A 72,089-nucleotide genomic window follows, 5' to 3' on the forward strand; every position below is an offset into this window, starting at 1 on the left:
GTGTGGAAGAGCGACAAGGCAACACTTCCTAGATTGCATACCCATCTGACAGATATGCATTTAATGTGTTCTTATGAAAAATTGAACCAAAAGATATTTCCTTTCATTTTTACACTGTACTGTATCGGTTACCTTCTTTTTAAAAACCCATTAGTAATTTAGGATAGCTTCTGTTATGCAGCCAGAAGAAAAATGCTCATTAAACACCGCAGCCCGGCGTAGCAATTTCACACACATTGTAATTCTGTGCAAACTTACTCAAGAGGAAAAAAATGTTGAACATAATGATGATATGCCTGGGCAAATTTGTGCATGCATACCAGGAAATATATTTATGTCTATGTCTATGTTTATAATGGAGAGATGAACAGCAAACAAATCTAATAAATTAATCCAGTGGTTCTCAACCTTTTCTCAGCCCTTTAAATACCTTTTGTGGCCACAGACGATGGCCACGGACCACCAGACTTATTTCAAGATTTAAATCATAACATCTCTTCAAGCCTTCACCGACCCCCTGTGATGACATCGTGAGGTCCTCCAGGGGTCTGTGGACCAGAGGTTGAAAACCACTAAAACTTATGCTGAATTAGGTGACAGTTCCTCCGTGCTGTCATTAGTAGCTGATTGTGGATGAAATAGAATAGAATAAAATAGAATTTTATTGGCCAAGTGTGATTGGACACACAAGGAATTTGTCTTGGTGCATATGCTCTCAGTGTGCATAAAAGAAAAAATACGTTCATCAAGGTACAACATTTACAACACAATTGATGATCAACATATCAATATAAATCATAAGGATTGCCAGCAACAAAGTTACAGTCATACAGTCATAAGTGGAAGGAGACTTGTGATGGGAACGATGGGAAGATTAATATTAGTGCAGATTTAGTAAATAGTTTGACAGTGTTGAAGGGATTATTTGTTTAGCAGAGTGATGGCCTTCGGGAAAAAACTGTTCTTGTGTCTAGTTGTTCTGGTGTGCAGTGCTCTATAGCGTCGTTTTGAGGGTAGGAGTTGAAACAGTTTATGTCCAGGATGTTGAGGGATCCGTAAATATTTTCACGGCCCTCTTCTTGATTCGTGCAGTATACAGGTCCTCAATGGAAGGCAGGTTGGTAGCAATTATTTTTTCTGCAGTTCTAATTATCCTCTGAAGTCTGTGTTTTTCTTGTTGGGTTGCAGAACCGAACCAGACAGTTATAGAGGTGCAAATGACAGACTCAATAATTCCTCTGTAGAATCATGTAAAATCATGTAAAATCGTGTAAATCATGTAAAATCATGCCAGCACACTCAGGAATGAAGATGTTAAGAGAGACAGGAAAATGTTGCAAATCAATTACACTACAGGTAGTCCTCAGTTTACAACAATTCATTTAGTGACCGTTCAAAAGATACAACGGCAGGGACCTTTATGACCATTTTTCACACAACTATTGCAGCATCCTCATGCGATTAAAATTCAGATGCTTGGCAACTGACTCATATTTATAATAATAATAACAATAGAGTTGGAAGGGACCTTGGAGGCCTTCTAGTCCAACCCCCTGCCCAGGCAGGAAAACCCTACACCACTTCAGACAAATGGTTATCCAACATCTTCTTAAAAACTTCCAGTGTTGGAGCATTCACAACTTCTGCAGGCAAGTCGTTCCACTTATTGATTGTTCTAACTGTCAGGAAATTTCTCCTTAGTTCTAAGTTGCTTCTTTCTTTGATCAGTTTCCACCCATTGCTTCTTGTTCTACCATCAGGTGCTTTGGAGAACAGCCCGACTCCCTTTTCTTTGTGGCAGCCCCTGAGATATTGGAACACTGCTATCATGTCTCCCCTAGTCCTTCTTTTTATTTATGACGGTTGCAGTGTCCTGGAGACATGGGATCACTTTTTGCAACCTTCTGACAAAGCAAAGTCAATGAGGGAAGCCAGATTCATTTAACAACAATGTTACCAACTTAACAACTGCAGTGATTCACTTAGTAACTGGGTCAAGAAAAGTTGTAAAATGGGGCAAAACTCACTTAACAAATATCTTGCTTAACAACAGAAACCTTGGACTCAATTGTGGTTGTAAATTGAGGACTGACTGAGCTGGCATGGAGACAATATTTTCAACAGTTCTTCAGTCTTTAATGAACTGGACTTCTTTTATGGAAACATGGCTATGTTCTCAATGGCTATCTTCTCCTTAAAAGACCCTTATATTATAAAGGCCATTACAACTTTCTTTTTATATGTTCACAACCTGGAAGGAAACAACATCATACCAAGAAACCTGTGGATGCGCCCATGAAGACACCAAGATCTGAACTCAATATATGGGGATTTTTATAATGTGTACATCTACATCTCTCTGCATGTCATTTATCTAGACCCGTTCCAGTCCGGCTTCCGGTCCGGTCACAGTACGGAGACAGCTTTGGTCGCGTTGGTGGATGACCTCTGGAGGGCCAGGGACAGGGGCTGTTCCTCTGCCCTGGTCCTATTAGATCTCTCAGCGGCGTTCGATACCATCGACCATGGTATCCTGCTGCACCGGTTGGAGGGACTGGGAGTGGGAGGCACCGTTTATCAGTGGTTCTCCTCCTATCTCTCCGACCGGTCGCAGACGGTGTTGACAGGGGGGCATAGGTCGACCGCGAGGCGCCTCACTTGTGGGGTATCTCAGGGGTCGATTCTATCGCCCCTCCTGTTCAACATCTACATGAAGCCGCTGGGTGAGGTCATCAGTGGTTTCGGGGTGAGTTATCATCTGTATGCTGATGATACGCAGCTGTACTTTTCCACCCCGGACCACCCCAACGAAGCTGTCGAAGTGCTGTCCCGGTGTCTGGAAGCCGTACGGGTCTGGATGGGGAGAAACAGACTCAAGCTCAATCCCTCCAAGACGGAGTGGCTGTGGATGCCGGCACCCCGGTTCAGTCAGCTGCAGCCGCAGCTGGCTGTGGGGGGCGAGTTATTGGTCCCGACGGAGAGGGTGCGCAACCTGGGTGTCCTCTTGGATGGGCGGCTGTCGTTTGACAATCATTTGGTGGCCGTCTCCAAGAGGGCCTTCCACCAAGTTCGCTTGGTGCGCCAGTTGCGCCCCTTCCTTGACCGGGATGCCTTATGCACGGTCACTCATGCCCTCGTCACTTCCCGCTTGGATTATTGCAATGCTCTCTACATGGGGCTGCCCTTGAAGTGCACCCGGAGGCTGCAGTTAGTCCAGAATGCAGCTGCGCGGGTAATAGTGGGAGCAACTTGTTGCTCCCATGTAACACCAATCCTGCGCAGTCTGCACTGGCTTCCTGTGGTTTTCCGGGTGCGATTTAAGATTCTGGTCACCACCTTTAAAGCGCTCCATGGCTTAGGACCCGGGTACTTACGGGACCACCTGCTGTTACCTTTTGCCTCCCACCGACCCGTACGCTCTCACAGAGAGGGCCTTCTCAGGGTGCCGTCCGCCAAACAATGTCGGCTGGCGGCCCCCAGAGGTAGGGCCTTCTCTGTGGGAGCTCCTACGCTCTGGAACGAGCTTCCCCCTGGGTTACGTCAAGTGCCTGATCTTCGGACCTTTCGCCGTGAGCTGAAAACGCACCTATTTATTCAAGCGGGACTGGCTTAAAATTTTAGTGGGTTTATTTATATTTTAATGTTTTAAATGTTTTAAATTCGGCCACCTTATAATATGCTTGTTTTAATTTCTTTTAATGTTTATATTGTGACTTTTACATGGCTGTACACCACCCTGAGTCCTTCGGGAGAAGGGCGGTATAAAAATTGAATAAAATAAATAAATAAAATAAATTTACACTTTGGGATTGCCATTGCTGGCTTTATTTGGATGCTGTTTTAACCTTTAAAGTAATATTTCTAAAGCATCAACCAGCATGTCAGACGTGTTTGGATAGACTTTACTATCTAAAAAAATATTAGTGAGATAAAGAAACCAAAGGAAGAATGCATTAGTGGAAATAACAATAAAAACTACACACATTGGTGTGATTAAAATATACAAAATTTAAGAGAGAAAGAAGGAACTAAAGTAAAAAGAGAACAACAATGTTTATTACTGTCCTGGCTGATAACACAGAAGTATTAAAAATTTAAAGCTCAGTATTTCCGCTTCCATTTACTCCATCAGCTATTGTGATATGATTAAAAGTCTCCCTTCAAATTCCACAGATTGCCCAGAGAGCTTGCTCTTAATGGCTGATACAATCCAGCTATAAATAAATAAGCAAACAAGACATCCTTGCTAGAAGGGCTGACAACATAAAATGGGCTGGAACAGATTTAAATTCAGCATCAATGTGCCCTTGAAGACATTGCTTTCATATTGCAGGAGAAGCTTTTCAAGGAGGGACTCAAGCAACCTTCTCAGGGCAATTGGTCTCTATGGATAACAGACTTATCTCCTTCCCAGAAGCCGCTCTGGTCTCTAATTAGACAAATACAATGCATGTAGGATCCTCCTTGAGCAAGCCTAAGTATTTTATTATCAGTTGGGCAGCTTAAAATTAAATGAGCTGAACTATTTTGTATGCATGTGTGTTGCATGCTTTCACTTTTTTTTTTTAGATGCTTCTTCTGTTCAGGAGATAGGCTGCTTGTAATAGATTAGACAGCTGCTGTACCCTTACAGAAAAGAGAAAGCAGCTAGTCCTCTTTCTCTTAAGACGATGACCTTAATTCTGATAGTGTTTCTTCCTCACGAATGAAGGTTTCTTCCTCATTCAGATTCAGATGGTCATTTAATTCAGATTTCATTTTGGAGACTTGCTTTGTTTTTTGATCCTTTGGTCTCTTAATTGTTAATAACATAGGCAGTTTTTAAAATGTATGGTATATCTCTATATATCTATCTATCATCTGTCTATTTATTTATCATCTATCTATCATCTATCATTTATCTATCATCTATCTATCTATCTATTTATCTATCTATCTATCTATCTATCCATCCATCATCTATCCATCATCTATCTATCTATCTATCTATCTATCTATCTATCTATCTATCTATCTATCTATCTATCTTCTAACTATCTTCTATCATTTATCTATCTATCTATCTATCATCTATAATTTATCTATCTATTTATCTATCTTCTATCTATCATCCATCATTTATCTATCTATCATCTATCTATCTATCTCTATCTATCTATCTATCTATCTATCATCTATCTATCCATCATCTATCTATCTATCTATCTATCTATCTATCTCTATCTATCTATCTTTCTATCTATCATCTATCTATCCATCATCTATCTATCTATCTATCTATCTATCTATCATCTATCTATCCATCATCTATCCATCATTTATCTATCTATCTATCTATCTATCTATCTATCTATTCTGTCTATCTATCTATCATCTATCTATCTATCTATCTATCTATCTATCTATCTATCTATCTATCTATCTATCTATCTATCTATCTATCTATCTCCCTTTATTTATTTCTTCTGCATGTTTTCACAAGACAGGTGATGCTAAAAACGAGGCTTGTATATATCTCTCCTTCCTCACCTCCCTCCCACCACCACCCAAATTCAGATTTGAAATGAGAAGTTTAAAGGAAGCATAATTCAATCTGAGTTTGTCAGTTGCCATTTCAGGCCAGTTCTGTCTGAACACTTTTAAATTTAGAAATTAGTTTGGAAAAAAGTTTAATCCAAAATCTTTTTTTCAGTGCTTCTTTTGGGAGACCAAATGGAAAGAAAAAAGGATTGGGACCCCTTTAAAGGGCATGAGCCCTGCTGGGTTTCAATTATATATCTTCAACAGTTCAACACAGCTATCCTGAAATGGTTCAAAAGTCAACAATTGCTTTTTTATGGAGTGCGGAGTTTGGCATGACAGTGAAAGATGACTATTGACTTGTCATCCTAGGGTGGTAGAGTTTTGCTGTCTTTTTAATTTTCAGTTATATAAACAAATGGCTGCTCTGTGCTCTATTGGGAATAAAATCTCCTAATAACAAATGTTACCTGTAACAGATTTCCCTTCATTGAAAAGGAAAGAGATATGTTCCCTTCGTAACCCACTAGCTTATCATAATGCCACCCTATTTGCATCTGCTAGATGTAGACGTATATGTAAGTTAACAATATGGAAATGGGCTCAAATGAAAAAAGAAGGCAATCAAAATTATAATCAATCTCAGCTGAATTCTCCCGTGCAATGTAAGGCCATTGTAATGAATTAAAGGTTTCTTTATTAAACAGTTGGTTGATTAGATTTTGTACAACATTACAGTTTTGGTTTCAGGTTATTAAAAGAAGGTTAAAGTTGACTTCCTTTCAAATGCTACGAAATGGAGCATAATGGATTAGTCTATACTGCTTTGATTCTTCCAGTGATCTGAATTAATGATGATTGTCTAGGATTAGAGTTAATTCACACAGCTATTGAGTTGTTGTGATAGCAATCTAGATTGTGTTTACCCCCATTCTTAAAGATACCATTGCTGTTGTCTAGTTAAAATAAGATTAACACCTAAACAAGATAATATTTGATTCCCTGGATAAGCGTGTTACAAATGTACCTTCGACCTAATAGAACAAAAGGCAAAACTAAACCAATAGAACAGGAGACAGACTTGTTAAAAATGGGAAGCTAGTGACTTGGGGAACTTTCGCTAACACTGACTATGCTAGCTTAAGCAGGAAAAATCAAAAGTAGAAGTACAGATTAGGTAAAACCTGGTTCAAAAACAGTAACTGGGACATTGGAGTCCTAGTGGATGATCACTTAAACATGAATGTGGCACCTAATACAATCCTTGGTTGTATAAACAGAGGTATAGAATCAAAATCACATGAAGTATTAGTATGGCTTTATAAAGCCATAGTAAGGCCACACTTGGAATACTGTATCCAGTTTTGGCCACCACAGTACAAAAAAGATGCTCAGACTTTGGGAAAAAAATGCAAAGAACAGCAACTAAGATGATTAAAGGCCTGGAAACTAGAGTAGAGTAGAGTAGAGTAGAGTAGAGTAGAGTAGAGTAGAGTAGAGTAGAGTAGAATAGAATAGAATAGAATAGAATAGAATAGAATAGAATAGAATAGAATAGAATAGAATAGAATAGAATAGAATAGAATAGAATAGAATAGAATTCTTTATTGGATACACAAGGAATTTGTCTTTGTGCATATGCTCTCAGCATACATAAAAGAAAAGATATGTTCATCAAGAATCATAAGGTACAACACTTAATGACAGTCATAGGGTACAAATAAGCAATTAGGAAACAATATCAATATAAATCGTAAGGACACAAGCAACAGAGTTACAGTCATACAGTCATAAGTAGGAGGAGATGGGTGGTGGGAACAATGAGAAGATTAATAGTAGTGCAGATTTAGTAAAATCTGCACTACAGTGCAGATTTGACAGTGTTGAGGGAATTATTTGTTTAGCAGAGTGATGGTGTTCGGGAAAAAAACTGTTTTTGTGTCTTGTTATTCTGGTACGCAGTGCTCTATAGTGTCGTTTTGAGGGTAGGAGTTGAAACAGTTTATGTCCAGGATGTGAGGGATCTGTAAATATTTTCACAGCCCTCTTTTTGACTCGTGCAGTATACAGGTCCTCAATGGAAGGCAGGTTGGTAGCAATTGTTTTTTCTGCAGTTCTAATTATCCTCTGAAGTCTGTGTCTGTCTTGTTGGGTTGCAGAACCAAACCAGACAGTTATAGAGGTGCAGATGACAGACTCAATAATTCCTCTGTAGAACTGTATCAGCAGCTCCTTGGGCAGTTTGAGCTTTCTGAGTTGGTGCAGAAAGAACATTCTTTGTTGTCCTTTTTTTATGATGTTTTTGATGTTAGCTGTCCATTTTAGATTTTGCAATATGGTAGAACCTAGAAATTTGAAGGTTTCCACTGTTGATACTGTGTTGTCTAGTGTTGTGAGAGGTGGAAGTATGGAAGGGTTTCTCCTAAAGTCTACCACCATTTTTACGGTTTTGAGTGTGTTCAGTTCCAGATTGTTTTGGTTGCACCACGAGGCTAGTCGTTCAACCTCCCGTCTGTATGTGGATTCATCATTGTCTCGACTGAGACTGATCACTGTTGTGTCATCTGCGAACTTCAATAGTTTAATAGATGGATCATTAGAGATGCAGTCATTGGTATACAGAGAGAAGAGTAGTGGGGAGAGCACACAGCCTTGTGGGGCCCCTGTGCTAATTGTACAGGATCTGATGTGATTCTGCTTATTTGAGGGGCTGCCACAAAGACAAGTTTTAATTACGTGAATCAGTAAATCATGCAAGGGTAATGAGAGATTTTAGGAATGGGGCAGACCATTTTTTTGATGGCGAAAAGTGGATTTTAGGAAGAAATGGACATGAAAGAAAAGAAGTGAAACTGGAATGAAAATCAAATGATTGACAGAAGATAAAGTCTGAATTCTTTATGAAATATTATTATAAGGTACTGAAGAATATGAATAGAAAGTGAATATATGGAACACAATAAAAAGAATTATCTATGGATACAATATAGTGTCACAGATATGTGCATAGTTAAACAATTTGGAAGTTTAAAAAAAGGCTCATTAGAATGACAAAATGAAAGGAGCTACAAATGACAAGGAAAAGCATATAAGAGTATGATTGCTGGGGGAAAAAGGACCCCAAGAATGAGAGAAAGTTATTTCATATTGTCTACTGAAGGAAAAAAAGAATAATTACAAAGAATTTGGTCCAAGAGAAACTGGAATGATTAAGATTCAAATAGGCATAGAAAATACAGAGCAATTTGATGGAAATTAAAAAAAAATGAAGCTAGTGAGGAGGATTAAGTAAGGAGTTTTCAGCAGAATGAATGGAATTAAAAATAAATGTGATGAAATTATTTGGGATGAAACTAAGCAATAGAATACTGAAAGAAGTATTATAAAAGCTTATAAAAGAATGATAGTATTATGCATAAGAATGGAATTGAAAGAAACAGGTTAGCATCCATGAAAATAAAAGATGTACAGGAATTCATAAATAGCGTGAGAATGTTGAAAAGCAGCAAAGCTGCATGGTATAACTGGAGAAATGTTAAAATACAGATGTTCTTTGCCTATGTAATGGCTACATGACTTGTTTAATATGTGTATGAAGGTTCCATGCAGTTACTGAAAAAAAGTGATTATTGTTCTCCTACACAAAGGAAAGATAGCAAGAATGGAAACCAAAAGTACACAGAAATTAGTTTGTTCCATGGTCCTAAGTAGTTTGATAGAGTTCAAGACTGGAAGGGTCAAAAAGGTGACAAAGAACAAGAATTGGGAAAAGCTAGACAGCTTTCCGCCAGGCAGGGGATGTATAGACAAGATATTTCATCTTTATCAAATTGATTTAGCAAAAATGCACAATAAAGTTTGATTTAGAGAATGTTTTGTTGGGTGATACGAGCAATATCGGTGAAAGTAAATCATTACGGAATGGAATAATTAACAAATGATTCAACGGTGCACAGAGGGTAAGACAAGCAGACCCACAAGTATTTTAACATATTTATTTACAAATATATACAGGTTGTTTGCAGTGATGTTAAAGTCAGTTAGCTGGGACATGAACATGCCTCTATTTTGTATGCAGACAATGCAGTGTTCGTGACTGAATATTTGCAATAGAGGTAAGATAATATGATGCAGTGAGAGGTTTTGGAAAATCTTGTATCAAAGTCCAAGGTAGATGTGTTTGATAGGAAAACTGGTATTAGTAATAGACAGATGGATCCCCCTTTGCTACCCCTATGTGTGTTCCTCAGTTTCTGCGGTCCCTCTGACAGTCTACACCTTGATCCTGTCTAGTGTGCTAGATATCTGCTTCAGTGGATCTGGTGCCCAGGACTCCATTTTCAACAAAATAATATATTAAATATATTGATCAGTCTATATACACAATGAATTGATTTAAAGGAGAATATTTTTTTTAAAAAAAAATTACAAAAAGATCAGGGTAACTTATTGTTACAGGATAAAACATGATGACTCCCAATGTTATATCTTGTTTATATTTTGAGTGGTTACCATAAAATTCACTTTTGTTTAATTAATATATTAAGAAGAAAGGCCCACGTATCTCTACTTCTCAGTCAGAGTCACACAATAGCTTCAGAACTTAAGTTTCCTCTGCTTCTAATCTGCTACGATTAACATTTGGACTCCATGAGGACTCGCTGCCAAAGAAGATTTTACCTAGACAAGTATCTTCATTATACTTTTCCTAGCTGCCCACCTTCATAAGTCAAGTCCAAATCAAGCACTAGCTCTTTTCTTAGTGAAAAATTCCAGTACCTCCCTACTTGATATTTGCTACAGATATTCCTAACATTAGCATTTATTTTCACTGCAGATTTTATGTCTTGCTATTATGGGGCCTAAAAATAACCTCAGCATCCAGATTTTAAAAGCAGATCTTTCAAAAGACCACGCGTTGATTTCTATGATATTTGGCATACATCTTCTACTTAAATATTTCTTGGAGATTTCACACTACTGTGATAAAAAGCACCAAATATAGCTATAGTTATTTATTTGCCTTTTTTTCTATTCCATTCCCATTATGAGATTAGTTCTAAAGTAAAGTCTGCTTGAAATTAAGCTCAACTGCTGGTGCCTCCATGGATAAACCCCCTGTAGTTTTATTGGCAGCAGCTTGGAAATCATTTATCATTTCCTTCTTCTTAAATGGTTTCCCAGTCTAACCTAGTATTTTCTGAATAGCTCCCATCCAAGTTCTGACCAAGCTCAATACTGCTTAGATTCTGAGCTCAAGAAGGTCAACCAAAGACATGATGGCTTTAATCAACTACATGCTTGCCTTACATTTCAAGTCAAGTCAATAGAAAATTTACAGCAGTTCCAATTACAAAGGCTTCTCCTTTTGCATTCAATAATAATTGAAATAATAATTAAATGCTTTTTCATAGCAAGTAACCCTGTAGTAGATTTGCTTATGACTCCAATTTAAGAAAACTGGTTTACAGCCTGCCTGCAATCGCAGATATTGTGCCGTGTTTCACATTGCCTGATCAGGCACATTGCCTGATTTTAGATCCAGGAAACAGAGATTTTCTGGAGACGAACCTATAATCAGAGCTAAAATTAGTCAGCAATTTCCCTCCCCCCCCCAAAAAAACCCCATCTTTTTGGCAGCTTTTTTCTTTCAGAGCAAGCGGGTGTGCATTTGAAAGATTAATAGGCTCTGTGTGACAGTATGAAAGAAAGTGCCAGATGGAAATGAGGAAAAAATAATAATAAAGATGGGATTCGTTTTCTTTTTTTTTCTGCCTGTGATCACCTCCAGAACAGCATATTAAAAGTATCCATTTTAAAACAACACATTCCTTTTGATACTATTGTAGTTTCCTTCCTATTTTCGGAATCTTATTTCCTATTTTAAGAGTCATGCTTAGCCCAGTAACTGTTCTCTTATTTGCCTCCCTTTGAAAGCAGTTTGTGTTAGAATGAGCTCTTTGCCATAGCAATAATTTCTCCTTGTGGTTACAATTTCTCTGATGTGCTCTTACTTTTTTCTTTTCTTTTATTTTTGTTCCTTCCTGAGATCACAAGTTTGTAAGTGCCTCTTGTTCTAATCCTTGGTTCAGGTGTGACAAAAGGATTGGTTGAAGAAACATCTTGAACACTTTCACTCCAGCACCCTGGTGAAGGATCATAACCTCCCTTGAAAACAACAGTTACTAAGGATTTTAATCATGGTTTAATTGGGATAAACCCAGGAAAAGTGTTCCTGATCAGCCATTTTTCCATAGTCCACTTGATTACTCTGGGTTGTTGTGGTTTCATTACCCGACAAGATTCTAATGAGAAAGTATATTGGTTTAATTTTAAAAAACCATCATTAAAAAACTATATTCATCTCATAATGGACTAATGCATCTTTAGTCATTCAATGTCAATAGGCAGCTGCAGAAATTGAATGAATGAACAGGTGAATGAAGGAATAGATGGATGTATAAACAAACAAACAAACATATAAAATGGACATGCCATTTGTTCTGAATTTAAAATAAATAAAAAATCTAGACAAAATTCATATATGTCCATCTTGTTGCTGATGGTCCTATTCTTCTCTTTCTTCAACTTTTCCCAGCATTACAGACAAGAGCTGAAAAACTGAAAAGATTTAGCTCACACATATTATGCCAATGTGCAGGTTGTGGTTGATTCAATACTAGTAAATGAAGTAATGTGCATAATATGGAGATTGTGTTCAGGCTGTATGGAGCTATGTATTTATTTATTTTATTTATTTATTTCATCAAGCATATATTTTATGATAGATACAAGTGTAAACATAATTATAAATGCATGTAAAGGAATCAAATAAAAGAAAACATTAGGACAGGGATGGTAGGCACGTTGGTGTGCTTATGCACGCCCCTTACAGACCTCTTAGGAATGGGGTGAGGTCTATAGTAGACAGTCTAAGGTTAAAGTTTTGGGGATTTGGGGAAGAAACCAGAGGTGGGTTTTAGCAGGTTTTAACCAGTTCTGGAGAACCGGTAGCAGAAATTTTGCATAGTTCGGAGAACCGGTAGTAAAAATTCTGACTGGCCCCCACCCCCATCTATTCTCTGCTCCCAAGTCCCAGCTGATCAGGAGGAAATGGGAATTTTGCAGTAACCTTCCCCCAGAGTGGGGTGGGAATGGAGATTTTACAGTATCCTTCCCCTGCCATGCCCATCAAGCCATGCACACTAAGCCATGTCATGCCCACCAAGCCACACCTACAGAACCTGTAGTAATTTTTTTTAGAACAAGTTTTTATTGATTTTTTCGTTTCCCCCCCTCCACACATACATGATTTATGAACAGAGTATTGGCCATATCATATCTTATATAATTCAATATATTCAAATACAATTTTTGCCAATATGTTCTTTTTTCATAATTTTTATTCATTTCCTAATATTTTCTTGCTCATTTCATTAAATCATATCTTCTTTCGCCCTCACGTTCTAATTTCTCCATTTTTATTAGTGTTCATTCTCTTTCATTCTTTTTTTTTTTTTGACTATTTCAATTTTTATCCTAATATATTCAAATATGTTCCGGGTTGCCTTTCTTCTATTTCATCTTTGCCTTTTCACAGCAATCCTTTCTTCTCCTTCTCACTCCTTTCCCTCCCTCCTTTCATCCTCCCTCCTTTTTTCTCTCCTCTCCTACTCTTTCCCTACTTCCCCTTCCTTTCTACCCCTTCTCCCTACTTCCTCCCTATCTAACCTTCTCTCCTACTCTTATATCCCCTACCTTTCCTCTTCTCCTCTTCCCTTTCTTCTTTCTCTCTCCCTCATTCTCCCTTTCCATCTCTCTCCTTCTTCTTATCTCTTTCCATTGCTGTATTTGTTTTCATTTCAATATTTCTGGTGTCCAGACAACCCCGATTTTCTCATTTATTATACATATTTCTCAAACTTCCCCTCCTATATTTTAGTTATTAACATTGTCTTCATCTTATTCCATTTATATCTTACAATCAATTAATGCAACCTTCCACCTCTTATTTTCTTAGAGTTTTTGTTCACAATTGAATACTTATTATTTTCTTCCAATAGTGAACATCATTTACTAACATTTCAATGTTGTTCCCTTTTACATCTTAATTTCAATCATTTTCACTTAAAAACCATACCATCTTTCACATTTCATCTTCTGGATTTTTCATTCTTTTATATATTTAAAATTTATTTCCTTACCATCAACTATAATTTTTTCTCATTCCATGCATTCTCAGACACAAACAGAAAAAGAAAACATATATCATATTATATCTTCCACATTTAATTTACTTTTCCTCCTTCTCTCTTTTTTTAATTTCCTTCAATCACTTCATTTCAACCTTTTTTACTATCTTTTTACAATAATCTATATATTTCTTCTAATTTCCATTATTAAAAAAAAATTCTACCACTATTTTAATTTCTTTTCTACTATTCATTTTTCTCCTTCTTTTAACCATTTTCTTTCAGTCTCTCCCAAATCCCATATCTTAATATTTTTCTCCTTTTCTCCTGTTCTTTTATCTTCTTTCTCCCTTTCTTGCATCCTCTTTTCCACATCTTTTCTCTGACTTTTACTCTTTTAATTTTCTCCCTCAATCTTTTCTTCTTTTCTTTTTTCCCTTTCTTTTTAAAAATACCTTTCCCTCTTTCCATTTTTATTCTTTCACTATCAATCCCAATATGATCATCTATATTATCCTCACTCGTTTCTTTTTCAAAATTATATTTTTGTTCTTCTTGTTTCCTTATAATTTCTTCATAATTTCTTTTTTTTATTTTTAAGCCACAATTCTGCTTGTTTGTTCCCATTAAAGGACTCTCGCACCATTTGAAGCATCTCCCATAATTCCTCCCAATTCTCCATGTTTTCAGTATGAGGAAAAAAAACTTTTTAGATTTATTTATCTTAATTTATGTATAGTCCAAATTCAAGTCCAAAGTATTCTCTCTCTCTCCCCCCCCCTTTTCTATTTCTAAATAGAAGCCAGTTCAAATTTTTTTTCCTAGGTCGTCCAAGTTTCAATTTCAATCTTGATCTTTACCACAGCTGTTCAAACAAGTACTCCTTCCATGTTCTCCTCCCCTTAGTCTATACAATGTAATCTCTTTTTTTCTTCTCCAGCAATGAATCCAATCCACAACTCCCAGCAACAAAATGTCACTCGTTAATCCACAAAAGCAGTTTCTTTTTCTTCCTCTATTAAACCCTTTCATTAGCAAAAGATGCTTTCTCTCAGTCTTCTCCTTCCAACATTTACATTTTCTTCCAAAACCAATTTTAAATCCAGATGGAACGTTGTTTCTTTAGGGCTTTTGTCTTATAGATCCTCTTTGCTGTTTGCTTCCTCTCACTTTAAGTTTCTGCATGCCAATTAGCCGCTAACTTCAAGCTAGAAAATTTTTGAGCTTTAAAAGTTTTTTTCTTCTTACCTGCGAGTTGGCCAATCGCTCGCCCGGTAACAATATTCTGTTCTGATCTCGCCTCCTGCTCAATCTTCTTGTGTGGCTGTTCCAACTTTGGCAGCTTCTAATGGCTGCCTTTCCTGTCATTGGCTCAAAGGCTGGATGCTGGTGCTGCAGGGAATTCGCAACTTCCCTGTTCGTGCCAGCCAGTGCCTTCTTTCTTCGCTGTCCCTCCAGAACAGCTATGGTTCATTGAGAACCCCCAAAATGGCAGGAATTTCGGCATTCAGCCCAGAGCACCGGGGCACACCATCCCGTCACAATGCTGGCCACCCATCCTCTGCCAGAACCATAGTAAAAAAATTTGAAACCCACCACTGGAAGAAACCACAGAGTCGGGTAGTGCTTTCCATGCATTGACAACTCTATTACTAAAGTCGTATTTTCTGCAGTCTAGTTTGGATCGGTTTACCATGAGTTTGTATCTATTGTGTGCTCTTGTATTGTTTTGGTTGAAGCTGAAGTATTCATTGGCTGGTAGGACATTGTAGCAGATGATTTTATGCTTAGGTCAGATCGAAGATGGCAAAGTTCTAACTCCATCCCTCTTCCTCAGTGTTCCATTTCATCACTCCAATAATTAATTAATAATCTGGGGTGACTAAATGTGATCTGTCTTCATTAGACCTAAAGGGTCTTCTCATTTAACCTCCTGAAGATAGGCTGTACTTCTGTAAATACTGGAATTCCCCTGAGTTCTCTCATGATGCCGTTTTCCCTTCCCACAATGATCCCTTCTTAGATTGAGAGTGATACATTGCCATGTAGCTTTAATTATGATAGTTCACCCAGAGTAGTGTCTGCTTGAATTCCTGTGATACCTACAAATCATTTGCTTGTCTGATGCCCAACATTCCCTGGATAAGTACATTCTCCAATGTTAAAGATGTTGTGCTTAACATGTCATGTGAATGGGCCTACCATGTTTCTATTTCATTATGCTCAGAGGTCTCCTTGATACTACTCAAAATTAAGATGCATTTTCACCAGTAGTCCCATATCTCTCGTTAGATCTAGTATTCTCCTAAAATTGTTTGTGTCTGTTGCATCACAAGAGAATGAGTACTCAAACTCATGATGAGAGTTTCCATTTCCCACTCTTTTTCTTTAAACTGATAAAAGCCAAAGAAATTCATGACATGCGTATTTGGTGTATTTGTAGCCAGAAATATCTACCTTGATACATTCAAGAGCCAAATGCCAAACTGCATGCATCTTAGGTTGATCCAGCCAACAATTCTTACACTGCGTTGCCTTTTCCTTCTGTTGAATTCCAGACATTATCTTCTATCATCTTCACCAGATGGTTAATGATTAAACACATTATGGTTATGTCTCTACACTTCAGTAATGAAGTGCCCACAAAACAATTTATCAGTAATAAAATACTTGCAGGACTACTTTGGGGATATACAAGGAAGGCATTTATCTCAGGCTTTTTTTTTTTACTTGAAAAGATCAGATTAAGGAAACCCAACGTGTGGTAAAATCATAAACAGAAGTTTGGGATATCACAATATGAAGTGAGATTAAGCAACATAAAAAGCTAAAAGAGCAAATACAGATATTTCTCAGGGCCAGCTTTCTGTTAAGTGAGATACCAGGATCCTTAGATTCTTCTCCGTTAGAACACCACCTTCTATAATCCTCCGTGGAAGTACTGTATACCAGTTCCTAAAGCTGTGTTTTTTTTCCTCACAAGGCCCAATCCTGAATTTTCAGCAGCTGCAGAGCTCCAGTGCCCTCTGTTTTCCCACTCACAGGCATCGTTTTCAGCTCTCCAACATTGCTGCATCCTTATCAATCAATTTCTACAACTGTGTGTTCTAGGGCAAAATTCAGGACTGGGGAGAGCAGATTGTTGGCAGTCAGCTAGCATAAAGGGAATTTCAAAGTAGTGAGCTTAACAGAAACTTTGACACTAAAACCCAATTGAAGAATAGCTATTTTTGGTGCTGATTTTGGAACATTTTGGAGGAATCCTGCATGGTTGTTTTTTCTTTTTTGTTTTTTTACCATAGGCCTTTATACATGCTCTCTAAATGGTAGCTTCGATTCCACTTTAAGGCAAATTTCAGTTCAAATGGAATTTCGGTTGAACTGAAATTTCGGGTGGATTTAGCAATGTGTTTTTCAGTGAAATGCTTCAAAAGGAATTTCTTTTTAGCAAAGGCAATGGTATCAACTACCATCAAAGTCTAGGGAGCGATACTCTAATTATAGCAATAGCCCTTAGACTTATAAAGCCTTATAAAGACTTCACAGTGCTTTATGGCCCTCTCTAAGCGGAGACAATATGCTGACTCTTTACAGAGTCAGCGTGTTGTCCCAACAATCTAGGTCCTCATATTACCCACCTCTGAAGGATGGAAGGCTGAGTCAACCTTGAGCCTGGTGAGATTTGAACTGCCAAATTGCAGGCAGCCGGCAGGCAGCAGAAACCACTGCGCCACTGTGGCTCATTTCAATTATCCTGTTTGATCACTATTTTTTATATATATATATATATATATATATATATATATATATATATATATATATATATATATATATATATATATATATATATATATATATATATATATATATATATATTTCAGTCCTTAAATCCAATAAATAAATAACATTTGCTTGAACGGATGAGTTAATACCTGTAGTCCTTATTTTCCCCCTTTAAAAATGAAAAGGCAACTTCCCTAATTTAAATTGCAACTAAACCAGAAATGATACAAATTGAGTTATCTTAAGTCTAGTTCTTAAACTTTTTAATTGTAAGCATATTGCAGCCTGATCTAGATAATTCCATACAGGTGCAACTTGGGGAAGAGGGAGGGAAAGGAGGGAATTAAAAAACAAAAGATGACAGCAGTGATCATGTGATCAAAACTCACCCCTTTTTTAAAAATGCAATCTACACGTGACACAGTTAAAAACCAGTTGGGACTTCAATCATGCAGTTGTGTCTGCCATTGACTTGAACAATGGATGTCCAACAAGCATTAAGCATTGCTGACATTTTATAATCTTGCCCCCCCCCCCGATGTAGGCTCTGCCAGTTGGTTTGGGGTTTCAATGGGGGGACAGCACAGTGGAAGTAGCTGATCAAGTAATAACAGATCCCACTTCCCCACTCCACCTCCACCCTCCCTATATGTCCTTTGGTTTTAATATCTGATTTTAATTATTTATGTTTTAATTATATATTTATAGACATATTTTTATGACTGTAAGCCACCCAGAGTTACCCTATGGTAAGGTAAGTGGCCAATACATTTTATAAATAATGGTGCCCGTCAACTTTTGAAACTATTCGAAAGATGTTAATTGATTCAGAAAGATTGAGACTCCTGTTCTGTACTTCCTGTAGCATTATATGCAGTGGTGGGCTGCTGCCGGTTTGGACCAGTTTGGCCACACCCACCCACCCTGACACTATCACGTCCTATGTAATCGCCGGTTTTTGATGCCACACACATGCACGGAAGGCACACGCAAGAGCGAACCTGATTATATGGCTTCCTATTGCATTATACTCAAGAGTGGTTGATTTTCTAAGTATCTTCAGTACCCCATTCCGTTAGAGGAGGGTCCCCAACCCCCAGTCCATGGACCAGCACTCGGAAACCAGAAACCGTGCTGCGCAAACAAGGAAAGCCCCATCCATGGGATGCAGGAAGCACCACACGAGTCCACACACCCCTCTGGTCCGGAGAAAAACCTCTCTCCATGGAACCCATCCCTGGTGTCCAAAAGCTTGGAGGCCACTGCAACCTTAGAGAAACGTCCCTGGAGGTAACAATATCTATCCTTCTGATAGGCAAAGCAAATCCCTGAGAATTTCAGGAACGCCTCTGATGTGAAACAACATGAGGAAAAACAGCAAAGAAAGTTCTGTATTCATTTCCTTTGTTTGCTTCTGCCTTTTCATTTGTTTCCCCGGAAACAAAATTAGAAATGATTGTGCGATGCATCTATATTGTTTTTCATTTCTTTGGGAAACAAGCACCTATTCAACCAGACCCAGAGAAACTAATCACATCATCCAACATTGCATCAAGAGAAAGAATTCATAAACACACACACACACACACACACACACACACACACACAAACAAAGACTGATATTATTTATATCTCTATATATATTTTCATCTCGTCCTCATCTTTGTATATCTCAGTAATGTCATAATATGGGAAACATTGTATAGATGGGGGCTAATTCAATATGTAGGATCGGGTTATATTGGAAACCAGTGGTTTGTTTTATGAAACACGTAGATGTTGTGGACCTTAAAAAGCTACTTGAGATTCCAACAGGGATCTAACTACCTATCATACTGTCAAAGAGATGAGATTCCACAGCAATTGTTGGTACTGTGGACAAAGTCATTTTCCTCTGTTAAGGTGTTCAGTTCCTTAGATATAAATGGTATATTTTAAACAGAGGGGCAGAGATGTAAAATGTAACATAAAATGATTTATGTCTTGCATCAGTAAAGACTCCCCAGGCTCACTAAATGTTATAATCAGTAGGGATGAGTTCGGTTATAGCAAGCACTCCCCCTTTTTTTTTTAATACATTTGGCGCGAAGTGTTCCATTTTCTTGTTTCTTGTATTCTTTAATGGCCCAATTCATAGTGAAGGGAAGAATCATCAGAGCTGATTTGAAGTGTGTGCAAAGCATACAGAGTGTCTGCTGGCGCAAATGACAGGCTTATGATCTTTCCTCATCTCTCCCCGCTTTTTTAATGTTTGGGGGATATTAATCTGATTAGGAAGACTCTCTAAGATGAAAACCCCTCACCCCCTCCCACACTGCATCCAAGGACAGGAATTTCTAAAATCAGAATGCATTCATTTGATCGCCTAACATCACAAGACCTCATACTACCTTTGTAAATTAAGTATCTCCCTTAAAAATAGGTCTAAGGACATTTGCTTTTGCTATGGGCACTTCATTAAAGGAGCTATTCTATGTGTATATAGAATTGTGGTGTGTACATTCTGAGTAAACAGATTTAAAGGCATAGTTTCTTAGAGCAGTTATATCCAATGATAACATGACTGGGCAAACATACAGGTACACACAGAGCCCAATAGTGTTACAAAAGGTTTAATACTTACTGTCCATAATTGAATTGAACTATTTGGCTAAGTGTGATTCAACACACAAGAAATTTGTCTCCAATACAGAAGCACTCAGTGTATATGCAAAGCAACAGAATTATCACCATCATCATCCCAACAAAAGGCAAAGTGGAAAAGATAATGATAAATAATAATACTGTAACCACACTACATGAGTACATGGACATTAGACAGCACTGTAAGTTGTCTAATAATAAGTTTAATAATTATTAGTATTTTAATAACTAATGATGTGTAATGAAGAAAGAGGAGGAGGAGGAGGAGGAGGAGGAGGAGGAAGAGGCAGCCACCAAGAGGAGGGGGTCTATTTATTTTCCAAAGCACAAGAAGGGAAGACAAAAAACAATGGATGGAAATTAATCAGGGAGAGAAGCAATCAGAATTTAAGGAGAAACTTCCTAACAGTGAGGACTCCTACATTGCCTGCTTCACCAACCACAGTCCTCCAATTTTACTCTCGATCTCCAACCCCAAATGTCTTCCCTTATTGCCTACCTCTGTAGTCATTCTTGATTTATTTTTAAATCCTCTGAGATTGTTGTCCAACTTAACTGGAGCTTTCTCAATTCTCTTATGGATTGTGTCGTTCTTCTGCCTCTAAATCATTCAACTTTGCTGTTAATCAGACAATACTGAAAACTGGAGCTCACTGCTTCTTTTTTTCTTGATGTCTGCATATGTTGCAGGGTGATGCTCAGGTCTGGAATGATTTATTGTCTCCATTTCTTCTCATAACATAATAACAGAGTTGGAAGGGACCTTGGAGGTCTTCTAGTCCAACCCCCTGCCCAGGCAGGAAACCCTACACCATTTCAGACAAATGGCTATCCAACATTTTCTTAAAAATTTAAAGTGTTGGAGCATTCACAACTTCTGCAGGCAAGTCGTTCCACTTATTGATTGTTCTAACTGTCAGGAAATTTCTCCTTAATTCTAAGTTGCTTCTCTCCTTGATTAGTTTCCACCCATTGCTTCTTGTCCTGCCTTCAGGTGCTTTGGAGAATAGCTTGACTCCTCTTCTTTGTGGCAACCCCTGAGATAGTGGAACACTGCTATCATGTCTCCCCTAGTCCTTCTTTTCATTAAACTAGGCATACCCAGTTCCTGCAACCGTTCTTCATATGTTTTAGTCTCCAGTCTCCTAATCATCTTTGTTGCTCTTCTCTGCACTCTGTCTAGAGTCTCAATATCGTTTTTACATTGTGGCGACCAAAACTGAATGCAATATTCCAAGTGTGGCCTTACATTATAAAGTGGTATTAACACTTCACGTGATCTTGATTCTATCCCTCTGTTTATGCAGCCCAGAACTGTGTTGGCTTTTTTGGCAACTGCTGCACACTGCTGGCTCATATCTAAATGGTTGTCCACTAGGACTCCAAGATCCCTCTCACAGTTAGTACTATTGAGCAAGGTACCACATATACAGTACCTGTGCATTTTGGTTTTTTTGCCTAAATGTAGAACCTTACTTTTTTCACTGTTGAATTTCATTTTGTTAGATAGCGCCCAATGTTCAAGTCTGTCAAGATCTTTCTGTATCTTGAGCCTATCTTCTGGAGTGTTGGCTTTTCCTGCCAGCTTGGTGTCATTTCTTAAACAGATCATATTCAAACAGACAATTGTGGAGTTCAATAATACTTTTAAATATTATCCCGAGGGCTGCTCAGGGTAAAAGAGCATTTGTTATGCAAGGGAGTGTGTAATTCGGAAAAGACCCTAGCACAAACAGTAAAACAATCCTTGAAGATGGCAAAAATCCTACATGTTGCTTCTTATTATTCCAAAGAACGCAAAATCTGTGAGCCCTTGGTGAGACATTCCCACTTGATATATTGTCATCCTGCAGTTCTAAGTAGGGTGGTTTGCATGAAAGGCTGCCCTTCTGCCTCTGTTGAGAGCAAAGATGGCTCTTGATTGAGGGAGTCTTTGCATCACACTAAGCCATAATGTGGTTTGATTGGCTGAGGTTTAACAACCTTTTTGAACTAAGCTATTGTGGCTTGTAAAACATTCTTTAAGCAGGGTGTGAAAAGTTTTTGATTTTTTTTTTTAAATTTGGGACCACAATTTATCTTCCTTAACTGCTGCTACAGAAGATCTTTGTGATGATGGCAGTGAGTCCCCAATTTTTTCTCTATTTTGGAGAAAATTGGGTTGGTGATTAGAATTTTAAGGGGAATGGAAACATTTCTTCCATCATAACTCAATTTAACTAGTTAATTGGGAACTTTAACAGTTCCCTTTACCAAACTTTAACAATCTGTTAGCTTTAGATTAACCATTTCAGATTACTTTAGGATTATGCATATACAAGATAATAATGATTGTTTATATAAACCATGGTTTAGCGTATCATGTTAACCATTTGTAGGATGAAAGTTTTTGGATTTAGTCCTGGCATGGCTTCAGATTTTTCCCTGACCCTTTTCTTATTATGGCCATAATAAGTTCCATGCAAAAAAATTAATTCAAAATTCATACAAAGTTCAAAAATTGCCTTAGACACATTATTTAATCTAAGTTCATGTTCCTTCGATTAAACAAACTTGATTAGTCTTGCTAAACAGAGTTGGTCCCCATGACACTCCAGCAACTTTACAATGCTTGTTAAGTCCCTTGACTTGTGGCAGTGTGCAGCTATGATACTTAGATTTTGTGAACTCATAAAATGTACAGGACATTTCTTGAGGTGTTTAAATTTAACTAGCTGTATCACTGAAGTACAGACAGTATGCACACCACATCCTACAATATAACTTTTCTATGGCTAAGCCTCCCTTTAATGCCTTATTAAAAATGGAAAACTATACTATTCCTACAAAGAAGGAAGGAAACAAAAACTTTTAACATTCAGTGAGGACGAGCAAATTGTTGAAAGGGGAAAAGAAAGTTCACTTACCTTTATTAAGCTTATGACAAAATACACTGCACAAAAAGAAGGATGGTATCATAAGACATAAAAACTGAAGTCCCATGATCAATGATTGATTACTACGTTCTTACCCCACTTATTAAAATAATCCGGAATCTGAATGATACAAGTGATTTCCCCCTCTATCCAGGGGTGAAATCCAGCAGGTTCTAACAAGTTCTGGAGAACCGATAGGGACATTTTGAGTAGTTCAGAGATCCAGCAAATACCATCAATATTCTTCCCTTGCCATGTCCACAGAACCGGTAGGGGAAAATTTTGAATTTCACCCCTGCCTTTATCACCCCTTCTAGAAAGCCTTAAAAATCCCTGAGCATGAATCCTATAACTGATATCCCTTAAAAATTACCTTTGATAATGCTAATAGAAAGAAAATTTGTACCTTTGTAACAGAAAACAAGCTTTATATATAAAAGGAGGACAAGGCCATTCTCAATAGATATTTTGAGCTACCATTCTTAACATTCTTTGATATTGTCCATATTGGTAGATGGGACTTTCAAGCTCAGCTCGTTGTGAATTTGCAAAGGAGGATAGAGGTAGTCTTTGAACTGCAAACAGTTCATTTAGTGACTGTTCAAAGTTACAATGGGACTGAAAAAAAGTGACTTATGACCATTTTTCACACTTGCAGCATCCCTATGGTCACTAACCTTCGTGGTACTGGTTTTAAACTGTTATTTAAAATAGGGTACAACAACTTTTTCACGGAGAAACTTTTAACTGTAGAGAGGTGTTTATTAACTTTTATTAAGGTATGAAATCTGACTCCCAGAGTCCTCACAGGAACTGGAAAGGGGAATTCTGGGAATCAGAATCCATACCTCTTAAAGTTTCCAAGGTTGAGAAGCCCTACTCTAGGGGAAGGGGTGGGCTGCCTATTTCATGCGTATTGTATCTCTGGAACAAAACAAAAAAAATCAAAAGGGTTTGTTTTGATTTATGAGCTGGAGGAAATTGCTGCTTATGTATTCTCATTTAATGCTGTTGGGTAAGTGAATTTGTGTTACCTGCATGAATACTTCTGAGAGATCCTCATTATGCTGTTATAAATGTAATCAATTGTTAAACCGTCTAGAATGTTTGCTCTGAATGCACAGCATTGTTTCTGAGTCTCTTTAAATTCATAAATAAATAATACATTTTTTCAGTTTATTTACTTACAAGGTTGTCTCTCTCATTCTCTCTCTCTTTCTTTCTTTCTCTCTCTCTCCCTCCCTCCCTCTCACACTCACTCTCTTGAGTCACAAATGTGATTCACTGAAGTATGAATCTGATACCAGTTCCCTCAGTTTTAGTATATTCCATATTACAAATAAAAAGTCAAATAATTTAAATCCTGAATATGGAAAACAGATAAAGATACAACATATTTATGATGACTTTTTAATATATTTGAAGCAAAGTGAGGTTCACCTGTGAAGTTTATTAGTTCCCCAACTTTATATTTCAGAACTAAGCTTGAAATATGATTGGAATGAGACAGAATCCAGAATCAGATTGATAATAACAAGTTTCGAGTTGTGCTACTCTTTCTGGGATACAGAAATAAAATCCTAGCATAGATATCCTGGATCAGTTGATTACATTTCAAAATGGTTAACAAGGAGGTTTAATATACCCATTGCATAAAGTTTCATGCACTTAAACTTTCCAAATTTGGGGAATATTTGGAAACAGAACTAGAACCTAAATTTAGCCTATATAAATTGCTAGAATCAAAAGAAAACTATTGTTACCATGTCTTCCACTGATTTCTTGTATCAATTATTGACGTTCATATAGCCTCTGTATCTATTTACTTTGTTATTATTATTCAAAACATGTTAAACATGTTATATAATCAACCTTATTTTCTGTAAATAGGAAGAAGATAAATTATCTTATTTCTCTTTTTTCCTATTGCAGGATTTAATAACCTCTGTTTTTCTGTTTCAGGTGACACAAAACATGTCAGTTTTTGACATACCAATCTCATTTTCTCTCGTTTGTGATTATTGTATGTGATGATTGGATTATGGCCAACGATTCAACAGCTTTGCTGTGATTAGTTTATGTCCAACAACTTGGCAACTGTATCCTGCCATTTTCATCATGGAGAAAAATTGATTTAAGTGATTATCAAGGGTCAACAATAACTCGATGGCATTTATAAAATCAATCAAATTTATCTTGCCATTTCATATAAAACTAAAAACTCTTCACCTGGGGGAGAGGTATGTGCTCCCCACCTTCATTCCACCATATATAGACTACATCATATGAATCAAGTGCTTCATATCAACTGAGCAAGTTCTTGGAGCATTGTTCTTTTTTCTCAGAGATTCTCCATGCAGTTGAACACCTAGTGTAGATTCAGATTCAGAAGAGTATACAGATAGTCCTCGACTTAAAGACCACAATTAGCCACAGTGACACATGGTTAGAGTGCTGTACTGCAAGCTACTTCTGTTGACTGCCGGCTGCCTGCAATTTGGCAGTCCAAATCTCACCAGGCTCAAGGTTGACTCAGCCTTCCATCCTTCCGAGCTGGGTAAAATGAGGACCCAGATTGTTGAGGGCAATATGCTGACTCTGTAAACCTCTTAGAGAGGGCTGTAAACCACTGTAAAGCAGTATATAAATCTAAGTCATATTGATATTGTCCAAAATTTCTGTTGCTAACTGGGACATTTGGTAACTGAGTTTTGCCCCATTTTATGACCTTTCTTGCCACAGTTGCTAAGTGAATCACTGCACTTGTTAAATTAGTAACAGTTACTTTGCTCATCAGAATGTCATCAAAGATGATCACATGATCCCAGGACACTGCAACCATCATAAATATGAGTCCGTTGCCAAGCGTCTGAAATTTGATCACATGACCAGGGGAAATGCTGCAATCGTGGTAGGTTTGAAAATCCATAAGTCACTTTTTTCAGTGCTGTTGTAACTTTGAACGGTCACTAAAACTATTGCAAATTGAGGGCTACCCCATCTACCCCATTGTGTGAGTGTAAGATCTCTAAAAGATACTGAATATTGCATTTTATAATTTTTTTTTATATTTTGCCCAGCTGTACCACTAATCCAATCCATAATTTGTTGAATACCCATAATTAGGAAGATTTTTTTTTCCTGACTTTGAAATTTCAATAGTTTTTACTTTACCCCCAATATTAAAGCTGAGCGTCACAGGGATATTATCTTTCATGCTGCTTTTAGGAACTAATTCTCTCTCTGGCAAGGGTGTCTTTGCCTTAAAAATAAAACTAAACTAAATCTTTTCCTCATTGTGCTTTGCCTTAAAAATAAAACAAAACTAAATCTTTTCCTCCTTGTGCTTCTAGCAGGACGGCTCATCTGCAATGCAAGAAAAAAGAAAAAAGGACTACACCGCCAAAAAAGGATAGGAACATCTGCCTAATGTTTGCATACAGTCATTTATAGTATGAATGCAAATTTAGAAATAATTACTATTATCTCAAAAGAAATAAAACACATTTACTGTAGTTGTGGTGACTATCAACAGTTGGCTGCTGAGCTTCTTTGGTCTCCAGAATCTCAGTTGCTATGAACGAACTATTCAAAATCTTTGATGTTCTTTTGAGGGTCCTTATTTCTCAAATCAGATTGGCACTGAGCAGTTCTACAAACTGAGTATGCCTTTAAAGAGAGGGAAGTAGTTCACTTCTGAGCCACATTCAATTCAAACCTTTATTGTCAGAGTACAACATGTGTACAATGAGATTGGCTGAGCCTCCCTTCGTGTACCCCCCCCCCAACACAATACAACTCACAGTGAAGACAGAAAATCCCTAACCCAATAAATCATATTCACAAAACACCCATTCTTATTGCACCAGTGTGAACATGTTACACATTGCGCTGGCCCTGCGGTCCATCATACTACATAGTTATGTTGTTATTTCTCATTCAGGAGCCTGAAAGTCCACGGATAAAAACTGTTCTTCAGCCTGTTTGAGCAGCTGCCTATGCTTCTATATCTCCTTCCAGAAGGTAGGAGAATAAAAAAGAGCTGACCAGGGTGTGAGTAATCCCTGAGGATTTTCCTCACTCTTCCAAGGTAGCGATCCCTAGCAATGTTGCCTAGTGGTATCAGGTGACAGCCCACAATGTTTTGTGTTGTGCTTACCACCCTCTGTAATATTTTTCTATCTGCGGCTGTCAAGCCAGCATACCACACCATAATGGACTGAGTGAGGACAGACTTTCTATTGTGGACCAGACACATGCTCATTCAAAGACAAAGTTTTGTCTTTCTGCTATCATGTCACAGGGGTGATATAACAGCAGTGTTCCAATATTGAAGGGCTGCCACAAAGAAGAGGGAGTCAACCTATTTTCCAAAGCATCAGAAGGCAAGACAAAAAACAATGGATCAGAGAGATCTAACCTAAAACTAAAGCGAAATTTGCTGATAGTGAGAACAGCTTACCTTCAGAGGTTGGGGGTGCTCCATCACTGGAGGCTTTTAAGAAGAGATTGGGTAGCCACCTGTTTTGAATTTCATAGGGTCTCCTGCTTAAGCAGGAGGTTGGACTAGAAGACCTCCAAGGTCCCTTCCAATTCTGATATTCCATTGTATTCACCTACTTCCCATTTTTGCAATAGCTGCCTTGGAAAGACATATTTGTGAGGACAATTCATTGCTTTCCTCTTGGTATTTGTAGCTTGCTAGCTTTATAGCTATTGCCTCAGGTGGGCTACAGCTTGCATGTTTTTGTTTTTTTTAAGATGCCAAATTGTTAGCACTCTGGTTTAGACTAAAGGAAAATACTACTTGCAAAATGCAGGTTCAATTGCCAATTTGAAATGTCTGTTTTGAAAGGCAAAATTGGGAGTGCTGGCCAATTGGGGCATTTCCTCAATTTGCTTGTCTATGATAGAAAGGAAGCTTAAATCAAGATAGCAAACAGGTTTCAAAGCACTGCTGTAAGTGGAATATTAAAATTTCACAAAAATCTTCCTGCCTACAGAATCTATTATTCATTTCCCATTTGCAGGCATCACATTTACAACAGGTTTGGAGTGCTGCAAATGGCTACATCAAAACTGAAACTAAAAATACTAATTCATTCTGTAAATAAACTATGGGTTATGTTAGCCAAAAATTAAGCAGCATACTTCAGGGTTTCAAATTCAGTTATTGTAATCGAGGTGATATTTAACTGTATTTTAGGACTTTCTTGCAAATATTTGTTGATATTGGTAGATAATGGCAGTTGAAGAAATAATTTTTATGGCCTTTGAAAAATTTAATACATATGTACCAACTTCAGGCAGGTATCCAACTAATTTTTGCTAAAATCCTTCAAAGAAAAGAGTTCAGCATATTTTGAGCTACCTTATCTACAAGTGTGCCCATTACCCAAGAATCAAAAAAAATTTGAGATTCAAAGGCAATTAGAATTTATTTGAAACAGTTCAATAATTAATTAAAATGTGATCATATTTTACAACAGTGAAGTCTCAGAATGCCTGCAGTGATGAAAATACCAGAGAATTTTTTTTGAAGATGTCACCCCTTGAAATTCTCAACCAGATATATTGAAGGTTATACAACTGGGAACTTTGTATGTAGAGGGGAGAGGCAATCACCCATATCTCTTTTAGGGAAGTGACACTTGGAATAGGAAATGATAGCACAGCGATACAGGTAGAATAGAATAGAATTCTTTATTGGCCAAGTGTGATTGGACACACCAGGAATTTGTCTTGGTGCATATGCTCTCAGTGTACATAAAAAGACAGGATACATTCATCAAGAATCATAAGGTACAGCACTTAATGATAGTCACAGGGTACAAATAAGCAATCAAATCATATTAGGAAACAGTCAATATATATCATAAGGATACAAGCAACAAAGTTACAGTCATACAGTCATAAGTGGGAGAAGATGGGTGATAGGAACGATGAGAAGATTAAAAGTAGTGCAGATTTAGTAAATAGTTTGACATTGTTGAGGGAATTATTTGTTTAGCAGAATGATGGCATTCGGGGGAAAAACTGTTTTTGTGACTAGTTGTTCTGGTATCATTCAACCTAGGTAGAGATAACTCTACTCAATTTAATCTGATGGTAGTTCAACTGAAGGAAGCTACAATATAATTTGGGATTCACCCATGAAAGAAAGACTAGGAATTCCATCAAACCTCTCTAAATAAATACAAAGGGACCTAATTTATTCAATTATTTGAATCTCCTTAAAGCCAGGTTCCATGCAGCCTTTGACTGTTCCACTGTTTAACCATCTCACATACTGTGAATGAGATGGGTGGTATCTAAATTTGATAAACAAATAAAAACAAAATCTTATATCATCAGGAAGTTCTTCTTAAAGTTTAATTGAAGTCCTTTTTGTTAGCTGTCGATCCAGCAATTCAGATCTTACTTTGGAGCAACCCAAAACGAATTAAGTCAACTGTATTTGCAATAGTATTTTAGACATTGCTATATATAATATCTAAAGTGTTCCTTCTTAAAGTGAAACATACCCGATTTGTTCAGTTTTTCTTTCTACAACCAGCTTTATCTGTCCACAACCAGCTTTACACATTCTTCTGGACATGTTCCAGATCAATTTGCCAACATCCTTCTTAAGCACTGTGCACAGAAGCATAGTATTTTAATTGAGATCTGACCAAGGAAAATAGAGTGGTATCATTATGTCCTTTGATCAATAGGCTGTACTTCCACTGATATTAATAGAATTCCAGTAGCATTTTTAAACTATCACACTACATTCCTGACTCATATTGATCACATTGTGCATTTGTATCTCTAAACCTTTTCACACGCAGTTTTGTTTCTCCAGTTGCCACATATTTTGTATTTGTGCACCAGATTCTTCTATCCTTAATGAAAACCAAACATTTGTATCTTTTTTTTTAGCTCAGTTCTTATGCATCAAGATCATTTTGAATTCTGTTTCTGTCTTCTAAAATATTTAACTGGATTTGAAATGTTGAACATGTTTCCTCCTTGTTTATCCAAATTATTCACTAAAAAGTTGCTCATTGGATTTGGAACTGAATCTTAGTTATTTCTTAATATATGGGTAAATATAAATAAGAACAGAAACAACATTGAAAAAAGTTCAAGATAACAGCACAACTGTGTAATCCAGGGGTAGTCAACCTTTTTATACCTACCACCCACTTTTGTATCTCTGTTAGTAGTAAAATTTTCTAACTGCCCACTGGTTCCACAGTAATGCGCCGTGTATCGTTGTCTGCGCATGCCTTTCGTGCATCGTGGATTGGGTTTTTTGGAGGAGCGCCGGCTTCCAGCTCTGCTTGTCTGTTACAGCTGGGTGGTGTGGGGGGAGATGTGCGAGCTATTCTAGGACGAGGCTCTTTTGTTTGCAGTCACACTATAGCACCATTTAATTTCACTTACGTAACGTGAACTAAACTTATGCGCGGGCGATACAAATAGTATATTTTCAGAAATTTAAATTGTCATGGGAAATTTTATGAAAACCTAATGAAAATGTTTTTAAATAATGCTATTAAATTGTTTTTAAAAGTCAATTAAAATAAAAAAAAAGGAAAGTGCTTCAGTATCGGACAAAACCCCTACCTCCCACCATGAAAGCTGGAATGCCCACTAGTGGGCGGTAGGGACCAGGTTGACTACCACTGGTGTAATCAAAGCCCTCACTCTTTTTTTTTTTTTTACATTTGTGTAATGTGTTTGATGTACATTAAAAATGGTGGAATTTTGATCATGCAGTAATTGACGTTTTTAACCCCTCTGCAAATGGTCTTCGATGATCTGCCATTGATGGGTAAAATAAACTGTTTTCAAGTTCCTCTAACAGTAGCTTATCTGCCCCAGTGGTGGAATTCAAAGTTTTTTTACTACTGGTTCTTTGGTTGTGGCTTGGTGAGCATGGCTTGGTGGGCATGGCAGGGGAAGGATATTGCAAAATCCCCATTCCCACCCCACTCTGGGGCCAGCCAGAGGTAGCATTTGCCAGTTCTCCAAACTGCTCAAAATTTCCGCTACCGGTTCTCCAGAACCTGTCAGAACATGCTGGACTTCACCCCTGATCTGCCCTCCATATTATCACCTTGTCTACAAGGATCCCATGGGAGAACACTGGAAAATCCTGACTGAAATCAAATTAGGGTATTTCTCATTAAAAAATAATAATAAGATTCACTCACCATGACTTATTCTTCAAAGATCGTCCTAACATTTTTACCTAAATCGGAGTAAATAATCTTTTTCCTTGTGAATTAGATTTTCCTTCAGAACTAATTTGCTAAGATCACAGAATGGGGGTGGGTTTTCACCCTTGGCTCCTAGATTTGAAACATATAGGTGTTGATCTCCACTTAATTTGAGGCGAGATTAAACATGAGTGCAAAAAATTGAAAATAGTTATTTGTGAGGTAAAGCTGTCAGAATGGCATTGAAAAGAACCAGTGATCAAAGTTCCAGAGTCCTCATTAATAGAAGAAGCTGAAAAGTTCATTAGGCCAAGAAACAACACACCATTCCCATTCTCTAGTTTACACTCTCTAATAAACATTTTGGCCACAGCCTAATCTTTACTGAAGTCTCCTTACCCTGCAACTGTATAAATACTGTAGCCTCTTTAAAAAATTATCCAAGTGCATTGGCATAAGTCATCTTAGTTCAGGTTTGAGAGACATCACTGACTTTTCCACTGGCTTTTAGAAAATCCTGTTATGGAGTTCTGCACAGGAAAAATGATGTCCTTAGGAGAGAGAAAAAAGTTCTCCGAGAAAAAGCAAACCTTAACAAACTTGCAGAGAGCCTGGAAGCAAAAGAGGGAACTTTTGACGCTTATGCCTTCATAGGTGACATGAAGTTTCTAGAGGTTTCCCGTCTTTGTTAGCAAACTGTAATCATTAATTTGACAAAGGTAGGGGGCAGTGGTGAAATCCAGAAGGTTCTGACAGATTCTGGAGAACCGGTAGTGGAAATTTTGAGTAGTTCGGAGAACCCAGCAAATACCACCTCTGGCTGGTCCCAGAGTGGGGTGGGAATGGAGATTTTGCAATATCCTTCCCCCAGGAGTGGGGAGGGAATGGGGATTTTGCAGTATTTTTCCCCTGCCACGCCCACCAAGCCACACCACGCCCACCAAACCACACTACGCCCACCAAGCCACGCCCACAGAACCAGTAGCAAAAAAAATTGAATTTCACCACTGGTAGCGGGGAAGGGAATGGAAATATTAGAAACATGACTGGAAGCTTGTCATAACTGAAATGTAAATAAAATCAAATTTATACACTTTGCTAGTGAGACGTTCCCTGAGGATGGGCTCCTGCAGGAATCCAAAAGCTCCAAAGACTAAATCTCTGGTCCTGGTGACTAACCCTGATTGGATTCTGAATCAAATTCAGTATTTATCGTGGCTCAGTTGAAAGTTTTGGGATGATCCACAAAGGCCTCCCTGTGGCACCCCTGTGCCATAATTACTGTTATATACCACAAATTGAATAGAGGAGAATCTTCTTTATGAAAAGGTGTCAATTTCTTTCTTACCCAGCCAGTTTACTCCATCTATCCTACTATGTGGTGAAGACTGAATGATTATTTGGGTGTGTGAGAGAAGCTAAAAATCCTCAAAGTGGTTTTCTTCATCTAATATTGTCATCATCATTATGGTCTGACCTTCAAGAATGGCAAGGAAACAACAGCCATATGGAGATGGTTTTCCTATTACCAATCAAATAGTGAGTGATTATAGCAATTCAGTTTTCCATGTAGGTAGAGTCAGCTGGTACACTGTCTGCCTATCCCCATCTCTGCCATTTTCCCCACTGTTTAGCAGAATACCTGGCATTGCCAGCCATTATGAATCACCCTTTCTTTTGTATATTTCTGCATTTCCCACCCTGACAGCTTGGCTCCAGAGTCTCATATTCAACCCAGCGAATTTGGCATCGGATAAATCCTTGCATGAAAAATCTACTGGGCTTCCCCCCCCCACTCCATTAATTTGTAAGACAATAAGGAAGGTAGTTAATTAGTGCTTTCTAAAATGAATATGAATAGATGAGGTAGGGTGATTCATATGCAAAATATACATCAACTGTGTCATGGTCAATAATCTTAGTGTTTCAGAAACCAAGCAACAAAAGGAATTCTTTGTTTGTAGAGCAGGCGTTGGGAAGCATAGCCAAGTGTTGACGTGGTTCTCACAGTCTTCATTTGTTGTCATCTTACTTTAGAAAGTGGTGCATTCTTGTACAGAAGTCACATTGGGTTTTCCTCTATGTTCTCCACCTCATAATATCTCCTCACATACCCCAAATGTGCTCTGGAAGATCCCCAACCATCTGGAGCAAGCCTTTCCATCAGCTTTCCGGAAGAATTAAAGTACTAGATCCAACACATCGCTAATTAAAATAACCTATCTTTAAAGAATTTCTCTTGTCAGCACCAGATAGAATAGTAGCATTGCTTCTTTGTCTTCCACGCGCAGCTCATATATCCTCACTGACATTGTACCTGTTCATAAAAATGCCAGCTGTCATTTCAGCTGGCAAAGGAAAGTGTGGGCCTTCAACTTGAGCTGTGAAAACCTCAGCCAAGCAAATACTTAGCAGGAGAAAATTGCAAGACACTCTATTATAGTTTGCATTATGGAGGCATATAAAAATACGTACACGTTTTGAGTGAGAACTTCCTTGCAGAGGATTTTTTTTTAAAGTAAAAATAGTGGATCTTTTTTTAAGCAGAACTTTAATTGCATGGGTGGCCATTGCTATCAAATTAACTTTTTAAAATCACCCCTGCAGATGTTCCAGGTCTTCAGTTTAAGGAGACCCCTCTTGGAACGCTGAGGAATTAATTATGCATTACAATTAAATTTACTTCATCACCCTTGATTGATGTTTTTTTCCCCTCTTTATTTATCTGCAACTGAAAGAAAACATGATCACAGATTTGGGTTTAGCATCTTATTTTGAGCACAATAACCGTGACCGAAACACCATTTCAACAAGGCTGATTCTGATCATCATCAGAAATGGAGTAGAGTCTTCTAAATCAGTGGTGTTGGATAGATTTGCATTTTGAGGAGTTGTTTAGTGTTTGGGCAGGACAGAGAAGCTCAGACACACAGTGTGTGCAAAAACTAACTTGATACAAATGAATAAAGTAGGAACTTGTGTGTCAGTTATGTTACAGTGGGAAATACAAGCTGGCTACAAGACTTGAGTTGGATCTTTATGAGTTGTAGGTAATGGATATGAACGAACAACGGAGCCTACTTTTTTGACAGCTCTGCCTGACAACTAAGAAGTAACTTTAGAAGGGCTCTCTTTCTTATTTCCACTCAATTTATTTTGGAAGGAAACAGACATTGTTAGAGGCCTCTCATATAAGTTTGTCAGCTATGTCTCTCTGGCAACTGAGGCCCTTCTAGATTTGTTCAGGAGTTAGCAATGCTAACCAGAAATACCCATCCTTGTTGCTATCTGCTTAATACCAAACTCAGCATATATTTATCCAAGTTGGGCACTTTTTCCTATGGAGCTTTGAATTTGTTGGAAATGAAATTTTAAATCTTATTAATAAGGCTAGTCTCTGAAGCATTCTGAGCCAAATCAGTTTACTTTCTGCATATCCATTAAGAACCCCAGCTCAGGTCTTTTGGCAAACAACAATAACAACAACAATAGCAGCCACCTTTATTGTCATTGTGCATCATGTATATAACGAAACTAGTTTAGCCTCTACTGGTACAATCCATAACAGAAAATACAAGACACATGAATAGCATAGATAATAACTCTTATAGAGGTAATGGGGGGGTAGTCATAAGTTTCCATATGTATGTGGAGTGATTGTGATTATATTTAGGAATCTGACAGCCCATGGGTAGAAGCTGTTTTTATACCTGTTTGTCCAGATGGCTATATTTCGATGTCTTCTGCCCAATGGTAAAAGTGAAAAGAGACACTGGCCAGGATATGAAACATCCCTAAATATCTTCCTTATTCTGCTGAAACAACAAAACCTGGAGAAGTCATCCAGTGGTGTTAGAGTGGTTTCTTGTGCCAAATTGATCCAGTGGTTTCTTGTGCTGAATTGATCACTCTCTGTAGTGCCTTCCTGTCCGCAGCTGTTAAACCAGCATACCATACCAGTTTGTGAGGACACTTTCTATTATGGACCAGTAGAAAGAAGTCATCAGCCATTGTTTCACCTGATTTTTCCGCAGGACTCTAAGGAAATGAAGTCTCTGTTGAGGCTTACTAATCACCAGGGACATGTTGTTTTTCCAGGTGAGATCTTGACTAATGAGCACTACCAAGAATTTAAAAGAGGAAACCCTCTCCATACAGCCCCCTCCCCCCGTGATATACATAGGGCAGGTTCCACTCTATGTTTCCAGCAATCCAGCACCATCTCCTTTGTCTTGCTAGTATTTAGATGTAGGTTGTTTTTTGAACACCATGTGGATACTTTTTGGATGTCTTCCCTGTATGCTGATTCATCCCCTCCAGTTATAAGGCTCAACACCATTGTGTCATCTGCAAACTTTATTATGATGTTGGATAGATCAGAGGAGATGCAGTCATGTGTATACAGCGAGTACAGGTAGGGGTTGAGCACGCAGCCCTGATGGGAGCCTGTGCTGAGCTTCAGGGCAGAAGATGTCAAGAACCCAACCCTTACTGTTCATTGATGGTCCATCAGGAAGTCCTTGACCCAGTCACAAAAGAGGGGAGGGAAATCCAGGTCAGTCAGCTTTTCAATGAGAATGCCTGGTAAAATGGTATTAAAGGCTGAGCTATAGTCTATAAAAAGCATTCTGACATAATTCTAAGATTTCTCCAATGTGTCAGTGCAGTATGTAGAGCAGTGGTGATGGTGTCTTCGGTTGACCTGTTGCTTCTATAAACAAACTGGTGTTGATCGAAATTTGGTGGCAGACAGGACCTGGGGTATTGTAGGACCAGTCTCTCAAAGCATTTCATCACAATAGACATCAGTGCAATGGGTCTATAGTCATTCAGGCTGTTTATGGCTGCTTTCTTCGGAACTGGGATGACTGTGGCTGCTTTCAAGCATGATGGGACTCTAGCCAAGTGCAGGGAGATGTTAAAAATCCTTGTCAGGACCCCTGTTAATTGGTCAGTGCAGGTTTTACCACTTTCCCCAGGACCCCATCTGGACCTGCAGCTTTGTTGGGATTGATGGCCTTCGGCACAGCTCTCACTTGATGTTCATGCAGGGTGAGTGGCTGGAGATTAGAAGGCCTTTGAGCTAGAGCCACAGTGACAGGTCTTTTAATCTCAAAATGGGCGAAGAAGCTATTCAGCTCCTTCACCAGCAGGGCAGTGGAGGGGTTGCTACCGATTCGCCCCAGATAGGGTGAACCATTAGCGGTGGCTGCGGGAGGCTTTGCCCACCCATCTGGACATCTTTGCGCATTCACAGAAGCATTACGTGCATGTGCAAGCACGCTCATCCACAAGCAAACTAGTAGCAACAGGATTTGAAACCCACTACTGCAGCAGGGCATCAGCGTTGACTCTTTTATTCGTATTTCCCTTATAATTGGTTAGATGTTGTAGCCCCGTCACACCTGTCTTGGGTTATTTTCTGCCAGATGCTTCTCTACTTTTTTGTTTGTATTTCTGTTTAGCCACCTTAATATCTACTCTTAAATATCTACTCCCAACTATAAAATAATTGTTCTTACTTGAACACTTTGAGGATAATTAAGATTTTATTGTAAATTTGTGGCTCTCTTGTTGTTGGGATGAAGGCATTTTAAGATCCTGAAAAGCCAATGTGGCATAGTAGAGGACTACTGTGATCAAGTCCCAGTGTCATGAGATTCATTAAGTGACATGAAACCATACTGTCATTTTCAGTCTAATATAGCTCTAAACTATTATGAAGTTTTTAAAAAAGACATTCTGTACCATGTAGAGGAAAAGTAGGAACAAAATAATAAATAAATAAATCCCATGCCAGCAGAACCACTTTGCAGAAGAGCAAATTGTTACTTCATTTTCCAGATATAGTACAAAGCATACAATTCTCCAGATATATATGCATCATTTGCCATATCCTTTGAATGTAGATGACTTTCCAAACATCTGGAGAGGAACTGTTTGCCTATTGCTGAGATATAGGATATTCCCTTAGCTAGTTTGTTAATTTTTTTTTATTTTTCAGTAATATCAGTATCCCCAGTTCATAATGGAAGCAAGCCAATTTTGTCTTCCTGGTGTTTTTCATTCTGTGTTTGTAATACCTTTTTTGGTCCATCGCAGCTCATGTAGCTTGAAGTGCTGCATTAAAGGGATGGAATTTCATCAGCATTCTTTACAGTCCATTCATAAAAGCTGTTAATTTGGCCTGCATGTATTGCTTTAGTTCTTTGGGTGACTCTAGGGATGGGATATACAGTATGGTGAGCTGAAAACCAGCAGAGAAATAACTTGGAATTGCAATGTTCAGGTTTGCAATCTGCAATTGAAAACCTGAGCAGAATCTGGCTACTATATATAAAAACAAAATGGCTGCTCTTTGACATATTGAAGCGTCTGGTATTTGTCATCCTGCCTCCTAGGATTCAAATGTGGAAAGGCTTTATTTTTCTCTTGAAGTAATCAAAATACATCTGAACAAAACCAAGCTATTTTACTGACTGTCTGTAAGACCCAGACATTGACTAGAGTAAGAGCACTCACTGCTTCTGCTTCTGCTTCATCATAGTCACAAACTTTTGATGAACTTGTGAAAATACTGAAGGATCATTTCCTGCCTGCATCGTCAATCATTCTACAGATATTTAAATTTTATAGGCAAGTTCAATAACCTGAGGAAAGGCGCTGTTGCTAATATCAAAGAGCTATAGAATCTATCTCAATGTTGTGATTTGGGGGAGTTTTTAGAAGATACACTAAAGAATCAGAAATAACAGAAATAACGAAATAACAGAGTTGGAAGAGACCTTGGAGATCATCTAATCCAATCCCCTTCTCAAGCAGGGGACATTATACCATTCCAGATAAATGGCTGTCCAGTCTCTTCTTAAAAGCCTCCAGGATGGAGCATCCACAACTTCTGAAAGCAAGCCATTCCATTGATTAATTGTCCTCATTGAAACATAGGAAGTTTCTCCTTAGTTCTAGGTTAGATCTCTCCTTGATTAATTTCCATCCATTGCTTTTTGTCTTGCCTTCTGGTGCTTTGGAAAATAAGTTGACCTCCTCTTCTTTGTGGCAGCCCCACAAATATTGGAATCACTCAGATGTGGGCTTTATCATGAAATAGAAGCTTTTGTCTAAATCAAAACTGAAAAGACCCCCTTACTATTATGATAAGAGTGTAAAAAGTTCACTGTCTCTGTGATGTGATTTTGAAATTTGTACTTAAACACAAACCACTTTTGGGAATATTAAGTCTTCACTTTTAATATTATCATCTTTTATGCAGCACTGCTTATGACTGTTTCTAAGCCAGGACAAACAATAGCCAATGGCAATGCTCTGAATCTCCTCCCACATCAAATGCCAGATTTTGTAGTGCCATCAGCAATGGAAATCTTAATGCTGGTGGTCATTTAAGACCCACCACTTCAGGCTGACACAATTGCTAGACTGAGCTGTCAAATTAGCTTATATAGTTATAAGGATATGGAAGAATTGACCATTCAATGTAGAGTTTAAGCCATTCAAAAATCTTCAGTATCAGATATCGGTACCTGCCCATAAAATGTTTCCTTGGGAAATTGTGTTGTTATTACAGAAGAGGGTTATTGAATCACTCTATATGGAATACCTCCTGGAATAATTTGCATGGAAGCTTTAGAAGTTATGTCTGGTGGCCAGGAATTGACTTGAATATTGAAAATGTTTTACTTAGTCTCCAAAAGTTCTATGGGTTTTCCTTAGTCTCCATAGTTCTCTGGGAAGAGACCAAGAAGCTTTGGATGACATTCCATATTGTCTTTGTGGAACCATTTCAATAGCGGGGGAGTCCTAATTCTGGTAGACTCTTATTCAAAACATCTGAAAATGGTTTTAGTATCATCTCAAACATCCACCACAATAGTAGCAGCAGTGCACCAATAATTTGCATTCCGAGGATTGCTCAACACTATTATCTGTGACAGTAGAGATCCATTTACATCAAAAGAGTTTAAAGATTTTTTAGACAATAACCATATCAGAGTCATAACTGCTGCATCTAATCATCTCCAAGGATGGTGCAAGCAACTAAGGATTTACTGAGTGATTTGCTGGAGGAGAGTAGCCAGTAAATACAAGCAGGAAACTAACCTTGTACAGACTTTTTGCTCAACAATTGGAGTCAGTGTGCCACATTGTTGATAGGATCATGGCTATAAACCTACTTGGACCATCTCCATTGAAAACTTAGTTTACAGAACAAACAGGAATTTGCCCTGGATAGTGTTCACTTAATAATGTAGTAGAACAGTGGAATGTCCTTGAGGGACAGGAAAAAGAACCACTACCAAGACAAAATGGTCAGATGAAAGAAATCTGAGTCCAGGATAAATCTAAACCTAGTGTCTCATACAAGGTTTTTCTTAGTTCCCGTAAAAAAGATGGATGAAGGGGAGAAGTACATTCAGATTTGCAAGATTCTGTTACTACTATACTTTTATAATAAAAGTAATTTTGGCTTCCATGACTTTGGCTTCCTAGTCTGGTCTATTTTCAGGAGCTGACAAATTCCTACATTTTGCTTATTTATGTCAACTGAACAAGTCTTTGCAAAGAGCTATTGGTCCAAAGCCAAATGAATTTCTTCCACTATCATAAAGTTCACAGGACCTGTGTCATATATGGTTCAGTGTAGAGACAGCCAGAGGAACCGTGGCATGAACTTAAAGACATTATTGAAGATAAATGTGGAAAGAGTCAATCAAATAAGAAAAAACAAATGAAAACAAACTGGATGTCATCGCAAACTGCCAAAAACAAAAGAGAAGCCAAAGCTAAGACAGACAAAAATCTCAGGAACAACTTAATGAAAAAATTCAGAGCACTATTAGAAGAGGTTACAATATTGTAACAATAAATGTCAAGACATTGAAGTTGGAAACAGGCATGGAAAGACAAAGAATGTCTTTCAAAGAATTCTGAAGTCAAAAGGAGGTTCCAATCTCAGACTAGTATGCTAAAGGATGCCAAAGGAGAAATAGTAACCAATTCACAGAATAAGAGTTGGAAGCAATCTTGGAGGTGATCTAGTCAGGGGTGGGCTTAAAACTTTTTAGCAAGGGGTTCTCTGTCTGGTTGCTCCTGCACCATGGCGGGGGGGGTCGTTTTTGCCCTCCCTGGGCTCCGGAGGCTATTCTTGAGCCTCCAGGAGGGCAAAAATGGCATTCTGGAGGCTTGAAATGGGCTCGTTGCCTGAACCTCTGGTAAGCCCATTTTTTCGCCCTTCTCAGCCTTTGCATGCACCCTGCACTTACCTGCATCCAAAACAGGCTGCGTAGGGACTCCTGGGAGAGCAGGTTGGGCAGGGCCAGCCAGGAGTGGGATTTGGGGGTTCTTCAAACTGCACAGAATTTTAACTAGAGGTTCTCCCGAACCCCTGCAAACCCCCAGCAGCCCACCCCTGGAGCTATCCAACTTTCTCTTCCCCCCACACTCAAGCATGAGACCATATACCATTGCATACGAATGTTTAATGTCTTCTTCACTGATGGAGCACAACTTCTGAAAGCAAGCCATTCCACATTCCATTATTTCTCACTGGAAGATGGACAAATGTACTGAAACACCATAGAGATGTCAATATACAGTACAAGATACTTCAGAATATATTCCTTTACTTATAAGAACCTCTAATACTAGGATATGAAGTTAGATCAGCCCCCTGGTCATGATCAACTCAGAAGGCTACAGGAGCTGCTGGAATACCCACTGAAATACAACAGGCAACAGAAGAAAAATCAGCCAAAGTTCTAACCAAGAACCTTGAACTACCTGAAGAAAGATGCAATGGTCAACCAAATGGATTCCAAAAACAGAAAGTTAATAGAGTGAGTAAAGATATGTGAGGATATGGTACAATGTCTTTATTTTCATATGCTAGCAAAAAAAATGCTTAAGATTATCCAATGCAGATTCGATCTTTATATGGAAAAAGAGATGCCAGATGTTTGGCTATAGAAAAGACCAAGGAACACAAGCCATCATTGCTGGTGGATGCTGGATGATTGAGAAAGACAAGAATGTCAAAAAGAATCCACTATTTGCTCGATTAATCAAAGAAAAGCTTTTCATTGTGTCAAGCTGCAGAATGTGCTTAAAAGTTGGGAATTCAGAACACTTCATACAAGCCTATATACTGATCAGGATACCATCATTCAGACAGAAAATGGCAAAACACTCTGGCTCTTAAGTGGCAAAGGAGTGAGGCAATCTGCATGTGGTCTCCTTATGTATGCAATCTACATGTTCAATATATATTAAGAGCAGCTGGGTTTGAGGAAGATGAGCACGGAGAAAGCATTTGTGATTGGAAATAGGAACATCAATAACCAGCACTATGCTGATGATACTACTCTGATAGTTGACAATAAAAATAAACTCTAAGCTCTAGGAAGAAGAGTCAGAGAGCAAAGTGAAAAAAACCAATTAAAATTAAAAAGGTCCAACTAATGACAACAGATAAGCAAGTAGCCTTAGAATTGACGAATCAATCATCAATAGTAAAAGAACAAATGAAATTGTAAGCTGCTCAAAGTCGCCTCAACTGTGATGGGCTGCATTTAAATTTAATAAAAAAATAAATAATAAAATAAAATAAATAGAGAAGAGAAGAGAAGAGAAGAGAAGAGAAGAGAAGAGAAGAGAAGAGAAGAGAAGAGAAGAGAAGAGAAGAGAAATCAATAAATATGCTACAAACTAGCACTTGGTTGAACAGCCATGGAGGTCTTGGAAAAAATATTCAGAAACTATGATGTGTCTGCAAAGATCAGAATAGTGCAAGTCATGGTATTGCCATTGACACTCTATGGAAGTGAATGTTGTATTTTTAAGAAGAGGTTAGAAATAAAATTGATCCACTTTAGTGTTAGAGAAAACCTGTGAGCCAAGAAAATGAAAAATTGGTTCGTTGAACAAATTAACCTGGAGTTCTCACTCAAGGTACAACTGTTCTGGCTGAAGTTATCATATTTTGGACACTTTATGCAAAATCATACTTTTCTTGAGAAGCCTATTCTCAAGGTGGGAAAGAAGGAAAGAAAAAGAAGTTAACCAGGAGCAACTGTATGAATTCAATTGTAATGGTGTTGGGCGCATTGCTGGAATATTGAAGGATCAAGTAAGGGATGGGGAAAAGCAATGAGTTGATGCTGACTTGGTGGCACATAATCAATCCTAGAAATCCTGGTATTTGTGTCATATAAGTTTCAATGTACACTAAACTGATTTTAAATTTAATAACAGCAGCAAGATTATTGGTTGCGCAATATTGGAAGAAAGAAGATTTGCCTACAATTGAAGAATGGACACTTAAAGTATCAAATTTAGCAGAAATGGCAAAAATTTCAGCATATTTGAAAGACTATTCACAAGAAAGATATATAGTGGAATGGAGAAGTTGGATTGATTATATTCAAAACAAATATCAGACTAAAAAGTAGCTTATGAGTGAATATAGGAATTGTACTGTATTAGTGTATTTGTTTAAATGGGAAAGGGGCGTTAAGGTTGCAAAGGGGAAAGGAGAAGTAATGGGTGATGGGTATCTTAGCTTATGATTGTTAGATGTAATACCCTGTATTTTGCTCTGGGAAGTCTCTGGGGGGTGGGGTGGGGGGAAGGGTCGAGGGGAGGGCGGAGGGCGGAGGAGGGAGGGCGGAGGGAGGTGGGGGGGATAATTGTTGAAAAACAAATTGTAAAACATTTTCAATAAAAAAAAGTTTCAATGTACAGATAGACTAGTTGATCAGGCTGATGGCACATTGATCAACTGAAAAGACTCACAGAATGAGTTGTCAATCATAGTCTCACAGAAATGTGATACAGTGGTCTGTGAGAATGACAGGAGTAAGAGCTGCAGCCTAGACAACCACCATGGAAAAAGTATCTCAGCCCACAAAAGGAATAGGGATATGGAAAATATCTCGGAAGGGACCCTTCCTAGTTTTCTTGAAAGTAAAAGTAAAGGAGTGGAGAAACACTTTCAGACTTGCAAGATTCTGCAATTTAGCCTTACAATAAAGATAGTGTTAATACTCCTGGACATTGCCTCTTGTCTGGACTATTGCAAATGGCTGACATTTTATTTGTTTGTCTACTCATTTGTTTATTCACTTGTTCCATTTCTATAGCCTCCCAACTGAACCAAATGACTTTTAGAGTGTTTCTGAAGCATTCTTTGGTTGATATTTCCTGAAGAGCTACCAGAACTGATTCGTTATTTTTTACCAAAGCAAATTTCTTTGAACTTCCCACATTTTACCAATCAAATCCAGGACCATTTTGTTTGAAAACCACTGAATAAAGGATTATATTAACTAGGGGGTGGGAGATCCTTATATATCCTGGGGGTTCCTGTATGATAGTAATACCTTTTGGGCTTCTGCAGCGCATGTAGCTCAAAAGAGCTGTACTTGTTAGATGGTCAGCATTCTTTGCCATTGATTCATAGAAAATCATGTTTCTTAGAACAGTAGAATTTGAACGAACATTGTTTCTTCAATACATGATCAATTACTATTGTTAAGAATAATTCCAGAGTTACCCCCAAATTTCAACCAGATGAAAAGTGAATATATTGAAAATTATCCATGCTTTTCATGAATAGTACATACTGCCTCAGGATAGCAGTAGATATTTTCCAAGAGTTTAGAGAAAACTATAAATAAAAAGTCCTTGAAACCATTACAAGAAAATTATTTTAAGAATAATTTTAATTCAGATCTAAATCAAGCAAAAATATAAATCTGGGCAACTAAATTTTACCATGCCTCAATTCAAATTTTGTACAGCTTATGGCAGGGACAGATATAATTATCTGGGAGATGGGATATAGTTTAGGCAGATATTTTCCTTTTCCTTTCTAGCATTCCCCTGAATATTTCCCTTAAAGCATGGACCTCTGATGTCACTGAAAAGGGCCCATTTCCATTAGTGCATATGTTACGGACTTTAGGTAATGAATGATGATATTATCTACTTTAGGTAATGAAACATCTGCAAAAAAACAATAAAGCTCAGAGAGCACCAAAGACCCCTCATTTCAACCCTGAGCTACAAATATTCTTCTTTATAAGGAATTCCCTGGAAGAGCCTTTATTCTTTTATAGCATCCTTATTCCCAGTCTGCCCATAGCCATAAATAAAATCCTCACACTGATAGAGTTACAACCAGATCCAAATTCAAAGGCATGTTTAACACGACCACAAATTAATTAGCAGGGATGATCATAATCATTCATTTCAGTCTCATTTATCACAGGGAAAAACTTCAGGGATGAGCCACCACGAAAATTTTGCAAATCTCTGTAGGGAAGAAGAAATCTGTGTGTGGGAATTTGCATTACAGACTGTTATGTTCCTTTTGTCTGCAGAAAGGCTTCCCAGATCTGACAAAAACAGCTACACTTTTTATTTTATTTGTCTTTGTATTGGAAATATTACTCAAGAAGGGATGTTGTGTAAACTCCAGGGAATAGTTATCCCACAAAGTGGCATGAAGTCTTTTCCTTCCCTGGAATTACCATATTTTTCGGAGTATAAGACGCAGCTTAGTTTTTAGGGATGAAAATAGGAAAAAAATCTGCCTGCCAGGTATTCATCTGGCCAGCTACAGCACATTAGTTTGCTGGTTTTGAGTGCGTGCAGGCACACACTTTTTATCCCCTGCTTGGGGATAAAAAAACAGCTTCTAAAGCACAGCTGATCTTTGGAGACAGAAGCAATGAGAAAAGCAGGCGAAGCTCGGAAGATTGCACCTCGTTAGGGCTGAAAAAAAGCTTCTAAAGCACAGCTGAGAGGGAGCCGCAATGAAAAAAGCAGGCAAAGCACGGCGATCGCTTCACTCGTTAGCGCCTCATCAGGGCTGAAAAAAAGCTTCGAAAAAGCTACATTCAGAGTATAAGACACACCCAAACTTTCAGCCTCTTTGGGGGTGGGGAGTGTGTCTTATACTCTGAAAAATACGATATATAGGATATTAATTTTGCTGCATTGTGCTTAATTTGAGAATGTTTTCAAGATACATTGGAAACCACCACTCATTTCTACAGAGATTCTCAGTCACCCTGGTTGTCCCAAAGGTGTTTTTTTTCAAGAGGCAACTTTCTTATCCACATTAGAAGCGTTAGTGCACCCAAATCTTATCAATCAGGGGAAAATATGTTATCTATAAGAATATAATAAATGAAGAAAGGGGACTAAAATCAAGGCAAGAATTAAAAGAACAAGGGGTAGAATTGGAATGGTGGTCCTATTTACAAATCCAATCACACTACATGAAAGATATGAAAGAGTGGGGAATCAATGATAAATTGGTAAAGAAAATTTATAAATTCTTATTGGACTACAAGATGGAGGAAGAGCAGGTCAAGGAAACGATGGTGGCATGGGCAATAAATTTTGGTTACAATATACAAATGGAAAAATGGCAAGAATTATGGGGAAAAATAGGAAAATAACTTTGGCAATACTGTATAAAGAGAATTTATACAAAATGTTCCACAGGTGGCACCTTCCACCAGCAAGACTGGCAAAAATGTTTAGAAATTTATCACCAAAACGTTGGAAATGCAACCACGAACCAGACACATACTACCATATGTGGTGGTCATGTAAAAAAAGCAAAGCAGTATTAGTGGAAAATTCATTTATGGCTGGTAGAATTAACTGGAGAAGAAATAGAATATAAACCAGAACCATTCCTATTGGGAATTATAAATGGGAAATATAATAAAGGGGTAATTTACTTAATAATACATATTATAACAGCAGCAAGAATGATCTTTGCCCAAAATTCAAGGTGTTGGTTATCACGTTTAAAGCGCTCCATGGCATTGGACCGGGATATTTACAGGACCGCCTGCTGCCGACAGTTACCTCCCATTGTCCGATATGTCCAGTGCGCGCCCACAGGGAGGGTCTTCTTAGGGTGCCGTCGGCTAGTCAATGTCGGCTGGCAGCCCCCAGAGGAAGGGCGTTCTCTGTGGGGGCCCCGGCTTTATGGAATGAGCTGCCCATGGGACTCCGTCTCCTCCCTGATCTCCGGACCTTTAAGCGCGAGTTCAAGACTTCCTTTTTTCACCAAGCGGGGCTGGCCTGATTGATTTTAGTATGGGGATTTTAGTGGGTTTTTTATAGGGTTTTACCTAGGTTTTAGTTTTGATAAATTTTAGCTAATATTTTAATGTTACAGCGATTGAATCAGTTTTTTAAATTTGATAGTGTATTTTAAATTTTTGGGGATTCTTGTCGTTTTATTGGCTGTACACCGCCCTGAGTCTTCGGAGAAGGGCGGTATAAAAATATGAATAAATAAAATAAATAAATAAATAAAATAAAATTGGAAAAATAAGGAAATCCCCCTAGAAGATGATGTAATCAAAAAAAATTTTTGACATGCGCGGAGATGGTTAGATTAACATTGGAATCAAAAATTAAAGGCGAGTCAGAATACTATGAGATATGGAACAACTTTTATCAATGGTCGGAATGGAAAGGAGGGTCAAAAAAGTATGACCTGACTAGAATTCATAGAATGGAGAATTAAAGTTATGTATGTAATTGCAATAAAACAAAAATGGATAAGACAAATGTATAAATAATATATATAAAAGAAGGATGCTTTCATAAATGTAAATACTGAATAGGCCAAATGTATATAAGTAGTAAGGTATATATGATACTTATATTTTACTTTAGCACGTATGGCAAAGATAATGCCAGGACGGTTACACCGTGTCCAATGTTTTAATATGTGTTTAATATATTTTTTTTAAAGAAATGTTGGCCTCAGGACTCTATGTAGTATATCTGTTCCTATAAAGCAAAACCACTCCTCAGACCTTTGCTTAAAACAGCATCTCACTCCCTTAAAAGGTATCGTAGCTAAAGTAAAAATCGCCATCACAAACATTTATAAAAGATTCTTCTTAGCTATTAGCTTAGCAGTTAAAGGAAAACCCGTATTCTTGGCAACATTCCCGTATTCTTGACAACATGTAAATGTTGTACCTTGATGAACGTATCTTTTCTTTTATGTACACTGAGAGCATATGCACCAAGACAAATTCCTTGTGTGTCCAATCACACTTGGCCAATAAAATTCTATTCTATTCTATTCTATTCTGATTAGAGGAGAAAGCTGTCATTCCTAAGGAGAAGCTTCTTAGGCCTGCCTCTTTTCCAACTACTAGTGATTCTGCTATCTGTTGGCAATTTGATATGAGCTGACACTCATTTGTGCGAGTATATGGTGCTGAACATAAGCAGGCTGCTGAATAAAAAGAATACTAAAATAGCTAAACCACAGAATGTCCCATTAAATACATCTGCATGTTCAGAATGTATTTGTCTTGGAGGCAAAGCATGAATTTAACTCAGCTATCAATGAATGTTAATAGACACTCGTTATATTTGAAATAAAATATTTATTAAGAAATACATGAGGATAGAAAAATCTCCCTTCTATCTCAAATACATATTGAAAAGAGGGACAATTGTGATGAAGTCTGAAGCACAAGAAAGAGAGGAGAGAAAAAGTTCCATCGTCCACCATTAGTAGGCTCCTTTGACTAACTACAAAATAGCAAAAAGAAGCTACTCTGAAAAGCTAAAGAATCAGTTATGATTCATAACCAGCAAACATGTGGAAAACTCTTAAAAATATCACTGGCTATGGCAAACCTCCTTCCCAAGCTGAAGGAAATCAACAACTGGCAGATGACCTGAACGTGTTTTACTGCAGGTTTGAAAGGAAACTACAGCCACTTATCTCCACAACCCCCATCTCAGACACACCAACAACAGCCAAGCCTCCTATAACTGACCCCATCCCATTGGGTTCACAACCCCTAGTGATCACAGAAAAGGAAGTACAAGACCTATTTCACAGACAAAAGCCAGGGAAAGCTCCAGACCCAGACAAGATAACTCCTTCTTGCTTAAAAGTCTGTGCTGATCAATTGGCCCCCATCTTCACCCATATCTTCAATAAATCACTAGAGATGTGTTATGTTCCTTCTTGCTTCAAATGCTCTACTATCATCCCAATGCAGAAGAAGCCCACCATCAAGGAACTGAATGATTACAGACCAGTTGCTCTAACATCTGTAGTCATGAAAACCTTTGAAAGGCTAGCGCTGTCCCACCATCACGGATCTGCTGTTAGACCCCTTGTAATTTGCATACCGAGCGAATAGATCAACAGATGATGCTGTTAATATGGCTCTGCACTACATCCTACAACATCTTGATTCTCCAAAGACCTATGCAAGGGTCCTCTTTGTAGACTTTAGTTCAGCATTCAATACCATCATGACAGACACTCTTCTAACTAAGCTAAACCAGCTACATACTTGTAAGCAGGGTTGAAATCCAGCAGGTTCTGACAGGTTCTGGAGAACCGGTAGTGGAAATTTTGAGCAGTTCGGAGAACCGGTAGCGAAAATTTTGAGTAGTTCAGAGAACAGTCAAATACCACCTCTGGCTGGCCCCCGAGTGAGATGGGAATGGAGATTTTTGCAATATCCTTCCCCCAGGAGTGAGGAGGGAATGGGGATTTTGCAATATCCTTCCCCCAGGAATGGGGAGGGAATGGAGATTTTGCAGTATCCTTCCCCCAGGAGTGGGGAGGGAATGGGGATTTTGCAGTATCCTTCCCCTGCCACACCCACCAAGCCACACCACACCATGCCCACCAAGCCACGCCCACAGAACCGGTAATAAAAAAATTTGGATTTCACCACTGCTTGTAAGTGTATCATAAGCTTCCTAACAAACAGGAAACAGCAGGTGAAGCTAAGCAGAATCACATCAGATACCTGTACAATTAGCACAGGGGCCCCCAAGGCTGTGTGCTCTCCCCACTTCTCTTTGTATACCAATGACTGCATCTCTAACGATCCATCTGTTAAACTACTGAAGTTCACAGATGACACAATAGTGATCGGTCTCATTCGAAAAAATGATCAATCCGCATACAGACAGGAGGCTGAAAAACTAGCCTCGTGATGCGACCGGAACAATCTGGAACTGAATACACTCAAAACTGTAGAAATGGTGGTAGACTTTAGGAGAAACCCTTCCATACTTCCACCTCTCACAACACAGTATCTACAATAGAAACCATCAAATTTCTAGGTTCTACCATATCGCAAGATCTAAAATGGACAGCTAACATCAAAAACATCATCAAAAAGCACAACAAAGAATGTTCTTTCTGCGCCAACTCAGAAAGCTCAAACTGCTCAAGGAGCTGTTGATACAGTTCTACAGAGGAATTATTGAGTCTGTCATCTGCACCTTTCTAACTGTCTGGTTTGGTTCTGCAGACTTCAGGGGATAATTAGAACTACAGAAAAAACAATTGCTACCAACTTGCCTTCCATTGAGGACCTGTATACTGCACATGCAAAAAGAGGGCTGTGAAAATATTTACAGATCCCTCACATCCTGGACATAAACCTTCTCTCTCTGTGGAGGCTGGGGAGGGCCCATTTTTGGCCTCCCAGGGCATCCACATGTCCCGTTTTTGGCCTCCTCAGCCTCCAGAAGGCAGATGGGGAGTGGTGGGTAGGTGGGGCGGTATGGGTGGGGCAGCCTCGTGGTCCCGCATGGGCCAGATTAATGGTCATAGTTTGAGGACCCCTGTCCTAAGGCATGAACAAGGCTCTAAGGATGAGTCTCCTCTTTCAAGCTGCCTTTTTCTCGCAAGAAATTTTACCAGTTTATCAACGTTTATTCTTTTGGTGCCCCTAAATATTCCTTCACCCTTTTTCTTGAGGAGAAATCGTGAAACTACCCTGTATAAAATTTCTGTTGGTAATTGCTACTTTCTTCACTGCTATTGTGTTGATCTGCGTCCCTGTTTCCATTATGCAATACAAAGCTGTGTTCAGAACACAAACGTGGCAATAAGAGCCACACTTTACTGAGGCAAGGTGAACAATCACTGTAGTAATTTTGTCCTTTTTCTTACCATGCTAATTCTTCCAAGACTCCAAAAAATGAGAATATTGAAAAAATAAAGCATCAAGATCAACAGATTTATTTATTTTGCTTTCCACAGCTTTAGACTGTATTGAAACATAAGTACATTCTCTCTTGTTTTGCATAAACATGTAATTTTTTTCTCCCTGAAGGTAGGGAAAATGAATGCATTTTCATATGCGTTTCTCCCAAGGGATTCATTTTGTACAGATTTTTCTCCCTAATACATACCTTTTTCTCAAACAATTGTTCCTAACATAGGCTTTACGCTATTCAATTTCTCCCGATGAGCGCGCATCTGTACATATTTTCTTCACTTGAGAGCTGAATCACAAAATGATGAGATGTGAAAATCAAAGCAAAGTTGCCTTTTGCTTCGTGTACTACTTTGGGAATGTGTACATTAGCTTAGAACGCAACACAACACGAACCAAACGATCTTCTACCTCATACCTACGAACAAGAAGATTACAAATACTAATCATAGATTCCTCAGAGGCTCTTTTCTTTCTGAATAGTCATTAAATCAGTTATGCATTTAAAAAAAATGTTTATCCATCCTTTACTAAAAATAAATCATAACAATACAGAGGTGTCAACATAACACAAAGTGTTAAATTTAAATTTAAAAAACATGCCCTATAGAACCTAAAGCAAAAGCACCCAGTGCAAAATAATGAGTTTAAAATTAAGGTATGTTTGGGAAATGAATGATCCAAAGGCATTTACAAATATGTTTTCCCCATAATGTCAAAGGATAACAAACTTCCTTGAGAAGTAATTCCAGAATTTATATATATATGTGTGTGTGTGTGTGTGTGTGTGTGTGTGTGTGTGTGTGTGTGTGTGTGTGTGTGTGCGTACGTATATCTGTCTGTCGGTCTGTCTACTTCTGTCTCTATCTAGCCATCTCTGTCTCTATCTATCTATCTATCTATCTATCTATCTATCTATCTATCTATCTATCATCTATCTCTGTCTCTATCTACCTATCTACCTATCTCTGTCTCTATCTACCTAGCTACCTATCTCTGTCTCTATCTATCCATCTCTGTCTCTATCTATCTCTGTCTCTATCTATATCTATCTATCTATCTATCTATCTATCTATCTATCTATCTATCATCTATCTTTAACAGTATTAAGGCATCTTGCTTAGTAAACCTGTTTTCTTTGGGTGGGTTAAAACTACTGATTTAGGAATTTAGAGTCAATGAATGAATGAATGGCCATGAATGCAAGGTTTTGTAACATCATTAGGCCCTTCCCCATTAGTCAAACAGGCAGCAATATGTATGTATGGCTTGGACTCTGCAAACAACGTTTGGAAAGGGCCAGTCCTTGGCCATGAATTCAGTAATGGATCAGGTTCCCAGTCATCTAGCAAAAGGGGGATGGGTCCCAGCCCTTCAAAACTATGATCAAAACTATGATCTGCAGAAAGTACAGAGGGAGATGGAACATTGGAAGAACTTACAATTATCCTTACTGGGAAGGATAGCAGTAATAAAAATGAATGTTCTGCCTAGGTTATATTTTTGTTTCAAATGATACCAGTACTTAAAAAGGATGCAAATTTGCAGGAATGGCAAAAAGGGATTAGTAATTTTATCTGGATGGGTAAAAAACCGAGAATAAAATTAAAGATAATGCAAGATATACGTGAAAGAGGGGGCCTAAAAATGCTGAATTTGAAATTGTATTATGACGCAGTTGTTGTTTCATTGATTAGTGACTGGTTTAACTCAACAGAGGAAAGAACTTTGAATATAGAAGGTTATGTATCAATACAAGCTAGATTATAAGATACCAATATGGATAATTCCTAGACATATGATAGAGAACATAAATATAGAACAAAAACAAGAGGTGGTTACTTATAAAGAACTTTTTTTTGTAGAAAAGGGTAAGTTACAACTAAAATCTTTAAACAAACTTAGAGATGAAGGCATGAATTATACTTGGTTTCAGTATGGACAGTTGCAAGCTAGATGGAGATTAGATGAGAAAATTGGTATTATGCAAAATGAGGAAAATTTGGTAAAACAAATTAGAGATCAAGGTCAAATGCATATTAAGAGGTTGTACAATGTATTGATAGAAAGAGACTCAGAAACAGAATTAGTTAAGGATTGTATGATAAAATGGGCACAAAATATTCAACAACCTATAATGATGGAAACATGGGGAAAAATATGGGTTAGAAATGTCAAATTTACACAAGCACAAAATTTAAGAGAGAATTTTTATAAAATGTTTTATAGATGGCATCTAGACCCTAAAAAATTTGCAAGTATGTATCCGAATATGCAAGCCAAATGTTGGCGATGTGAATGTGAGGATGCTACTTATTTTCATATATGGTGGACTTGTAAAAAAATCAAAGCATTTTGGATTAAAATATGGTGGATTATGCAGAATATTCTGAAAAAGAAGATAAAATTTACTCCACAGTTGTTTTTATTGGGTATAATTACAGATTGTACTGTTATAGAGACTAAGTTGATTCTAAATTTAATAGCAGCGAAACTTTTGGTTGCACAATACTGGAAGAGAGAAGATTTACCTACGATTGAAGAATGGACACTTAAAATATAAAATTTAGCAGAAATGGCAAACATTTCTGCGTATTTGAAAGAACATTCACAAGAAAAATATGTATTGGAGTGGAGAAGGTGGACTGATTATGTTCAAAATAAGTATCGGACTAAAAAGTACCAAATAGTCTATGAATAATGTTACGAATGGTATATATTAATGTATATGTTTAAATGGGATAAGGGGGTGTTGAGAGAGCGTATATATGAGGTAGATTTTTGTGGTATTTTAGCTTATGATTGATAAATGTTATACCCTGCATTTTGTTCTGGGAAGTTTTGGGGGGGGGAGTTGGGGGGGAGAAGGAGGAGGGAGGCGGAGGGGGGAAACGATGGCTTAAAAATTTGTTCTTTGTAAAACTTTTTCAATAATAATAATAAAAAAAACTATCATCATTTTAATCTGGAGATCCCATAATAGCAATAGCTCTTAGATTTATATTACCACTTCATAGTGTTTTACAGCCCTGTCTAAGCTATTTACAGAGTCAACGTATTTCCCCCAACAATCTGGGTCCTCATTTTACTGACCTCAGAAGGTTGGAAAACTGAGATTCGAACTGCCAAATTGCAGGTGGCCGGCAGTCAGCAGTCAGCAAAAGTAGTCTGCAGTATGGCATTCTAACCACTGCACCACTGTGGTTCTATCAATGCATTATACTTTGTTGTTGGTTTTAATTGTTGTTTAATGTTGTTGGTGACTCTATAGGCACCGGGATAGCTCAGGCCATTAAGAAGCCTGTTATTAGAACACAGAGCCTGCAATTACTGCAGGTTCAAGCCCGGCCCAAGGTTGACTCAGCCTTCCATCCTTTATAAGGTAGGTAAAATGAGGACCCAGATTGTTGGGGGGGGCAATAAGTTGACTTTGTAAAAAATATACAAATAGAATGAGACTATTGCCTTATACATTGTAAGCTGCCCTGAGTCTTCGGAGAAGGGCGGGATATAAATGTAAACAAAACAAAAAAATGCTCTATAGGCAAATTCTCTATAGGCAAATGCTTACCCTGTCAAGCACGGCTTCTTTAAATTGTGTGTTCAACTTTGCATCAGGTTTGATGTTATCAAACCAGCCTGTCCTTTGTGTGACCCCCCCATTTTTTGTCCACTAACCATTCCTAGCATCATAGCCTTCTCCAATGAATTCACAAGCATGACATGGCCAATGTAAATTAGACATAGTCTTATGATTTTAGTGTGTTATACATTACCACAAATGAAATTTGACAAGCATATCATCAACAATTCTAAATTGTTGATTCTATTGCTAGCATATGTTTTTAAAATAAAGATTTGTTGGAAAAAAATATTGTGATTGAAAAAACAGTCTTTTTTGATGCTGGAAAAAAAAATCATATATCATTTCATATGTATGGTGGCGCAGTGGTTAGAATGCAGTATTGGAGGCTAATTCTGCTGACTGCCAGGGGTTTGATTCTTACTGGCTCAAGGTTGACTCAGCCTTCCATCCTTCCAAGGTTGGTAAAATGAGGAGCCAGATTGTTGGGGGCGATAGGCTGCCTCATATGTAAACTGCTTAGAGAGGGCTGTAAAGCACTGTGAAGTAGTATATAAGTCTAAGTGCTATATAGCCCTAAGTACATTTTTTTGCCAGTTTTTGCTGTATTTTGTATAGCAGATACAAAGGAAATTAGACAGTTTGCCTGTTTAGATTTCTGGTAACCCTCGTAATGGAGAGGTCAACATGCCGATATGGTCCTCCTGGTGTCCGGCTGAAAGGTTGCCTACAAGACTGAGAAGTTATGGCTGTTCAGCAAGCAGCTTTTCTGAACCAGAACTGAAGATACTGGACATTAATTCTGAACTTTCTGTATGCAAAAGTGATACAATTGAAGAACAGGAAGTTTGAACATGGATCAACATTGGTGTGCAGGCCATAGCTGAGTTGGCTACTCCTCATAACATACACTATCCAACTTTGATTCCTCTACTTGTCTTCTTGCTTGGTTCTGAAATTTTTCTCCGCCACCTTCTGTTTTCTTTTACTGACATCCAATATTTGAGTAATTCTCTTGCCAGTGCCTGAATCGGGCCTTTACAAAACATTCATGCTGAAAGATAGTGATGCTGTATGCATGCCAAAGACTTCAAAACTGCTTTACAGATTGCCTGAAGTGTCATCTCGCTTGTTCAGTTCTTATTGTATTCTATTCTATTGTTTTATATCGAGGTTGCATTGTTTTCCCTTTTCTATCGTAGTTCTGTTTTGTTCTACTATTGATAATTTAACAAAGTGGGATGATCTAAAGCCGAGGGAGAATTTTATTCAATTTTCTCATGACCATCCCTTCTCTCAACTCCTGGTACCTTCATGGGATATTTATGTGGTTCCTTAGGAAAGAATATCAGGCAGTTTGCCACTGCCTTTTTACAGGATGTTTTTATATCTTTTCAGTCTACAGCCCTCATTTAACTCAATTGTGTCAAGAACTTAGTAACATTTGCATAGTTCTTTTTGAGTAGAATGGAAAAATAAAGTTGAGATGGGTGAGAGAATGATGGCTGGATTTGCCTAACCACATTCTGATTTAACCATGCACAACAATGATTCAATATTGGTTCTGCAACCCAACAAGACAGACACAGACTTCAGAGGATAATTAGAACTGCAGAAAAAACAATTGATACCAACCTGCCTTCCATTGAGGACCTGTAAACTGCACAAATCAAAAAGAGGGCTGTGAAAATATTTACAGACCCCTCACATCCTGGAAATAAACTATTTCAACTTCTACCCTCAAAACGACGCTATAGAGCACTGCACACCAGAACAACTAGACACAAGAACAGTTCTTTCCTGAAGGCCGTCACTCTGCTAAACAAATAATTCCCTCAACACTGTCAAACTATTGACAAAATCTGCACTACTATTAATCTTCTCATCGTTCCCATCACCATCTCCTTCCACTTATGACTGTAACTTTGTTGCTTGTATCCTTATGATTTATACTGATATTGTTTCCTGATTGCTTATTTGTAGCCTATGACTATCATTAAGTGTTGTAAGTATTGTACCTTGATGAAGGTATCTTTTTTTTTATGTACACTGAGAGCATATGCACCAAGACAAATTCCTTGTGTGTCCAATCACACTTGTCCAATAAAAAATTCTATTCGTGCAAGGACTTGTGATTTATGACGTGTTTGACCCCTCCCTCTGGCTTAGCCTGGTTATCTCCTACATCTTCACTGCCATTTTTATGTTATTATACTTTGAAAGCTCTTAATACCCCAAAGCTTTTTCCTACAAATACAATATGATTTGGTCTTACAAGCTTTATTCTGATTAAGTGTAAGATTTCCAGGGATAAATCAACAAATGCAGAGCAAATTCTAAAATAATGTGCAAAGCTAGGCTATCAGGATATAACTAGCAAAATGTAATGATACAATGCATGTCAGATTAAACATGCTTCTTTAAAGGGCCACCTATTTTCATCCACATATATCCCAAGTTACCATTTTCTTTTCATTTGTAAGCCAAAAGTGCAGAAAGAAGCAACTGGAGAAATGTCCTAATCTCTAATTTCTATCTAATTTATGTCTAATCTCGGTTGTTCCTTGCAAAGAACTTTAGCAAGTTGAAGTACTTCATTTCTCCATAAGACTGTTTTCTAAATGTTGCTGAGATTTTTCCCTTTCTTACTTTCTTTTTGCATCCATTTTCTTGGCTACACTTATCTGCTAAAGAATTTACTAAAAGTTGCAAGACACTGGCTCATTCTCCCATTGGACAAGCGAGGACAGTGCTCTACATGCCATGTCAGCATATGACTCTCCTTAATAGACAGTAATTTCACAAGCATGGTGTCCCAGAGCACAGGTGTCAACTCGCAAAGCATTTCTAGTCTGCTCTCGAGTTGTCATGGGCAGAGAGGGGGGGAGAGATCTGTTGGAGCAGTTCAGCAGCCATGTTTACAAGCACATTCCATGCATACCTTCCTCCAAGGTTGGATCTCAATTTACCAAAGCCATTTTGTGAGGTGTGGTTTTTAAAGCCTGTGAAAGTGCCTTGTTGGAGAATGTGATTTATGACACAGCCTGGGAAGAGGGGGGGAACAGGATCATAGCTGACCTGTAAATTATGTGCGGCAGAGTTGACTACACTTGGGAAGCTGCTGACATGTTGCTCCTAATAAATAACTGGATTTCTTTTGAAAATTGACTCGATGCTCATGAGTTAATTAGGGCATTCGTTGGAGCCCTGACAACAGGTTTCTTGATTGCACCATAAGATTGCAAAATTCTTCCACCATATTTTTTGATCCTCCTGGCTTTCTTCCACTCATCCTACTTTAAGGATAGGAATTTTTTTTTATTTCTTTGTAAAATATATGACTTGTACTATGTTCATCTTAACACAACATGATAATTCACCTTTCTTCAACCCAATGCTTTCTAGATTAATACAATTTCACTGACTGTAATTCCCAATTCTGCACTAGATTGGCTAGAAATTAAGGAAGTTGTAGTTTTACAACTTCAAAAACAAATCTGTTCTACTGATTTGGTTTCTTTTTTTAAAAAAAAATTTTATTGAATTTTAAAAACAAAACAAAAATAGTGGACTTTGCTCCACATTTCTGGTCTTTAACATCTATGTCAAATCTAATTTACCATGTCATATGTTCTGAGTTTATATATAGGTTTACATATCTCCTAATTCCATTTATATCACGTATATACCATGTTATACAACTCTATACATAGTATTACAACTCTATACATATTTAATATAACTATTCTACCCTCGTAATTACAATATACAATATACATTGGTATATACATTTCCAGACACTCCTTATCCCTACTTTCTGGCATTCTTCCTCCTCTCAAGCCAATCATAAAATTTATTCCAGACCTCGTAGTACCTTTAAGAATAGGATTTACAAGCATGTGGATTAGTTTGCCTGTTGTAAAATATTGACCCTGTTTGCAGAAGCCAGAGCAAAGGATGTGAGAGAAAATAGGGACAGGTTGTGTTACTGCTGAAAAACAACTGGCCTCCCCAGATCCCACAGAAGTTCCTGAGTTCATCACAACCCAATAGGAAGGAAAACTTTTGATTTAAGTGTCCTTTTGTTTATTTAGAGTTAGTCCATTAAGACCCATTCAAAATGCTTCAAGGCAGGATCCTGGAAAAAACAACATTATCAAGCTGCAGAAGTCACAATATAAACCCTTAATGCAAAGGTTTTGCCAAGGTGTTATTTTACTTACGTCTAATTGTCTATGTGTGCAGTGAACCTTTTTCAGCAAGATAATGTTCAGAGAAAGAACAAGCTGCTCTGTTTGTGAAGTGAATCTCTAATGTATTTGCAGGCGCTAACTACCAGTCCATCACTCTAAGCTATTGTACTAAATAAATTTGTTCTTTTCCGTTAATCACCCACTGAAATCTTTTTTGCTTCTTGAAGAATGACAATCTTATTTTGTAAAAATACTTTCTTCCTGTACTTTTTAGCTTCTTATAAAACACTCATTGCGTCAAACTGCAAATGTGCAGGTAAAACAAAATGGAATGAAGGTATTTTTACTAGCTTTTTCATGACCAATGACAGGTGCTTTGCGTTTTTGGTATTGTGTTCTAACTTTGCCACATAGCCTCAAATCAAATTCAGAGCTGATGAAACTTTCAAGTTTTGCCTTGAAACAAATGAAACAACAGTGTCATAGAAACTTTTCATGACCTCTTAAAAGTTATAGCCTATTTTAAAGTTTCAACATATTTTGCAAGAAAGATTTCTCCAATCTCCATTCCATATTTGGCAAATTTGCTTCTTGTTGTAAAAATGTTGCTGTGTGTGCTTCAACTCAAGGGCCTCTGGTGGCTCAACAGACTAAGTCTGTCTGTTATTAATACAGCTGCTTGCAAGTCCCACCAGGCCCAAGGTTGACTCAGCCTTCCATCCTTTATAAGGTAGGTAAAATGAGGACCCAGATTGTTGGGGGCAATTAAGTTGACTTTGTATATAATATACAAATGGATGAAGACTATTGCTTAACACATTGTAAGCCACCCCGAGTCTTTGGAGAAGGGCGGGATATAAATTCAAATTTAAAAAAAAACAACTCAAAATACCTTATGCCACCAGACTTGAAATTTTGGATTTAGAAAATTTAGAACTACGTCGCTTTCGGCATGACCTGAGCATAACTCATAAAATCATCTGCTACAATGTCCTTCCTGTCGAAGACTATTCAGCTTCAACCACAACAATACACGAGCACACAACAGATTCAAACTTAAAGTGAACTGCTCCAATCTTGATTGTAGAAAATATGACTTCAGTAACAGAGTTGTTAATACCTGGAATGCACTACCTGACTCCGTGGTCTCATCCCAAAATCCCCAAAACTTTAACCTAAGACTGTCTACTGTTGAGCTCACCCCATTCCTAAGAGGTCTGTAAGGGGCATGCATAAGAGCACCAGCGTGCCCTACCGTTCCCTTTGGTTATATTCACTTTGTTTTATTTATTATTTCATGCTTATACTTACATATATTGTTGTGTTTGACAAAATAAAAATAAATAAATAAAATAATAAATAAAATAAACTCATAGGATTAGGGCTATACAGGCTTAATTACCTTCAGATGAATATCTGAATGGTCAATATTGAAAAACGTTGTGGGTAAGAGAGTCAATTGAGTGTAGTGGTTAAGGCATTTGGCTAGAAACCCATAAGACCATGAGTTGTTTTCCACTTTAAGGCGTGAGATCAGCTAGATGACTATGGAGCACTCCTCTTTCTCACCCTTGGAAGGAAGCAATGGGAAACCACTTCTAAAAATTTGCCAAGAAAATTGCAGGACAGTCCAGGCAGTTGGCAGGAATCAACACTGACTTGAAGGAGGGCACACAGGCACACAACACACACACACACACACACATATGTTCTCAATTTTTCATAAAGACTTTTTTTTTTGGCCAGTGATGGTTATATACAATAACTCAGGATCCAATCTAGAGCAATCATGCTGGTAGAGCGAAGTTCCCTGAGGATGGGCTTCAGCATGAATCCCAAAGCTCAGAAGACTAAACCTCTGGTCATTGTGACTGACCCAGATTGGCTCCTGCAACATTATTCTAGGACACATGCCTTCATTCGTACAATAACTCAGTTGTGCAACTTGGGCATGGCCATTGTTAAAGCCCATAGCAATGAATATTTATACGTCACCACTGTCAAGTGTAAAAGGAGGGACTGTTGGTTCAGAAGCTAATTGATAGTGGAGTCGTATCAACTTTAGCTTTTGATGGGGTTGTGTTCCTTCTTAAAGAACAGACTCATGATATAGAGGTGCTCTTGGACTCAGCTCCTTTGTAGCCTTGCCTTTTTGCTAAGATGTAACCGAACAGTTCTCCAATATGCTAGAAGTGCAAAAAAAATACAGAATGTATTACCATTTATAGTGGACATGTCCATCTGCAAAAAAATATTGGGCCAAAATCAGAAAATGACTGGAAGAAATAAATGACCTACCCATAGATTGGAAACCAGACACCTTTTTGTTCAATAGGAAATATAGTAAAGAAATAAGGTATTTAATTCTACACATAATAACAGCCGCAAGAATATCTTATGCACAGAACTGGAAAAATGAGAATATAACATCGGAGGAGGAAGTGATAAGGACTGTGCTGAGAAGGATAAATTAACAAAGGAGATAAAAGAAACGGAAAATGCAGAATATTATATAGTATGGAATAAATTGTATAATTGGATAGAAATTAGAAATGGTAAATGACGAAAAATGGGAAAAGGTCACAAAAAAAGGTAGTGCATGAAAGAAAACGTATTGTTATAATGATAGGTATGATAGAATATATATAGAAATAAGAGATAATGGGACAAAAAGATAAGTATAATTAAAGAAAATGAGAAGAGAAAATGTGAATAATAAAGGATTTCCAATACGAAGCTGATGTAAAGAAGGAGTATATGTTTTATGTTAATGTTTGTTATGTCTTGTTTTTTTAAAAAAATAAGTATTTTTTTTTTAATTATAGCCTTGCCTAGAACAGGACACTCTGAAGACCATGAAACACATCCTTGTATCTGGTGACTGGAGCCCACTTTACATGGGACTGCCACTGAAGATGTCTATGGAGATTCTCAGACATCCAGGTCATGGTTGTCCCAAAGGTGCTTTTTTCAAGAGGCAACTGGACTTTCTTGTTTTTCTTTGAAGATGTTTTGCTTCTCATCCAAGAAGCTTCTTTAGTTCTGACTGTATTGGGGAGGTGTGTGGGATAGAATATTATCTGCCCTTGAAGATCAACTGGGCAAAATACAGCTGTCTGTGTGCTTACTGAGCAATCGTGGCATTTATTTATCAAGAATAAATGTATTTACAGATAATTCTTGCCTTACAACTATAGTCCTTAACTTACAATTATTCGTTCAGTGAATGTCCAAAGCTATAACGGCACTGAATAAAATGAGTGATGACCATTTTTCCACATATGATATTGTGGTACCATCCCTCTGGTCACTTAAAATTTAGACACTTGGCAACTGGCATGTATTTATAACGGTTGCAGTGTCCCAGGGTCATATGGTCACTTTTTGTGACCTTCCAACAAGCAAAGTCAATGGATTCACTTAACAAACATGTTACTAACTTAACAACTGCAGTGATTTACTTAACAACGATGGCACACCAAAAAAAAAAAGGTTGTAAAATGGACCAAAACTCACCTAACAATTGTCTTGCTTAACAATGGAAATTTTGGACTCAGTTGTGTTCATTAGTTGAGGACTACCTGTCTCAAAACTCAGGTAAATAGGGAATTTCTCCTGAAAGTCTCTTCTTATCAGGAGATACAATGGGAGAGGATATAAATTTAGGTGCTTTAGGTGACTGTTTCATTCCTTTGGAACATCTTAACCTCCGAGAAAAAAATGGATCCCATTTTAATGCTTTCTGAATGACTTTTAAAACTGATTAAGCATCTAGAAGAAGATCTGTGCCATTATTATTTCTGATTGCCTAAAAGGGTTTTTTCACTATTTTTATGTTCTTCTTTGTACTGTTTGATTTGTACATGGTGTAGAGCCTCTTAAGCCAGGTGGCTCATAAATAAGCATGTGTAATATTTTTAACCAGCGGCTTTTGATACCATCGACCATGGTATCCTGCTGCGCCGGTTGGAGGGATTGGGAGTGGGGGGCACCGTTTATCGGTGGTTCTCCTCCTATCTCTCTGACTGGTTGCAGACGGTGTTGACAGGGGGGCAGAGGTCGTCCTCGAGGCGCCTCACTTGTGGGGTGCCTCAGGGGTCGATTCTCTCGCCTACCCTGTTCAACATCTATATGAAGCCGCTGGGTGAGGTCATCAGTGGTTTCGGGGTGAGTTATCATCTGTACGCTGATGATACTCAGCTGTACTTTTCCACCCCGGACCACCCCAACGAAGCGGTCAAAGTGCTGTCCCGGTGCCTGGAAGCTGTACGGGTCTGGATGGGGAGAAACAGACTCAAGCTCAATCCCTCCAAGACGGAGTGGCTGTGGATGCCGGCATCCCGGTACAGTCAGCTGCATCCGCAGCTGACTGTTGGGGGCGAGTTAGTGGCCCCAAAGGAGGTGGTTCGCAACTTGGGCGTCCTCCTGGATGGACGGCTGTCCTTCAATGAACATCTGGCGGCCGTCTCCAGGAGGGCCTTTTACCAAGTTCGCTTGGTCCGCCAGTTGCGTCCCTTCCTTGACCGGGATGCCTTATGCACGGTCACTCACGCTCTGGTTACGTCTAGGTTGGATTATTGCAATGCTCTCTACATGGGGCTGCCCTTGAGGTGCACCCGGAGGCTACAGTTAGTCCAGAATGCGGCTGCGCAAGTAGTAACGGGAGCCGCTCGTGGCTCCCACATGACATCACTGCTCCATAGTCTGCACTGGCTTCCCTTTGGTTTTTCAGGTGCGCTTCAAGATTTTGGTTACCATCTTTAAAGCGCTCCATGGCTTAGGACCCGGGTATTTACGAGACCGCCTGCTGTTACCCTTTGCCTCCCACCGACCCGTATGCTCTCACAGAGAGGGTCTCCTCAGGGTGCCGTCCGCCAAACAGTGTCGGCTGGCGGCCCCCAGGAGTAGGGCCTTCTCTGTGGGGGCAGTGACGCTCTGGAACGAACTTCCCCCTGGCCTGCGTCAAGTGCCTGATCTTCGGACCTTCCGTCGTGAGCTCAAAACATATTTATTCATTCTAGCGGGACTGGCATAATAGTGCTGAATTTTAATTGGGTTTTCTTAATATTTTAAAATTTAAAATTTTAATTTTTAATTATCAGCCTTTATAATTTGCTATGTTTTAAATGTTGTTTTAATTGTATATATTCTGTTTTTTATTTTGGCTGTACGCCGTCCTGAGTCCTTCGGGAGAAGGGCAGTATAAAAATTTAATAAATAATAATAATAATAATAACCAGTTGAGTTATCTTTCCCCCCTAAAATAATAGAAGCAATGCTAGATACTTAGAAGAAGAGATACAGAGGAAAGTCACCAAGCATCTCTTTTAGAGTGAAATAAAATGATCCAATAATACATACAATGTTACAGCATTAACAGCAGTTGATGTATGTAGTCAGCTAGTAATTTATTGTTCTCAGTTTCGAAATGCCCTGCAAAATATTTAGGAAATGCCCTCCCTTCTTTTGTCATGGACTGATTTAGATGATCCTTATTCATAGGACCATCTTCTTTGTAGTACGTCAACTCCTGTCGACAAAGCTATGTGATTTTCCTCGCAATAACACAAAAATAGTCTTCCCTTACATTCTTCTAGAATATGTTTCAGCTTCCCAATATAAGCCACATACTTAAGGTTTCTTAGTTGTTCCCCAGACTATGTACCAACCAGGTCCAAACTTTTACGTTTTTTGAGCTTCATCAGGAACTGTGAGAATAGGTGTTACCATCTAGTGCAGTGATGGCGAACCTTTTAGAAACCGAGTGCCCAAACTGTGCGCACACGCATGCCCAAACTGAAAGGTGCATGCAAATGCGCATGCACGGACATGCACGCATGCACAGCAGAGACCCAAAGACCAGCTGGCTGGCAGGAGGCAGAGCATCCCAACACTGGCAGCGCAGCAAGAGGTAAGATCTCTTTCTTTCGTGAGCTTCTCTTTTATTGTTTGTGGGGAAACAGAAGCTCACAAACGAAACACCACGGAGATCTGACCTGGGGTGACAGCGTGCATGTCAGCAGAAAAGCCTCCTCCGTGTGCCACCTCTGGCACATGTGCCATAGGTTCGCCATCATGGATCTAGTGACATGATCCTTATTTAGAAATTATTTAGAAATAGGATATTCCTCACATAAAACATTCAGTTTCTGAAATACCTATCTGGGATCATCTAGAGCTAAATAGAAACAGAATTTGTTCCAGGTATTGTCCCGCTCCAGGGGACTGGAGGCTAAAATATATGAAGACCTGTTGCTGGATTTGGGTATGTTTAGTTTAACAAAAAGAAGGATTAGGGAAGACAAGATAGCAGTGTTCCAATATCTAGGGAGCTGCCACAAAGAAGGGGGAATTCAACCTATTTTCCAAAGGACCTGAAGGCAGGACAAGAAGCAATGGATGGAAACTCATCAAGGAGAGAACTAACCTGGATAAATTGGAGGATGGGGAAGATTTTCCTCTTTCAGAGGAGGTGGATAATCATATCATAATCAAAGCTGTGTATGCCTAAACCTAACCTTATAGGCAGTGAGGAACACAGACTGCCATCTTGCAGCCTTGTCTTTGTTAACACATAAAAAAGTAATCATGCACACATTCTTGCTCAGCAAAAGTAAACTTGAAGCATTTATAGTTCAGAAACACTCCAACAAATGGGTAAAAATAACAAGACCTCATATCAAAATGCACTATGGACTGCATCAGCAGTGCACAAGGACATTAACAGAGGATACATATACATGTCCCTAAACTTAGCAGGCTTAGCATCAATCAGAACAGAGCTGGAAGGGAACTTGGAGATCTTCTAGTCCAACCCCCTGCTCAAGCAGGAGATCCTATACCAGGGGTCTCCAACCTTGGCAAATTTAAGCCTGGAGGACTTCAACTCCCAGAATTCCCCAACCAGCAAAGCTGGCTGGGGACTTCTGGGAGTAGAAGTCCTCCAGGCTTAAAGTTGCCAAGGTTAGAGACCTCTGTCTTATACCATTTCAGACAAGTCACTGTCCAGTCTCTTCTTAAAAATCTCCAGTGATAAAGTACCCACAACTTCTGAAGGCCAGCTGTTCCACTGGTTAGTTGTTCTCACTGTAAGAAAGTTTGTCCTTAATTCCAGATTGCTTCCCTCCTTGATTAGTTTCCAACCATTGGTTCTTGTCCTGCCCTCTGGTGCCTTGGGAAATAAGTTGACCTCCTCCACTTTGGGGAATCTCTGCATGGAATCTTGCATTTTTTTAAAAATACACTCTGAAGTTTCCAAGGAAAAAGAAAAAGATTCAAAAGAATGCAGCGTGCAGGATTGAATGCTGGAGTCAACAAATCCAACCAACCAATTTTTTCCCCAACACACGCAAAGTGAAAAATTCCAGAACAGCCGGTATTCAACTAAATTGAAGCAAGAGCTGAGTGCAGCAAATTTCCAGTAAGCAGTAGAGGTGAGAGAATGCTATTTTATTTTCTGGCTAACTCCGTGCATACCTTTGTGCTGTTGCTTGTAAAGATTTCAGAGTGACTTTGAAGATAAAGCCTCACTGCCTTTAAAAAGATATCCCAGATTTCAAAAGCAGCAGGACCTCAAAGCATGCAGACAGCAGGCAGGTATCCTCATGTCAATCAAACCCATAAGGTATAAAATGGGTATTTACATTGGGTCTGGGTTTTTTTTCCCCTGATTGCCACACAAACATGTATAAGTGCTACCATGAAATCCAAGTTCCTCACAGACATGTTTACAGAAGTTATACCCAAAGTGCAGTGGTTCATTTCCAAGGTAAGATGAAAGGGCCTCCAGTGACATCTAGAAGGGTTCCCTTATTTCAGAGAGTGGTTGGACTGCTCCAAAATTCCAGAGCTCATTCAACAATACAATGCACAATATGATCCATATTTCTTGGTCTAACCAAGAAACTCAAAAGATCATACTTCAGCTGCAAGAGGCAAGTCAATTTCCCATTAATAACGTGGAAAATTTGCACCAATTCCATTTTGAAAAGAAGTTACCTTGGACTCAAACTGAAGCCCATTAAAAGGTGATTTTTGTTTGGTCAGCAAGTCATTCAAAGCAGCTGTCTTCAGCATTTTGCCCATCCTTGTCTTTATTCTGACAAAATTAGAAGCCCACACACACACATTATTTTGATTTCCATTGAAATCTGTTGCATTTGGCATGGAAATGTCAACTTTTGTGGCACAAAAGAGATCTCTTGATATTAGGTAAAATGTTTTAGTCAAATCAGTGCTGTTCGTTTTAGTGTTTAAAATAAAATCGATGCAAATTTCCTGTTTGTTTCTGTGTAGCATGAGCAGAAGAGAAGAACTAACTACCCATGAATACCCCCAGCACACACACACACCCCACTCCCCATGGAAGCCAGTTTTATGAGACAAGAGGAAATAGTTTTAAGGGCAGGAACCAACAAAACAAATATGAACAGAGAGAGCAGGAATACTAAGTCGGGGCAGTGAGCACTGTGTTTTGAAATAAATAAAGCCCTAATTTAGTAGCAGTGATCCAAGGTGTTGTCAAGGCTTTTACCCAAGGGGAGAACCGTGGAAGTATATATATATATATATTTTGTAAAAGTTTTTTTTTATTTTTTAACACATACACCAACATACTATACATTTTTTCTGAACAGAATATTAGCCAGGTTTTAAATCTATGAGACCATGAAAGTCTAGATAAGAACAGGTTGCAGCTCAACTCTGGTTGTGGGTTTTGACCAGTGGTGGGTTGCTACCGGTTTGCCCTGGTTCGGGCAAACTGGTAGAGGCAGCAGCAGGAGGCTCCGCCCACCCATCCAGACATCATCAAAAATGTTCTGTGCATGCGTAGAACCTTCTGCACATGTCCAGAAGCGCCGCACGTTCCCGATAGCGAACCACTAGCGCTGGGATTTGAAACCCACTACTGATTTGGACTCCTTGGATCTAATGATTCTTTATCTTTCTCCCATATAGATTTGATAGAGAATCTATGGGGACACAACCTAGGGTGAGACCCAGAAGGGTTTTATACAGGTTCCTCTTATGTACAAGCTGTGGCTGTTTATGGTCCAGGTCACTGTTGTTCAATGCTTTAGTTATTTCCTGGCTGGATTACTGCAACACATCCTAAATGGTGCTGCTGTTGTAAAACCTGGAAGCTTAAACCTGGCGTGGAATGCAATGGCACACACAACCTTGGGTGTTTCAAAATTGATCCCCATAAAACCATTGCTGTGCCAGTTGCATTGGCTGCCTATATACTTCTGGGTGCAATTCAATTAAAGGTGATTACCTTTAAAGCTCTGGATGGCCCAGGTGCTGATTGCTTGCCAGATTATCTGTGAGGGCATCTGTCCATTTTACCGGATACAACAGAGGAGTCACACTTCAGGCCCCCTCTATCAAATAGTGCCACTTTGCACTGCCTTTTCTGTCCTAGCACCTACACGATGGAACTGCTGTCACACTGAGATTCAGTTGACCTGAAACAATCTTGGCCTTTCAGAAGGCTGTTAGAACATGACTTTTCACTAGGTCTAGACCAGTGGTAGTCAACCTGATCCCTACTGCCCACTAGTGGGCGTTCCAGCTTTCATGGTGGGCGGTAGGGGTTTTGTCCAATTCTGAAGCACTTTCTTTTTTAAAAATGTAATTGACTTTTTGAAAAAAATTCATAGCATTATTTAAAAACATTTTCATTAGGTTTTTATAATATTCCCCGTGACAGTTTAAATTTCTGAAAATATACTATTTGTATTACCTGCGCATAAGTTTAGTTCACATTACGTAAGTGAAACTAAATGGTGCTATAGTGCGACTGCAAACAAAAGAGCCTCGTCCCAGAATAGCTCACACATCTCCCCCCACACCGCCCAGCTGTAACAGACAAGCAGAGATGGTAGCCGGTGCCCCCCCCCACTCAATCCACGATGCGCGAGAGGCATGCGAGGACGATGATACACGGCGCATTACTGTGGAACTGGTGGGTGGTTCGAAAATTTTACTACTAACAGAGATACAAAAGTGGGCGGTAGGTATAAAAAGGTTGACTACCCCTGGTCTAGGATGTCATGAGAATCCAATATCTCTTGGATATTACTATGTGGTGTCTCCGTTGTCTTTCTATGTATGTTCATCGCTCAGAGTTACACACTTAAGATAGGCAGCTATACAGTATAGGTAGTCCTTGACTTACAGCAGTTTGTTTAGGGACTGTTAGGCACTGAAAAAAGGGACTTACGGCAGTTTTTCCCACTTACAACCATTGTAGCATCCCCATGATCAAAATGCAGATGCTTGGCACCTGGTTCATATTTATGACTGTTGCAGTGTCCCGGGGTCATGTGATCGCCTTTTGCAACCTTCTGACCAGCAAAATCAATGGGGAAGCCAGATTCACTTAACAACCCACGATAACTAACTTAATAATTAAGTTTGCTTGATAACTATGACAAGAAAGGTTGTAAAATAGGACAAAATTCACTTAATGTCTCAATTAGGAACAGAAGTTTTGGGCTCAATTGTGGTTGTAAGTTAAGGATTACCTGCATAATTTTTTTACAGTATATAAATAAACAATCATACAAACAAACTGGGCTGCCATCAGTGGTGGGATTCAGCCAGTTCGCACCACTTCGGGAGAACCGGTTGTTAACTTTCGGAGCAGTTTGGCGAACTGGTTGTTGGAAGAAATCATTAGGGCAGAGAACCGGTTGTTAAATTACTTGAATCCCAGCACTGGCTGCCATGTATTGCTGCAATCCAAGATTTGACTGTGACTGGGGCTATATGCCCTTTAGACCTGGCTCTGTTTCAGGTCTGTGGTTAATGTGGGTTAGTGGACCTGTTTCATGTTTATTTTAGTTTTCACTCTTATGGCTGTTTTGTTTTGCTTTGTGGTTTTATTTTAACAATTGTATTTTTTTTATATTTTAAAAGCTCTCCAGACTCTTTGGGAATAGTTAGATATAGTAAATCTAAATAGTAACAACAACAACAAAATAATTTGCATCTCATTGCCAGCCCTCTTATAAGTAAGGCTGGTCTAAAGCATCCTGGCATGAAAGTATTGATTCCCTTAGTATTGTGACTGACAACTGGGGTGAAATCCAGCAGGTTCTGACAGGTTCTGGAGAACTAGTAGTGGTAATTTTGAGTAGTTCAGAGAACCAGCAAATACCACCTCTGGCTGGCCCCAGAGTAGGGTGGGAATGGAGATTTTGCAATATCCTTCCCTCAGGAGTGGGGAGGGAATGGGGATTTTGCAGTATCCTTCCCCTGCCACGTCCAACAAGCCACGCCCAACAAGCCATGTCATGCCTATCAAGCCATGCCCACAGAACTGGTAGTAAAAAAATTCACCACTGCTGACAATCAACCATCTTTCTGTAATGATTTATTTTTACAAATATCTTAAAGCACAATGAACGGGACAAAGGAACAAATAAGAAACAGAAAACAGATTTACAAGCTACACAAAATAGCTTTAGGTTAGCACTGCATATAAAAATGATCTTATATCAGTCTGGCACTTTAAAACCATTGTCAAAACCAAATCAATATTCAGCAATTGGCAAAGATGGCCAATATGATAAGATTCATCAATCAAAATGAAGAATTAATAGGAGTTTCTATCTTATCTGACAAATTATGTCCTTGTTATCACGAATCAGACAAGATATGTTATTATAAAATATTTTAAAATTAAAAGAAATGTTAGATGGAGACTTCTAAGATGAAAAAAGAAGGAACCTTGGGAAATCAGTGATAATCTGGGCTCCAGTTGGTCCAGTATGTGAGCTGTCAGGCCATCCTCCCTCTTCTCCAGCTGCACATTTCTTTGGTTGTAAGTGTTGCTTGCAAGAGGACCCGCATCCTGGCTATAGGGTTAATAGGCCTGACATCTTACTTTGTATCTACTCGAATTAGATGTTTTAATATTTGTTATTGTTTTAATATTTTTATGGTTTTTATTGCTTTAAAATGCTTTTAAAATTTTTAATTGTAATATATGTTTCTGAATGGTTAGCCGCACAAAGTCATTTGCTGAGATGAGTGGCTATAAAAATCAAGAAAGAAGGAAGGAAGGAAGGAAGGAAGGAAGGAAGGAAGGAAGGAAGGAAGGAAGGAAGGAAGGAAGGAAGAGAAAGAAAGAAAGAAGCAGGGAGCGAGGGAGAGAAGGATGAAAGAAGGAAGGAATATGTATGTATGTATGTATGTATGTATGTATGTACATACGTACATACGTACGTATGTATAAAATTGTTAGAAAATAACTCCAGAAAGTATTTTTCAATAGCATCAAAGGAAACGGCACCAAGCATTATTATTAACAAGTCAACAGTTTCTTCAGGGCATTTCTGTTATAATTTATCTCTAAGTCACTTAGCTAAAGTATTTTGAAATTCATATGATTTGAAATCTTAATTTAAAAGGCTTCTTAACACTTCGCTGAACACTGTAATTGATAGCATGTACACCTATCCACCTCCAGAATTAGACATAGTGGCCATGTCTTCTAATTATCTCCTAAGATTGGGGGGGGGGAAATAGCGTATTTCTATTGCAGAGGGAGGCACAAGAAAAGCACAAAATTTCCTATTTAAGATCTACAGCTTTGATGGGCCACTCTTGATTAGCTTATAAAAAAAACGTCCATAATTTGGGTAGGTCCTAGAAGAAAATACTAATGCCGTTACAGCTTTTCATGCTGTAAAACATTCTGAAGTTCTGCCCGTATTTTACCTGGACTTTCAGGAACATCTTTGGTGGAATTCAATGAGGCTCTGTTCTAAGAATGCAGGGGATTGAACTCTTGTGAGCTGACATTTACAGCAGATTCAAAAAATATTTTATCCCTATGATCACATTCATTTGCAAAGGGCAATTCAAACATCTCTCTCCCAAAGTGCTTGAAGAACTTCTAATAAAAAGCTTGAAGCGATAAGAAAGCATTGCTATCCTGGCATACCCGTCACGTGATTTTTACTTTGCTCCTCTTGCCTGGCAGCTGATGATGGGGGCGGTGGTGATGATACGGTCCAGACTGTAATGCTGAAAAGGCATTACAACCTTCTCACTTTAGATGGTGTTGTTTGGAAGAGAGAGAGAGAGAGAGAGAGAGAGACCTTCTTCACACCACAGGTCAGCAGGTACCCATGTGAAGCTGCTATGGATTTGCTCAAATCTGATACGCCCCTATAATTTAAATTCAAAATTCTCTTTGTGTAACACACGTCAGGTATAAAACAGCAACTTCTCTGAGAAACTGTGGGGCAGATCAAAGTGAATCTTTAAAAGGGAAAAGAATACATTTCTTTTCATCCTGAATGGCAGAAGGTGGTTGCAAGTCTATAAAGGATTAAGCCCATTAAATTTAGAAAGGCTTATTTCTAAACAGACATATAGGACTAACATCCTGTGCATGTTATTCTTTTTTTACTATTTATTACTAAAGATTTTAATTTCATGCATCAACTGACCATTTATGCCATATTCTGATTGCTCCACAAGTTGATTGCTGTTGCTTTAATTTCAACATAGTTATTTTCTGTCGCCTAAGCATCTGAGCTAAGGAAGGAAGGAAGGAAGGAAGGAAGGAAGGAAGGAAACGAAACACTACTTTCAAAGAAGCATCTTTCTTAGAAAATTCTATTCATATTAAAAAGCCCAACTGTACAAATCAGTTAGCACTAAACTGAAGTAGAATAAGAAAGGAACCAATTTCCATTTCAGTTTTATTAGAAAGTCTAGAGCAAGGGTTTCAAACTCACATCATCACAGTGGCATCATGTGACATATCGGGACTTTTTCCCCCTTCGCTAAACTGGATGGGGGTATGGCCAGCACATGACGCATCTGGCCCATGAGCCAGGAGTTTGACAGCCCTGGTCTACAGTGATTGCGAAGGTATATCCTAACTGGATGGATGCTGTTATTAAAGTGGTCCTCTTCTGAATACTGTTCAGCTGAATCCTTTTAAAGAAAGCCAGTTTGGTTTAGTGGTTAAGGCATCAGGCTAGAAAT

This window comes from Ahaetulla prasina, chromosome 2 (genome assembly GCF_028640845.1).
Source record: "Ahaetulla prasina isolate Xishuangbanna chromosome 2, ASM2864084v1, whole genome shotgun sequence".
In the NCBI taxonomy this organism is placed as follows: Eukaryota; Metazoa; Chordata; class Lepidosauria; order Squamata; family Colubridae; genus Ahaetulla; species Ahaetulla prasina.